A 72,089-nucleotide genomic window follows, 5' to 3' on the forward strand; every position below is an offset into this window, starting at 1 on the left:
TTTTTTTTAAATTGTATTTCAGAATTGTCTTGAAACTTGGAAATGTGAATTACTTTTAGCTGAGGGTGAACTGAATAACGTGAATCATGACAAGCAAAGAAATGAGTTAAATCAAATTCTTTCTCAGATGCACTAAACCAGACATTGAATTCCCTGCACATACATAAGTACTATAAATTGTTCTGTCAAGTAAGACAGTGGAGATATAATAAATTAAATGTGTTTTTTTGCATCCCTAACTAAATAACTGTATATTGGCAATCATTCCATGATAAATGGCCAATATGTTCCTATTCTATGTCTAATGTTTTGTCTTTTTTTTTGTTATACCAGAATTTTTCACTCATAAGTAACATTAGTAGCAAATGAAACATTAAAATACATGTTTTAGTTTGTCTATATATTTAAACTTTCTGGTCATTTATACCTTCAGTGCAAAATAATAATTCACTTAGGTCAGAAATTGAAATAGTTACAGTAAGCCAGCTTGCATAATTAAGAGTGACCATAGCATACATTTGAAAATTTCACAAAATTAAGACATTATGCTATCACAGATATATTGGTTTAAGTGGCAGCTTCATAATATGTGTGGCATGTGTGTGTGTGTGTGTGTGTGTGTGTGTGTGTGTGTGTGTGTGTGTGTGTGTGTGTGTGTGTGTGTGTGTGTGTGTGCTATTTCTGTGGTGTGCATGCTATGGGCCTTGTATCTGTCAGTGATTATAATTTTCTTCACCACTCTATAATGCAGTCAGCAGAGATTGTTATATATTGCAGCCTTTTCCTACAGAAAGCTATAAAAAACAATGTAGTACAAAACAGTGCATTAAATCAGATAACTTAATTGGAACTAATAAAGATCTAAAGCAGCTGCTGCCTATAATTCTGTCACCAGAACTCACAGCTCAAATGCTACTTATTAACTTGACAAACTGTTATACCACTGTATAATTTACACTAATGGCACAAACTAATTTCATGGTCAAACTTTTTTATAATTTAGGCAGATGCCAGTGCTTTAAGTGACAAAGCAATTCCCTCTTCTTTATGCTTGCTGAATAGGGCTTTGGTGTCTGTATGTATGTATTTATTTGTTTGCTTGCTTGTTTGTTTATTTAACATTGTTAATAGGGTAAATAAAGTGATCAAATACTGTTTTCAACCATATTCCTGGCTAAAAGGTAGTTTGCAAGTAGAATGTATTCTGAGTTACATTTCAAATTAACATTAAAATTCAGATTACATTATAACCAACATTTTCAGTGCAATAACTAGTGTAATTGCGCATTTGTATGAATGCGGTTTATACATATCATTATGTTATGTACAGGAATACTATCAGTATTTATATACATAATTACACTTGTACAGATAACTCTATGTATCATTATGGCTCCTCGTGCTTAGTGTAGTATAATTTTTAGTAGGGTAGCCTTAACCCCAACTACCTAGATCAAACTTGGTTCCTCATAACAATTGCACTTAAATTTGCTAGAGATTTGTATTATAAATGCATTTTGTAAAATAGTTACTTTAGTAGCATTATTCAATGATATAAAGGCAGTTTAGTAGAAGGCTCTTTCAAATGTTCATACTGTCTATAGGGGATCTTTATAGCTGTAAGGTATCTTGACTTCTTACATTACTCTAAGAGCTTGTAACTAGCTATGCATTTTTTACTTGCAGGCTGTAGCTTTCAACTAATAGCTTACAGGTTATGGTATTTATTAAAAAAGCATTATTTGTCTCAACTGGTAACAATTTGGTTTTCTATGTGTTATTACAGTGATATCCTCCACCCCCCCCCCCCATATATATTAAATGAAAACATCATGGGATTTTGTTCTTAGAAGCTTGAAGGGTAGCGATATTTTGCTTGGAATTCAGAATAACAGTAGGCCACACTTGAAATGTGGAATGAGGGCATTTTTGGTTATTAATGGTTGACCATCAGTAGTAACCAGGTGCATAAATCTTCAAAATACATAGATTTGCTTTAGGACTTTGTCAAATTGTTGTTATACATGTCTGACAAAGGAAATGTTGCTGTCTAGCAAAATATCCAGACACCTTTCATTTCAATGAGGTAAAGGAATATTTTTTCTGGATTCCACATGGGTATATTCTGAGCATGTGGAAGTCTTTTTGAGTTCCTATTACAAGCACCAAAGACTTCATGGAATTGCCAGTTAGTTTGTTAGAAGTCAGACAATTTCTTATCAGGGCAAAATAATGCTGTAACTGTTAATTTAATGTATTGGATGATTTATGTCCATGTAGAGGTACACTATCACCTTCATTTAGTGTATAGTTGATATTTTGAAAACTCTAATATAGAATACTTATAAACAGAGAGAATAGTATGGAGACCCAGCTCTGAACACTGTTGAACTTTTTTGTTACTCACCATGTCCATGAAACTGGAAAATATCACCTCAGAGAAGTCCATGTTCCATATTACTGTAGATTTCATTAGTTAAATTATATAGTGCTATTAGTGTATTGCATCTGGGCCGGAATCCGTGCTGTTTGTGAGTATGTCAGAATTTTCAAAACATTCTAATATTTATCTCAAGATTAGGTTTCATAATCTATTAATGTTTCTCAAATCATAACCATACTAGATTCAAGTCATGAAGATGTTGTTGTTGTGTCTTTCGGCTTTTCCCAGTTAGGGGTCGCCACAGCGGAACTCCGGTCCGCTAATGATTGGCAGTAGATTTTTACGTGCCGAGTTGCCAGCTCTGACGCACAACCTTCAACGAAGGTACGCCCATTCATGCATGTCTCCATACAGAAGATGCTCTAGCTGAGAATCGAACAGGACAATGTCTTATTGTGAGGTGACAACGCTACCGCAGCACCACCACTGCGTCATGAAGATAATTTCCCTTAATAGTTAGAAATAGTATGGCATGCACAAATTAAGCAGCTTCGAGCTTTACTAACCATACCACCAGTATGCAAGATGATTCCAATCAAAATATGATTATTTTCTGAGATGCCTTCCAAATATTAAAAATCAAAAAAATGTTAGATTATTAGGAATGAATGTAGAAGCAGGGTCTGATGTTTGGGTACACTTAATTTTAGCATCTTATAACAGTTATTTAATAATAATGTGATTATTTGCAAGCCAAACACTTTGTTTTTGACTGGATTTGAATCTTGGCAAGTGTGCAGGTAAACCAAAATAGATAACATCATGGTGTAGTTAACTTATACAGAATCATGCCACAAAATGTTAAAAGGCTTATTAACAGACAGCCTACTCATCTGTGATGCTGATAAGATTACAAATCTGATTCTATTCCCACACTAGTTGTTTGGACATATTTTCTCAGTATTGACAGTGTGATGAACATTAAGGGGATGATACACACCTGAAGTGATATTCATTTGAAGAGATATTAAAACCAAGATTCCTTCTACTGGAATTCATGAGATTTAAATGGATATAAATACCCCATGGTACTTAATGAAGAGAAAAGACTTTTTTAACAACTTCATAAACTAACAATGTACTCATATTAATACAGCCACATTTTAGGCGAGCATTTAATCATCATAACAACATTTCATTTTTGTAACATTTTAAAGAATTATACACACTTTCATCTATGCTTTCTTTTAGTGTTTTGCAACTACACAAATCAATTAATCACTCAAAAAAGAAATAAGAACTTTTATTAAGTACTTTTTAATAAAAGTTCTTATTTATTTTTTTGGACGGAATGTCAGCGTTCTTTTGTTGCTGTTACAGCTACAGAGATTTGTGGAGAGGACGTGGACCTTTTCTGAGTTATTAGTGATATTTTACAATTTCAAGTGCTGCAGTCCTGTACTGCTTCATTACCTTATCCTTATATTTCTGCTTCTCGTACACTGTACGGAAATGTACTGACATATACCTTCTAGTGTATGACATTGTCATACACACTTTTTTCATCTGTTTATATTTACTATTGATCTTATGTGTTAACATTATTTCTCATTCTCAAAAAAAAATCTAATAACTTCATATTTTCGTATTTTATCCTTTTTTCTTGTTTTCCTAGAGCATCGTCTATCCTTTTCCGTCTTTCTTCTGTATGGCTTTGCCACAACACTTTTAAATACAAACCTTTGCCTGCCATTTTGTATCTCTTTTATTTCTTTATTTTCCACTTTTTATATGGTTCAGTCATTTCTGAAAATATGTTTCCCAAATGTACCACTATTCCTTATACTTTTATGCAAATAGTTTCTCTATTTTTCTTTTTTTTCAGAAATATATAGCTTTATTTTTATCTTAATATATTTGCTTAAAAATATCTCCAGTGATGCAAAGGAAGTAAGTCATCAAATGATATCAGCAAGTCTTCTTTCTGAGTAAAAGTAACAGTATTAATTGACTGGATTTAGTTTGGAGTTCACCATGCATTTAAAACAAGTTCTAATAATTAAATTTTTTATACTTCTAGAACTATAAACATCAAGAGCATAAGTAGTTTTTTCCAAACAATACAGACTTAATCTAAATTGTTTTTTTTAAAGGCACATTCTCTGCATTTCATCAATTTTCATAACTTAAACAATATATTGCCTACCATTTAAATTCGTACCCACATATTCTGCTGCTAATACATTCATGTGCCCATTTTCAGTCTGTGTTTTTCCTGCCACATCATTATTTTCACACACTGTTTTCTTCTTTAAAAGTCATTCTAAATGTTGCACATTCCTTTCTAACTACCCCCATCATATTCACCATCACTACTTGATTATAAACCATCTTCATAGGACTTGATACTTGAACACAAACTTAAAACCAGATACACTTGCATTTCTCTAACATCAAAGGTTGGAAAAATAAACTTTAATAAAATCATTGGCAAATACATTTTTTCAAAGTGGGCAACCTTGTGTAAATGTGAGTCTTCTACATATTTTACACTATGTAAGTGTAAAACCACAATCAGTGGTTTAAAATAAGACTTACCATACATTTTTTAGATCAAACTTAAAATAATAAGACTACTGCACAAATCATAGATCAGACTTAAAATAATTTCATCTAACTTTATATTATATAGTTGTTTTAATAATTTCTTGTGTATCACTGAAATGTATGCCTTCTCCAAATAAACACTCATTACTACATCTTCAGATTGGGTTCCTATCAGTTTATTAAATGCAGTATTCCCAGAACACCTCTTCATTGAACCCAATTAAACAAAATCTTATTTTGTGACATGATAATTTCATCAAAGTTTTTCCCAGGGTAAAAAAACAATGGGCCAGCATAAGGGATTTACCCTTTCCCCCACTGTAGTGTGATCTTGGAGTTGGTATATTTAGTTGGGGCATTTGGGGGTGCAGTCTCCCACTAGGGTGGCTTTTAAATAGTGCTGTTTTTGTTGCAGTCACTGTATTGGTCAAGTGGTTGCTTACCCTGGGAAAGTATTCTATTATAAACAATCATTCAATAGATTAAGTTTTATTTAATTGTGTTTGACTAAGAGGTGTTCGGGAAATAGTGCCTTAAATTAAGGGATATAGACCCCTTCGGATCAGCTAATGCTTCAGTTATCTCCCTCACCCACTACAATATTTCTCTAGTACCAGCCCAGTTATATAAATAACTTACATCTTATACAGTCACGCTATACATGTTCATCTATTTCACTAAAATCTTATAAATCATTATTTATTAACTTAATGTGTCTCTAGCTTTTAGCTACACCTAATAAACTTGCCAATGCTAACAATACTTGGATATTTATAATCCTTCTTTCATCAGTTAATAATCACACTGACAACACTTTCTCATTTTCTCTTTCTTAATACCAGACTAATAGTTTACCTTTTTTCCTGTTACTGGTTCAGATTCACACTAACACCATTTTTCAAAGCTTGCTAGACAGCTTTCTAGAATTGTACATCAGCTTCTTGTACTGCTTACTACCTCGGCACATATTTCTTCTTTTAACTTTTCTTTAGAAAGGAAATCTCAGTTTCCTCTCCTTCCTCACTTGGACTCATTATTCCTTTCTCAGTAGGGTAACAGCGCCTTTATTCAGTGCTTACATCATTTGGTCAGTCTAGTAACATTTCCATTTATCTGCAACTTTTTCAATTTGGACTATGTTGCCATATAAAATGTCTTGAATCACTTCACAAGGAATGCTTTTTTTTTTTTTTTTTTTGGCAGGCGTTCTCTACATACCTTATCTGCCTATGAGCAATTGATTAAGATTAAGGCTGATATCTGTATTGTTATACAGTTTTATATTGTTTCATTTCAATAACACTGTTCGCATGAATAAATGCACCATTACTAATATCTAATTCAATCAACATTTCCATTCATCTTGCTCATATATAATAAGGCTGGTATTTATAGTCGGGAGCTTCACAAATGAGTTACGGTTATCTGCGAATAGTGGTGCTACAAGGATATGCAAATAAGGTCTAGCAGAAAGCATTTGCAATGAATACATGTAGTACTGATGGAAAAGTAGTGGTGATCAATGCAGGAAAAGGATAAATTCAGCAATAAGGAAAATCGTGTCCATATGGCAGGATTTAGGACATATGAGAAATGAAATGTCTTTTTGATAAAGAGGGGCACAGACAAGCCAAGAGAAACAATGCCTGGTTGTAAGTACCTGTTCAAATGAATGCAGTGTGTGGTAAAACCTGAGTACTGGCACAGTACAAGAAAAGGGCAAAGGGCAAATTATATGGTAGCACATGTTGAAGCTAGGACAGGCATAATGCAATTTCCCATACTGCAGTGAGTGTGTGCATTTGTGTGGGGGGTTGACTCTGAATCTTATACAATTAACACCAGATAAGGAAGACCTTTTGTTTATCCATGGGGATGACTATGACACAGAAAATGGTGGAACAGGAATAATTAGAAGTGGTGTTGACACTGTTTCATTGAGGTGGGGTGGACACTGTTTCATCGAGGTAGGGTGGACACTGTTTCATTGAGGTGGGGAGGACATTGTTTCATTGAGGTGGGGTGGCTACTGCTCCATCTAACCAAAGTTTGTAGCAGCACAAGTTACATTCATCAGCTCGTGAATGTTGCTTAAAATGAGTAGTACACATTTATATATAGAGAATTGAATGGTGATAAGGAATGATGTAATTATACATGTCACAGTTAATTATTATTAGGTGTATGTTGTACATCAGCAAAGAATGGAAATGAAAGCTATATGCATGGTAAGTGTCCCACTCACCCCTTCTAAGCATACATTACTATACGCTGTTCCATTATTATTGTTTTAAAATATAAAAATGTATATAATAATAATTTGTTTACAATGGTTAGCATCAGAAACAGCAGTTCAATTACAGCAATACATTTGGATGATGTCATCAGCAAAACAGATGTTGCTACTGCTGCTGATAATGATGACACAGTTATATTTATGAGACAGCCTGAGGAAAATGGCAGGAAATCACCAAGTTTAATGACAGGATCTCTCAGCCCACAACATTTTAGTAACTCTGCAGAAAGTGACCTTGTATCACAAAGTCAAGCACAAGCTAACATGCCACTCACACTTGTACAGGAAGAACCATTCTCACAGATATCACTTAACTATAGCATAAAAGTAGTAATGCACAAAAAGTTTCAGGAGAAATATATCATAAACAAATGACACATTAAAATGAGTATTCTGCCATGTAAAGTTACGTTGCCATCACTTCACCCCCCCCCCCCGCACAAATGATATTTTTGTATGATTCTGAAGTCAGAATTTATTGTGTATGGCAGCATAAAATTAATATGATGTGCAGCAGAACACAATAATCTAAGAAAAGGTGGCATAATATAAACAAAGTAGCATAATTCATTTTCCTTACATTTGCAATGCATTAATTCAGGAAGTATTTCACTGCTGACAATATTCATAATTCTGAAAATTAAGTAATCATTAAAACAGAACTTTTTCATGAAAGCAGACAATGTGAGTTATTTTTATATGATGCCTTACAATATCACTGAATAGGAGTCAGCATGCATTCAGGCAAAACAATAATATTAGTAACTTTTCTAAAAGATAATAAAAAAAAGTATTTTAAGATGAGAAAGAATGTCAAATGAACTGTGGCAGCAGACCATGCACCACACATTATAGCCCACAGATATCACTGCATGCATACATTATATTCTATGCATTTTTACAATAAAGGAAGCACTAACCTGAAAGTCATGGTCCATAGCTCTGGACTAAATTCCCCCTCTTTGTGGACAGCTGCATGCTGGGTCTGAACTTACCACTTGTGGTCTCTTACTACTGCTGCCAGCTGGTCATCATTAATCATAATTGGACTAGAACTGGGAGCTGCAGTGACAGCATGGGAGCTGCAGTGACAACATGGGTCTGGGACATGATTGTATTATATGTCTTTTCTGCAGTTCCACTTGGATTTTTCATTGGTATCATAAGCCATGGCGCAGATATCCAACATCACCTAGAAGAAAAAAAAAAGACAGTGGGGGGGGGACAAACAAAACAATTAGAATTCAGCAATACATTTTACCATGAATAACTTTTTAAATCCAATATAAAAAAAAAAAAAACTTTTCCAATTACCAACAAGATGATCAGTGGGCATCTTACTATACAGGAATTGGCACAACAGGGTGGGCTAATGTGCCAGATATGGGAATCATGTGCACTTCCAGGATACCAGGCAGAGACATTGGTGATGCACTCCCATGCATCACACACTACCTGTCGTTGATGGACTAGTAGCCCTTCCTACTGCAGTGCCACTCACCCTGTGGACCAGGAGAAGAACTAATTGCAACTTGGGTGCAATATGTCACACTGAGTACTTCAGGGAAATGTATCAGCCCATATAAGGCATGCATAGTCCTGGCTTGGTCCTCAGGTGACACTGAGAAATAGATATACTGATCCAGCTGTGCCAAGAGTACATTCAAGGACTGCTGCAGTTTCCTCAAGGCAGAAGTCTGTGAGATCCCCAGTGTGTCTCCAGTCTCTCTCTAGAAGACCTTGGAGTCCACAGGGATAAGACGTTTGTGTGTTCTTTGAGTGCCCCTATAGGGGTCAAACATACCCATTTAAACCCGTACAATTCCCCTGTCCACTCTGAACCTATTATGGACTTCTTGATTATCAAAGCTTTAAGGAATACGTCTTTGCTTATATTTTCCACTTCTTGGCTGGCGAGCAACATTGGGTACAAGCAATTTTGGCCTAGTCAAGATAAGCAACTCAGACCTGGAAATAGCAAGGCTAGCAGCAAGTGGCAGCATTTTTGCTGATTGCAACTGTGATAAATTTGGCAAAGCTTTTCTTTATATAGCACATATATGACCATCACAGAAAAGCGAGGAAATCTGACTATGAATTATAAATGGTGCAAAACATACTTCATTAGCATATGAAGATCATTTATATATATATATATATATATGTGTGTGTGTGTGTGTGTGTGTGTGTGTGTGTGTTTTATGAAGTGCTTGAAATCAGTGTTGGGAACTCTGAATTTCCCTGTGGTGTAGGTTAGTGAGGTTGTTAACTGATATCAAAACTTTTCAGCATGTGGGGTAGGACTGTGTGTGAGTGCGCGCGCGCGCGCGCGTGTGTGTGTGTGTGTGTGTGTGTGTGTGTGTGTGTGTGTGTGTGTGTGTGTGTAGGAAAGATATAGATTTAGTGCTGTGCATGTGTGGATTTGTGGTGTGTGTGTGTGTGTGTGTGTGTGCTTATGTAAATGTCTTGTATAGTGGGACTAATTTGGAAAGAATCTTTTTAAGGTACTGTGTGAGGTTGGGGATACAGGCAGTGGCAGGGTTAAAGTTAGGTTTAGCACATGAGTAAGATGGTACAGGAGGTAGAAATGAATTTCCCCACCCTTGCAGTCATCTTTCGTGAACTGATAAATACAGATCATGCCCCGATTGCCTCGTCTAGCTTTCCACTCATACAGTCCCAGTGACTACTGCCTTCTTGCACCGTCAAGTCCATCCATTCCCTTAATACATTTCTTGCCTTGCTATTTACCTTTCCTGATGTTATATCTCTGTCCCAGCTTGGCTTCTATGACTTTGTGTCGCACATCAGATCAGCTCTAACCCATGCCCTGTGAGTGTGAAAATGACCTTCTTCCCTCTAGAAACCATTCTCTTCAGGGTACGAGCAGGTAGCATTTTGGCTTTAACTGCAGCTTTTTCAGTATAAACTTGATTGTCTAGTAATCCCATTAACCTGAAGCCTATATAATTTTCTTGTTTGTTGTTAAACTTCATATTTAATCTTTATTCCTTTAGGTACTTATACCTAAGTAATTTACAAAGTACTGCAACAACATTATCAGATCTCTTGGTTTGTACCTCAAAATGGGATATTACAGTATATTATGTATGAGGTACACTGAATTTCACTACCAATTTTAATTGCCACTTAACTGTGTGATTTATTAAATGGTCCAGATTTCTTTCTTGCTGTTTTCTTTATTTTATACTCTGATCCCTTCCTTGGTATCTCCTGCTCATAGTTTGATTTTGCTTTTAGTGTTTTCTAATTTATCAGAAGCAAACACACTCCATAGCTCTCATACCAGAACTGCCCAGTGGTCAACAAAACATATTGCCTTCCTGTCAAATATGAGGCTTTATTTTAAGTCTAACATTGTGACTACATTCCCAGCCTTCTAGTTTTCTGCTCTTAATCACTGAAGCTTACTCAGCAGCTGAATGAAACATGATCAGAAAACGAGATAAAGTTTGACTGGCAATGCCTGTCTATCATTTCTTGCTAATCCGTGTCTAGCATCTAGCCACATTCTAAAATTCAGGTCTTGAAGACCTGTTTGATTACCTTACCAGTCACTCAGAATTATAGGTTCTATGGCTGGCTGTATTGTCTTCTTTGTGGGCATCCTCACTGTCTCTATCTGTCTCACTGTAGAGTCCAGTTACTTGCACAGTAACTCATTTACAGGCAGCTACTTACACAATAACTCATTTACAGGTAGTTACTTACACAATAACGCATTTACAGGTAACCAGTCTGGCATTTACTTCTCTTGATCCTTTTTGGTTTGCCCAGTTCACATACTATCTCCATTCTATCCATCTGTCTAAGCTTCTCTCAACTCTCTCCTCCCTCCACCTCATTTCAAATTCAGTCTCAAAAATATCATGTCATCATTTTCTCTAACTTCTATCATATCCTTCGCTTGCTAATTTGACTAAATCTGTCCCTCCTTAATTCCTCTATGCTGTTTCTGAACATTATTTTCTTTTTTCCTTAGTCTTTGTCCCATTTGCCTTTCTGTTTGGCCTTTAGCAATTCTGACATATGACTATCCCCCTTATTTTAGCCTCTGTGAATAATAGCTTCACCTGTGGACATCCCGACATCCTGCTTTTCATTTTCAGTTTGATTTTTCTTTCTTTTATTACATCCTTTATCTATTTTTTCAGCTGACAAAGCTTCCTCCATCCTTTCTTCTATCTAGTTCTTCTCATTCCATTCACACTTGTTATACTTACTGAATTTGTAATCGTCTTGCATGCATTTTGGCATCTGTTTGTGCCTGATTTCTCCCATACATATTGGCATCTGTCTATCCCTGATTTCTCCTTACTATACCTACATTGACCATTCATGCTTCTTATATTTTATCCTTAATATTACCCTTGCATGAGCCTAACAATAATTCATACTTTGGCAAAGACAAGTCCTATTTGTTCTAAAGATGACTCTGAGTAGAATATGCCAAGTAAAGGTATTGACCGAGATTCATACACACAGTCTTCAGCTGTACAAGATACGTGCAGTTTGAGCCAAATAATAGCCTACACACTTTATGGATGGACCTGTGCTAAATAAAATAGCAATGCAACATACACTGTAAGGTATCTGGTGGAGTCCATGTACTCAGTAAGTATACAAATGGTGATCTACATCATAGGTTTTCAGTCACACCATGATTCACAAACTTGTGAACTGTTGACTACACTTTGGAGTAGAGACTTTGATTTATAAGGTTACAAAGTGTGGAAGTACCGTGTAAAAGCATATAGTCTGCCTTCTGCAGGCCAAGAAAATGTGATGTGCCATTCAGCATAACAGAGTTGAGTAACACTATCACTACTGGTTGGACTGTCACAGTAAAGAAATGCAATGGCACATCATGCCCTAGAGTAGAGTGACACACCAATTCACTGCCACAGTCAGACTCAGCCTGCCCCAGCACAGCTATAAAATTGGCCTCCCACATAACCTGATCCCTTTATTATCATAATAGATGTACGAGTAATTCCCATGGCAGTGGTAGCAGAAAAAAGTAGTTTTAGGTCAAGGAAGATAGCCACAGTTTCAGGTTCATTTTCTGTATTACTAATGATGATAACCCTGACTAGACTATCATATCCCAATAGGAACCCATATAAATGTTGCTGCAGGAGGTCATACCTGTTAAAATGTTCAGTAAACTATTGTCAGACAATTTTGTTAAGGATCTTTATCAATGGTTTAAGGTTAGCAAAAGGTAAGCTATATAAGTTGTTTTGGAGGTGGCAAGACAAGTGCCTCTCAGCTTCTAGCATTAAAGCTATTAACTTCTCTTAACTCACCCACAACCCCTTCCCTGACTCTCATTACCCCACACAATTTCTACCATTATGTAAACATGAAATATAAACATGCACATTTTAAAATGTGCATCTCTGTCATAACTGTTGCTATTTCTTCTGTACTGTTTTTGTTATATATTGTTACTTTCTGTTGTATAGCTCACTGCCTCTCTGTTTTCTTCTATGTAAATTATCAGGGAGTACATGCAAATGGTCACTTGTGATCTGTGTACCACCCAAGTAATCAAATATAAAATGAAATATTACCAATGTCCATTAGTTCAAGAAAACACTCAAACAACATCTAAACAGAACCTGGTTATGTCTCTGTGACCATCCACCTGAACTCTGTCCCTACTCAATTACTACTTTCTCCCTTCTCATTCTCCCTTCCCCTCCAACTCTCCCCCTTTAGTCAAATTTATCTTCATTTAGCCCAACATGACTTTTACTTTTTTTCTGTACTTTTACCTGTTATCCTCACTCCCTGTATATTTCTTATTTTTAATTTTCTTTTCCTCACTGATTATAGATATGTTACCAATTTTTTTATTACACTATATAATCAAGTTAATTTTCTTATACCATTATAATGTGGAGCTTTTCTAATGTACATTACTTTTGCATGTCTATTTTTTGTATTGTTGCAGTCTGGAGCTTTTCTCCCTAGGCCTCTGCTAAAAAAGGGCATTTGCCAAGTCAGACTATCCTGGTCAACTAATGTCAAATATATAATAAATAAATAAATACAATTAGATTTATCATAACCTGTTTTAGTGTTAAAGGGGCCAAACTCTGTTTTAGTTAGCTGCTTTAACTATATCTAAGTAATATGATGTGCTAGATTGTAATTCTGTAATATAGCTACAGTTTGACTTCTTGCAGATGTAGCTCAAAGTATATTACATAAACACTCATAAAAGTCTCTTAAAAGTCTAGTGCAGTCTACCCAATTAGGTTGAAATCAAATAGCAAGATGCAAAATAACTAAGTATGAAAGACAGTTTTTTCAGCAAATCCTAAAATGAGAAGCTGTTAGCATGGTGTACAGAGACAAAGCCCTGAATATGGTCCAGAGGATCCAGATTCATTTAGCCACTCAGGTGATCGAGGCACTCAGAAGTCACACTTGGGAGCACTTTGCAGTGATGCACAATGGAGACCGGGCATGTGCAGTAGCATGCCTTATTTGTAATGACTATGGGACAATGAGTTAGCTACCACAGGGATAGAACTGCATGATGCATGCTCACTGCACATGGAAGTAGGGCATAAAAAAAACTTCCATAGTAGCATGTTTGATTCTGCTGTGGTGCCTCAAACACATGAGTGGCCCCAAAGAGGGTCAGAGAAAGTTCAGGAAAAGTAGTGGGATTCAGGAAGTGAATGAGGAGGGGCACAGTGTTTGTGCCTGATAGTCATCTGTGAAAAGGGACAAAATATGAAAAGCAAATCCTAAAATGGCTCATGTAAATGACAAAATGGTACCACTGGGAGCTAAGTACTACAGCAGCCTGTGCAGCTAGCTGACTTAATTATTGTCTGAGCCCGCACAGCCTTGGGGAAAGAAAACAAAAAACTTGCAACCAATTACAGACTCGAATGCAAGTATAGGGTAACAGTTATAGTCAAACAGATGCTGCTGATATTTAAGCTTGATTTTAAGTTGATAAAAGCATGCTATATTATATGCATACTGTGAAGCACATACTTATCCATCCTTCATGCATTTATTAAACTGCTAATAGCGTATGTTACCTGGAAATTCATATAGGAAATGATTTTCTGAATTATATATTTTCTGATTCTACCTAAACAGTTTCAAGTGAACCAGTTAAAACCACCTGGTAAAAATGTAAGTGACTATAAATTTGAAAGCTGGGCAGGGTAACCATTATCGTACATTAGCTACAACTGACTTTCCATTGCCCGACTTTTAAATTGCTTAAAAAATGCTATGTAGCATTCATTGTGCACCCTGCAAGGCAAATACTTATACAATCATTATGCACTAATTACATTGTTAATAATGAGCATGTGGCAGCTTCTTAAACAGAAGTATATTAAAAGTCATAATACTAAATGAAAATCCCAAATAACTACTAACAGCATGCATATACTACATTCAAACACTGCCGGCGCATAGCAAGCCAACAAACAATATCACTGCCCTCTTACTGAACTTAGAAATGAGTGCTAACACGTGGTATCCTTCATGGAGTGCAAGTTCAGCTCCCTACACTAGTAGGGGAGTAGGCGTTTTCATTTCAACATTTTGACACTTCAAGATTGTACATTCTGTGTTATGACTTTCAGTATAGTCCTCTTCAGCAAGTGACACAAACCTGTTACTAACATATACAAACTGAAGAGTAGAGAAAGAAAATAAAGCTACAAAAATGTCAGTACAACTATTAATACAGTGCAATACAGAATATACCTTAAATCTACTCTTCAACAGATGACAGTAGAAAGAAATCTAAAGGTCATCCTATTGAAATTTAATACCTTACCCAAGCTGCTTGAAATCTCTTTCAGCTATTACAGCATTCTGAAATTGTATGCTTTCCCTTAAAAGTATCTGTCCTAGTCCCCCTCAATAAACACACCACACCGAATGATGTTTGATGACTTTATTAAACTTCCATAAACATTAATTACAACTGAAATAGTATAGCTGATTTTAACACCAGCACAAACATGCATGTAATGTTAATGAAGACAGCATGACCTCACTCATCATGACTCAGTAAGCAGCGGCCATACCTACACTTGACAACTTTACTATTGAAGCAGTGTCCTACCACTCACTTCATTTACCACTTATTGAATTAACCATCAAAGCCAATAAGCAGGATCCTTACCTCCACTTTTTTATTTTATTTATCAAGCAGCCTCCAGCTGCCCACTTTCCTTTCCCAACTCATTGACAAAAACATCCAACACCAGAGGGGGAACAGAAGAGGGCAAGCCTGTCACTCTTCTCCACCCACAAGTCTGAACAGGCTGTTCCCCCTCCCCCCTACCAAAATTTTCCACAACCTAACCACCCATAAAAAGAGGTTAAGCCAAACAGCATTCAGTGTGCGCCATCCTCTCTAACCAAACTAGATCCCTGTCATCGACCCCAAAAGCCTTGTCATATAAGTACCAAAAGCCGCCAATTGCCTAATGGTTAAAATAATCCCATGATCCCTCTCCAATACTAAAATAATAACCATAACTTTGCATAACTTCTGTATATAAACTAAATTCTCACTTATGCCATCTACCAATATTAACATTGTAATGAGTTCCAGGACATTACCTGCAAAAGGCAACACCAGAACATTAAACCCAATGCCATATGAAACCATGCAAGGGGCAATTGCCTAGCATCATACCTAACTGCAGCCCTATTCTCCCACCCCATGTATATAATAATAGTGCCAAACTAGATTTCCTTTCCAAATAAAGAGGAATACTGCCATCACACCAACTATCCAGTATAAGTAGAAAAACATAATGACCATCTTAGCATTCGATGACCAATAAACCACTTTCTAAATTACTTAAATATATCCATAACAAATGCCACATAAACTGTAACAGCACAAACCTCCATTTCCCAATACCAACTGCCTCAAGAAACCCTATCTTGACAATAGCCAAAGTCTGTCAAACTTCATACTCTCAACCTACCCCAGCCCTTCAAACCAATGAACCACTGACCAAGCAATAGCAAGTTCACTTAGCCTTATCACCCATACAACTGCAATACTCACAGCTAAACTCTACTTGACCAACTGAACTGTCTTACCTTGCTCCCACACCTGACAAATACTAAAGCTTTTCCACCAAACTCCTTCCCACAGCCAGTTGTAACACACATTTATCCAATCTAGCAATGCCCTACCGTATGCAGTACTTATAAAAGGAGGCCCCGCACTTCTGCAGCAAACCTTTAACCTTAACACAACCTGACACACCTTAAACACAGAGAACCAAACCATACCACTGTCATATTAAACAAATGAAATTGAACCCTAATCCCCAACACCCACTAAACCTACTCCAGATTATTTGGAGTTTCATTCAGCGTCTCCAAATGTCTCTCCACCCTGCCATCCAGCAAGCCACAAACCACCCCCCAAATTATGTCCTGAACCCAACACACCCCCTAACATTTGTAAACAAATGTAAATCCCCATAACTTACCCTATCTATATGCCCCAAGTGCCATCCCAGTGAATTACTCTAAATGCAGCACAATGGTGAAATGCACCAACTTGTGAATCCCTACCCAAGCAACCTCATTAAACTGGCCGAAATGCAACTTCAGTAACCCAAAAACTGAAGAACATCCTTAGTCCATTGCTTGTCCCCAGCTTCCCATCAAACCTTTTTTTTACCATTGTTACCTTTGTCTCTGTCAAGGAAGTAATCATGTCCTACCTCTGCAAGGAATCCCAAACAATGCCTTGCATAAGCCTTCCAACTTCTGCTTAGCCAACAAATTATCCAGCTTCGCCCATGTCCCCCAAAACACCCACATACCCACAATGCTCCATCAAACCCTACCGACTTGGAAATGTCATACCTATACCGAACCATCCTACCAGCCAACATAGAATTCAAATGATATGTGTGTTACTCACTCTAAAAGCCTTAACCTATGTGACATTAATGAAGGACAAATTTGTCTATAAAAATATATATATCCAGTTTGGAACAAACTCCCACTTTATATCAAGCAAAACACATCACTAGCCCCCTACAAAACAACCAGATGGTTAACCGTAAATTCACCGCAGAGGTTCCAACCATGTCCCTCTTAAAGAACAGTAGGAGCAGCACGTGGAATATGAATTGAACTTAGCTAGTTTGCAAGGGCCCTAGAACCAGTGACCTCACAGCTCCCTATGATCCTATGATTGTTATGAGCCCACCCCACTTGTGGAAACCCCAAACTCCCCATAAACAATCCCCAGTCCTGCATTACCATGCCCCAAACATGCCCCCCCTCACTTGCACCTAATGAGCACCGACTAAAGATTATCTGCTACCTCACTGTGCACTACATTTGCAATCAGAACATCCACACAAGTAATCAATACTTTCCAGATCCATTTCCATCAGGCCACTGGCTGATGCTCACTCCACAATCCCCCATCTGTGACCTCATTGTGCACCACCCAAGTGATTGGGGCATCTATTAACTGCCTCCATCACCTTCGGAGTTCCCTTCCTTCAGGTCACCAACCGATGCCCACTCAAATTCTGGACCTCCGCAATCTGCAAAAAGAAAACAGATTAAGCACCTTGCTTTTACAAGAACTGAAAAAAGATGAGTCTCAAACTCTATACCTTGTGTCTATGTGGCAAACACCTTATCACTATAACCCCCCTTTAATGTCTACATTAAGTTATCTGACAGATATACAACCTGAAATGGAGAACCCCATAGTTTAAGGAAAGGCCTAAATAATGAGCTAATCTCTATCTCTTCTGCCACCTCAGGACAGCACAGTCCACTTACTAAAAAATATCAGTAAAATACTTGCCAGTCATCCATCTCAATTCCACTGAAGTAAATGTCTAAGCAAAGCTATAAGTTACAGTGGGGCAATGACCCAATATATTGGGAATTTCAAAAATATTGTTCTGTATAAACTTAGAAAGCTGACAGACAACCAGGGTGACTTCAGAACCCCCCCCCCCCATTGCTATTACAAACTCCTGTCATCCCTACATTAACTCCGAGCTGTAAAGATTTGCTAGTATTTTGCCACACAACTACAATTTTATGAAAATGGATAAAATTATAAGGCGATCGACATATGAGAAAAACTGAAGGTTCAGCGCATCCCTTGTAACGTCTTGGGGAAACAACCTAGATAAAGACACAATGCAACAAACTGCCGACCCAAAGCACCCTCTTCAAAATGGCCCCACAACTTAAAAGCTGACAGAAGGAGACCGACGTTATCAAACTTGTTTGACTTATTTAAAGTCATATCCACTAATGAAGGGGGATCCTTACCTTGCAAGCAAGCTAGAAAAATCAAGTTATAAAACAATTAAAGCTATACAATACCTCCCAGAGTTTCTTTTTTTTTTTTTATTAGCTGGATCTGAGTCAGCTTCCAGACATTCTGGGAAAATCTTGACCATAAAAGATATGTCCCTACCGGCTGGCAATAGAATGCACATGCGAGAAAGCAGCCGCAAACTCATGGGTGTCTTGCAGCCCACGAAAATATCTTGAACAATGAGACCACCTTTCCATCCCTCAATGATCATGTCTGACTGCTGGCTATCACTCGTCTGCCCCAAGAAGCCTGGGAAAAACTTCACAAACTCGGACTGGGCACCCGCGACAAAGTGCAGTCATATGGGTCACTTCTCGCAGCTACTGAGCACCCTAATAGGAAGATGCCCACAACTATACTCCTCTACCTGTTTTAGCAGAAAGCCTGACAGTGCCAAAATGCCCAAAACTGGAGCCACTTCAAATATTCATCCCACAGACTTAGAACGTTGTTAGAATTAAAAGTTTGGCTCTAATGCAAATTCTTTGTAGAGCATGCATTCTTGAAATACAAATTAATTTACTGAAAGGTTATACAGTTTTGTTACCAACATTTTAGAATGTCCAGAATACTCCATCTGCATTTTGTCACATTAGTTATATGCCTGAATTAAGACTGCATCCAGAATCACCAGGAAAAGACCATAAAAAGGAACTAAACTTTTATCACCATCATTAGAATGACGCTGTAAAATACATTCTTTTAACACACTAATAAAATCAGTTTAATAAATATGTATTTTAAATGATGTTCCCAAATATAATTATGAAAATCTTTTCTACAAATATAAACTGTGCAAAACATTTAAATAGAAATTGTCATGTCTCACCCTTGTTAGAACAAGCAAATTATTACTACCTGACTTTGCCTGTATTCCTGGAAAACTAATGTTTTCATTCATTATCTACTGTCTTAGCTGGCATCACTGACAACACTCTGAAAAAATTATTTAACACCACATTTATAGTATTAAAAGAGCAACCCTACAAATGCTGTATGTAGGCATGTCAATGCCCGTGAAGTTAAATTAAAATTTTTATCTTAAAGGTCAGCCACCTAGCAATCGTGCGTGAAAGGAGGGAGGGGATCCTGTCAGCAACTTAGCAAAGGTCAGAGTTAGTGTAGGTTGTTCTATTGGTGGTTGCATATCCATGTTCAGTATTGCAATGCATTGCAAACTGCTGGAGAAGTTGCAGTCTGGTGTGTGGCATTCATCACAGGAAAACAATGCTGTTGCTTCTTCTGTTAAAAGTGCTAGCAATCTTTCACTGTTATTTTCTTCAATGCTATGTAACTGTGGAGTCAGTATATATGTATATGTGTGTATGCAGTCCAGTTTAGGTGTTTGAGATACACATTGTTGAAAGTGCAATGTGCTGCTTACATTCATGTTCACTATGTCAATTACTGCAGTAAATCAAGGCATGACAACCCCTCAATGAATGTTACCGCCTTACTGCACTTGTGGGAAGAAACAGTGATTACTCCTGGATGGTTCCCACCTTCACCACCACGTAAGAGTGCTCCGAACAGGAACTACACATCAAGCTCTGAAATCTGCACATTTGATAAGGGTGCCACTCCAGTGACTCTCCTGCTCCCACAACAATGTTCTCCTAGAAAAAAACTTCACCACAATGAACCCACATCATCAACCATGGCACCCACTGCCTTATACAACAAACCATGGCTGCAAGTGATCACAGTGACCCAAGTCTGGGGAACAACCCCTATCTATCCTAGCAGTTATATTTTCTTATTAATTAATTACCGATTTAGCCACATAGCCTTTGGAGCCACATAGCTAACTTAGCTTACGCTTATCAACAGTAAGGGCCTGTAATTGGTGAGCTGTTGAATGTGCTTACTGCCATTGTAACAGAACCAGAATAAAGCAGTATACAATCAACCATGTATTGCATCAAGTGTGGATTATCTAACAGCCTCGCCACGCTATGCTCCACTGTGGATTCAGACCATGCTGTTTTTACCCTAATCATCCAGTTTTTATTTCACAAATTTCAATTGCCTTGTCTGGTAAAGTAACCAAAGATTACTTTGATCATATAAGCCTTCAGACTGACTGCTGAATTTGCTTGTCCTGTACTTACACACACCAGTCTCACAAATGCTCATGTGCAGATATACAGAATATACAGAATATTTGATCCTGTCTCATTTTTGAGTGAAAAAGTGTAAGGAATGAGCGAACACCACCTCAGACTGAAAGCACACACTGACAATAGGACAAGTACTAGTGAAAATCCAACCTGATGGCATGCCTCCCACCACCTTACCCATCCCATCTGCTCTGTTCCCACACCCAAACCCCCAAAGTACCCAACACCATGGCATATCAGCAACCAGGAGAGGAAAAAAAATACTATATTATTAAATATACAAACCAGCAGCCACCGGCCAACCCACCATCTGCCATCAACCCGAGGCCTACCTGCTCTCTTGCAATACCTAAGGTCATGTAGGGCATGACCTTGCCTTCTTAGCAAGTTCATGCCAAAATGTGATTCCTTACCCAGTTACACTTGCATAAACCCCTTTAAGCCCCTCCCTATCAACTTCATTTCCTCCCAATCATCCCTCATTCCCATTTAACCCTTTCATCCCTCCCTGCCCTCTTAACTTCCACTAATATATTTATCTAACCTCCCCTCCGAAGATATCCTTGGACAAACTAGTTTGTTACCAAATCTCATTTATTGAATAATATTTTAATTTATGAATCACAGCATGAATATCCACATAACCATTTACTAGGACAGTGTAACCTTGCGCACCCTAGTCAAATAAGCAGCATCCTTACATCTTCTCGCTTACTTTTACTTATCAAAAAGTGTCCCATTGTTCACTTTCATTCCCCAACTCATTGAATTAAACATCTAACATGGGGGGGGGCAGACGAGGGAGAAGCCTGCCCCTCTTCTCCTCCTAAACACCAAAACTATAAAATATACCACAATCCTCAATGTTCATAAAAGATGGAGGGAGGGAGGGCAGGTAGCAAGTTCATGTCAAAATCTGATCCCTACCCAGTTGCACTCACACAAAACCAGTTAAGCCCCCCCCTTACACTTACCTCATTTCCTCTCAACCCTCCTACTTTCCCAGTTTAACCCTTGCATCCCCACTACACTAACTCTCTTCCACTACCATCTTAACTCTCATTACTATTTCTACCTGACCCTCTCCCGAAGATGTCCATGGACAAATTGCTTTGTTCCCAAACCTCATTTGCAATATTGTCAGATCAAATGAAAATGTCTGAAATGAGAAAGTGAATTTGGCATTATACTGTCAAACTAAATGAAAAAATTATGTTAATTTGTGATGGAGAGAAAACACTGTTTATCTCTCACCACTGATGTCATCTTATATAATACTGTCATTATTAACTGTAATAATTCACTTCATGCTGGGGTGACACTAAAATGTGAGGGCATTTCAGTGGAACTTCACTTGAGTACTGTGTTTTATTTTTTCTTCATATTTTATCTGATGTATGCAGGTTTATCAAAATGCCTTTGATAGTGTTGTTGATAAGTAGATGCATAGATTATTGTGTGCTTATCATCATGGATCCCCTTAATCAACCACTAAGTATTAAAGCCATGGAATTTGATGCATGCAGTCCTGCCTCCCTTAAGAATTATTATACAATGCAAGTTAAACTGCACTTCTTTAAATGCAACTATGGCAATAAATTAAGGCAAGGAGAACAAAAATGAAAGTCTACATATAGAAGTTCTTACGCTATGCATTTTTATCACTGTTTAGCATTTACCAGGGTGAGAGCAGCTTTGAACATCTGCTGTTGTTTGATGAGGAACAATGTTACTTTTCTCATTATAGCTTGCCTAGCAACAATATCATGTTGACACTTTTAAGTTAGTATTGTCTTACTGCACATATTTTCACTGTTGGTTATTTAATTAACTCTAACAGGAAACTAGACTTGTTTGGTCCAGTTAACCTAGCAGTGAAATTATGCATGTGTGTGTGTGTGTGTGTGTGTGTGTGTGTGTGTGTGTGTGTGTGTGTGTGTGTGTGTGTGCGTGTGTGTGTGTGTGTGTGTGTGTGTGTGTGTGTGTGTGTGTGTAAACTAACACGTAAAAACATGTTTGGCAAGTAACTGAATAAGCCACGTAAATGGTGGGCATTGTAACAGAATTGCATAAAGCATTCAAGGCAGTAGAATCCTTTTAGGGACATATGAAACAGTAATGGACAAAGTATATAAATTCTTGGATAAGACATGATATTTTATATACAGAGCACCTGGGAAATGCAGTCGCATTGATTGTTCAAAATTACTGGTCCTTTTTGACATTGATAAGTGAGATACCATCTGTATCTTCATTTCATACCTTCTTTTTTCCTTATCAGACTATATTTCTGTGCTGTTATCTTACTCTTAAGTATGAAATTTCATAACTATGTGCTGCAGTTTATTTGCTTCTTGCTGATTCTATCTGTGGCAGGGATGGAGAGTGTTATGACTACAAGTGAAATATTGCTCGGTAGTAGTGATAAGTAAAGATTAAGGGAAAAAGGTGAAAATCCAAATATTCATGCTCATATAATATTATCCTTTTAGACATCTAGAATGTTGTTTTCTTACCATGTTACCTTCTGGCACTCATTTGGATCATGCTGCATTAAAATAAATGAATCTGCTAAATATTGTATTTCTCAAAATATTCATATGTGCATTTATTTGTTAATTTTTTAAAATATTGTAAGGTCGATGCTCACGTTTATTATTTTCTATTTTCTTTAATTCATGTAGGCTTGCTTGGTTTGATGCATTACACACAAACTATTTCAGTGGGTTTTCTGCTTTTCTGAAAGTATCCGTTCTTTTAATAGGAATGCTATTTGCTGTATTTTGCTTCTTCTGGGCTGTGACATACATGACCATGTTGAAATATTTTGTTTGCAGACAATCATCCTGTGATGTCTGTGACACTATTGTCAAACAACCACCGAGTAATGCCCAGTTGTTAGATTAGAACCCAGGCCCTTGATATGTTGAATAAGACATGTTCCCAGCAGAAGTCCTCTGATATGTAAGTTTGTTTATAATCCATTTGTGACATTATACTAGCTGTGAAAATTGTCTACTTAAAACATAAAGTTAAAAAGCAAAGCAATGAACACTGCATGTATTCATAAAGTCTGTTACATTATTGGCACTTAAGCCATGGTACTTAAAAAAAAAACTGATATGGACCATGAAATAAGAAGTAACAGAATTAATTAGCACTTATCTGTAGCCCTTTAACCATGCAAACAGTTGTATTTTACTAGTTAGGGATTTTTTTATGTTTTGGAATATTATCCAGGGTTATGATGCAATACAAGATGCATTGATGATTTAAATTTTTGCAGTAAGATTAGAGTGGAAATCAATGTCTTGCCTAATAGTCCCCAATAGTCATCAGTATAATATCAGAATGTATGATGCAGAATCTGTATGGTTTTACATTCAGAATGACAGAAGGAATTCTGCAGGTTTGAGCTATGCCATTCTTTCAAATACTGGCCAAAATGATGGAAGAGTAGAGTAAACCACTTGTTATTCAGGAAACTTAATTCATTGTTTTCACAATAGCATTTAGATTAACCACCATTTCCTCACTGTAATGTGTATTAAGAAAAGCACAGGTTATCAGAAGTCCTTTAAAGGATTGTCTGGAATTATAGTATTCCTCTGAAATATAATTTATTGTGAAACATTGCAGGGGAGGAGGAAATCAAAACTTAAACTGCATCTCCTCTGTTTTTTTTCTGTGAACTTGATTCGTCAATATGACATCTGTACATAACGTTGCAACTGAATCGCAACGTACCTGGTATCAGCTACAGCTAAATAGTCTTTCCTCCTTGCATCCAAACATCGAAAGTCTTTGCAGGAATTCTCCTAAAAAGCCAAGCATTAGCTTTAATAGCATCTAGACTGGAAAGAAGAAGAAAAACCAATTTCACAAAAATGCTGTAATGTTGCTGGACAGCAATGAGGGGCAAATCAGATATAATATGTTGGTTTCCTATGTCTGCTGCTCTGTGACTCTGTAGCTATTGAGCTTTATACTGATTATTTCTGCTGTTAACAGTACATTAAATGTACAGATGTTTTCTTAAAAATTTCACTCAGGAGAAGTGTCAATATGATCTTATTCTATAAATATATGCCAGATAACTTAACTCAAACTATTAGAATGTAGTCTGCCATCTAGAATAATTTCTATACCTCAGCCTCTGAGCTGGTCATTAAAATAACCACAGAAGATGGTCCAAAAGTGTAGCACTTTCTTATTTTTTGGAACAGGAGATCTTTATATATTTGACACAATATAGTTAGGACTAATGACTCTTTATACAAGCTTATTTCAGTTATTTATTAATATCTATCTCTCTCTGTATGTGTGTGTGTGTGTATATATATATATATATATATATATATATATATATATATATATATATATATATATAAATAAGACCAATATATATATATATATATATATATATATATATATATATATATATATATATACACACACACACACACACACACACACACACACACACACACACACACACACACACCCTTGAACAGGTCTTTCTTCATGTGCAAATCAGAACAAAATCAACAATACTAGTGTAGAAAGGCAAAACTGGAAGTAAAAATAGCATAGCAATATGCTTAAATCTTAGCAGTTGAGAGGTGCAGTTTTTAATACGCGATAACTATTTTATAACTTTATTTTTGTTTCAAGTACAGCTAGGAAATTTTTATTTATGCTACAGTTTCTGTAAAACAGTGTGTACGGTATACAGGCAGCATCATATATCCAATGAGCCAAAGTAACCTAATTGGCAGAGTTAATGATTACAAATCAAGGCAGTCTTTGTCACATCTTTATACTGATTACCAAGCACAAGAATTTGGTAGAATGTCCTATACCAAAAAAGCAACCAAGGACAAAATGTGTCCTTTTGTTTAAAATATTCATTATAACTAACGTAAAATAACATTTTAACCTGAAGAAATTCATAGACAGGACCCTACTCCATAAATGCATGTAACATAATTGTTCTTGTTATGTTGCCACCACACAAAATGGCATGCTTTACCAAAGTGGAATAAATAATACACCTGTAAATAGAGAAATACACACACTCTTATATCCATCTGTCTAAATATATGGTTCCCTATCAGAACGAGGAAGGCCCACAGGAACAAATGTAAACCAGCCCAGTAACATTGAAAACCTGGAAGGTCGAACAGCAAAGGCTTTGATTGTGTGTGATTGTGGTACAGTGAGGATTGGGGTTTTGCTCCTTTCCCTCCTGAATTTTTTTTTTAAGGGGTGCATGGAGGCTTGCCTCCCTGCAAAAATTTAGATGTTGTATGTTTTTTTTTCTGACCTTCCAGGTTTGGTCTTTTGACATTTTCCTTCTGAGGGACGATATATATATATATATATATATATATATATATGTATATATATATATATATATATATACATATATATATATATATATATATATATATATATATATATATATGTATATATATATATATATATATATCTAGAACTACTTTGAAAGGTTGAACCTCGTATAATCAAAATCCATTTTTGCGAGATGAAAATCTTGAAAGCTTAAATACCAGAAAGGCAACTTTTCCCCAGGGTAAGTAAACGCTTGCCTACCATGCCGTTTTATCCACTATAGTTAGATGGGCTGCGCCTCACCTAGGTGTATTTTACTTACTTTGGTGTGTGTTTCTTTTAAGTTTGGGCAAGTGTTTACTTACCCTGGAAGCAAGTTGCTGTTCGGGTATTTCGGCTTTCGCTATTTTTGTTTTGCGAAAATAGATTTTATTATTGATTATATGAGGTTCGACCTTTCAAAGTGGATCCATGTGTGGGTGTGCATGTGTATGTCTGTGTGCACACACACACACACACACACACACACACACACACTATATATATATATATATATATATATATATATATATATATATATATATATATATAGGTACAGATATAGATATATAGATATGTATAGACACACACATACACACACACACACACACACACACACACACACACACACACACACACACACACACACACACACACACACCCCTACAAATAAAACACATCAAAAATACTTAAAGGGAGGATGTGCCAGGCACTAATGGACAAAAATAAAAATGACCTTTACTCTTCATCAGCGTGAGAGGAATAACCCTTTTTTGTAGCTGCTGCTAATGCTGGGTTTCTTCCAAGAAAAAAATAAGTTACAACACAAATGAATTACATCAGAAGGTTCTCAATACCACTGTGACACTGCCAGAACTCATATATAGTTGGTTTATTGCAGTACTCAAAATAACATGGAAAGCAATAACACAGAGACAGCATACAATTCAGAGACACAAATAGCATAATCTTGTTAGGGTAAAAAAATGCATTGAGTGGTGCATATGCAAATGACTACACAGTAACATTTAAATGAGATTCCAGATGCAACTTTCAGCCAGATAATCTGCAAAACTTGTCAGTGTGATTTAGAAATGTATAAAGCAGAAGCACTGCGCCATGGTGATCACACATTCTGAATACCAAAAGTTACCATTGTACAGGATGATAGAATGTTTACAATAGCAACAATATCAGAGCTGCATGAATTAGTGGCCATTCTCAGAATTAGTCTTTATGATATGGAGCACTGAAGTCCTGCATTGCAATACAGATAGTACAGTCAGTGCTTAACTTACCTGTTGGCTGACTAGTAGATTGTGGATCACTTCCATGTATATATGGATAAGATATGGGAGATTGCTGAATTTTGTCACCTGCATGTGAAATCAAGGAGGAAGCAGGGGGCAGTCCATCCTAGTGGACACTAAGGTATGTGTAGATTTAATCATACTAGCTACAGGGAAGTTTCAAAAACCTACAATAGACACTCTCATAATTTAGAAGATTTCAGTCTCCTGTATCCTATAACATTTCCTAGACATTAGATTGCAGCATTTTGAGGTGTGTATGAGGTTCTGCTACAGAGTAGAGAACTTCCACTGTGTTGGATTTTTAAAACATTTCCCCGACTTCCTATGAGCAATAGATTTAATGCATATTGTCATCAATGCCCAACCTGATCCACAGGATGCTATAAAAATTAGCAAGGAGGACTTCCACTCCCTCATCTGACAGGTGTTTTGAAATGCCTAGGGTATCATCTGTGATGTTTTTATACAGTTCAGACAACTCTTATAATTCTCAACTCAGGCACACAACCAAGCTGAACAAACATTTTATGCAGGATAACTTTCCACTTGGTCATGAACTTACTGTACTTGCTTCAAAATGTAGCCAGATGCAGATCAAGTATATACAGTTGCCATGCAATCAGGCAGCTGATTATATATAGTGGTGTCAGCATTTTGCTTTGTCGGGGATGCTGAATATGCAATGGAACTGTGAATGATGACCACCATTCACAACCCCCAGACTATGGCAGAGATGGCATATAAACTGTACATGTAGATATGCAGAACATAGTGAAATGAGTTTTTCATCAGCTTTAGAGATACATTTTCTATTGTGATTCATCCAGTGAGGTACTGCAGTAGCTCCCTGATTCCTAAAGCCAGATATTTGTAGAGTGCCCCATGTTGCACATTGTGGTTGCACCGAAACTCTATCAGCAGCAAAGAAATTTCCCAACACTGCCCACCATACCTCATGGGGCAGGACAGTCAACCATGGGAAGAGCAGACAAGTAGCTGGACACCATATTAGGCTGAGTCAAAACAGATATTTCATAGTACTGGTAAGGAGGTGGTACCTGGTCTGCAGTTATGGACAATGATGAAAGCAACACAGAATAAAATGACACATGCATTATCAATCCCAGGCTACACAATGCAGTACATCGACTGGCAGTTATGTGCATCTGATATTACCTTACCCACAAAGATAGGTGGGTGGGCAGGGCAGAGTCATCATCATTTTCACAGGTGGGAAACACAATGACAGCTAACAGACATGCCATCATACAGTCCAAGGTCAATAGAGGGGGGTGTGGTAGTTGCAAACTTTGTTAGTAGATTGTGACGATTCAGGGTTCACATCCACTAGTTTTAGAGCGGATTTGACACATTGTGAAAATTGTCAACAGGCATAGTGGGGGCCAGTGTTTTGAGATCTGTTGAGCTCCATGTTAGAGACAAAACAGAGCTACAGAAGCATGTATTTATACACTTATGGTGTGTCTGATGTCAGACAATGTTAGATGCATGGAATCCATGGCTCTGACAATGGCTGTGGTTAAGTATTGTAAGCCATCATTAAAGAGGGGACACAGATGGTGCTGAAATGCAGATGAAGGAGCATGTAGCATGATGAGGGGCCAAAGGGTATATTCTGAAGAACATCAGTGGCCATATATGTGAGACTGACCACAACAAGGTTCTTTACCTATGGGAGCAGAGAAAAAGTGATGCTGTCCCAATAACAGTCTGCCATTTCAGTATGCCTAGCTTGTGAACAGTCACATTCTATTTAGACACTTTTTTGCCATAAATATCAGGACCAGCAGAAGAAGACCACTGTATGCAGCTATACTTTGCAAGAATGCCATCACTAAATAACTTCAAAAAGCTCAAGATAAACTTTGCCACTTTACAAAATTTTCAAATCTTTGTTCGTACCTGTGTCAATAGAGGACACCATCACCCTCTATCTTCCCTCCCCTTGCAATCAACTAAGAATAACAGTGATGCATTCCTCTGAAAATAGTCAAATACTGGTCAGCCCCAGCTTCAACACACAGCAGTTCACCATAAACACTATAGAATATGCCTTCTCAGAACCGTCACCAACAATATGTACTATCGTCCCAGTCAATATTTGCCCCTAGCCTTATCAAGCACCTTTAAAACTCCTCAATTAGTGACTTACAATTTTCCAGTAAGTGTGATTCCTTCAAACTATGGGCCAATGTAGAAATCACTCTAATACACTATTTTTCTTAAACCTAGCTAACTGCTGACTAACAGCAAACTGTTACTGTCTCATATCTTTCTACTAAGCACTTTTCCCTCACTAGTTAATATTCCCCTAATAGAGTATTCTGAACATCTTCAACATCTTTAATTTAAATATTATTTTCCACAATAGGTTCATAGGTTCATAGGTAGGTACTAGGCTATCGGCCCAAGGGCCTACGTAAGCCTAGCAAACAAGGTTACCTGGCTTACGCCACCCAAGAAAGTTATTTTCCTGTGCCACTGTCGAGCAGAGACAGAGAAGTGATCCCCAGGGTTTATTTCCTATTTCCCATCCACTCATCAAGATTTTTCTTGAAGAGTGCTAATGACGAACTTTGTTTGACACAGATGAGTAGCCTGTTCCAGAGTATGGAAGCATGTAGCATTTCCTACAGCTCTGGGTTTGATATAGCTTTATATGTTAGGCAGAGATCACCTCAGAGTAGGTGATATGCTATGGAGTAAAACTGGAGTTTTTGAGATGGTCAGTGTAGGGCATTTGTTTGAGGCCAGTAATCCTCTTTGTGAGGTACTTCTGTGGCCTTTCCAGTTGCTGTAGATGTCTTGTGAGGTACATTCCAAAAGGGGTGTTGTACTCTATAATGGGTCTAATGAGTGTCAAGTAGAGGGGAACAATGACCTCTTTTTTCTTGGATGAGAACCCTTTTATGATGAGGTGTGCCACATAGAAGGACTTCCTGACTACTGTGGCGATGTGACTATCAAATTAGAGACTACTGTCTACCTGGGTCCCAAGGTCTCTTATCACACATTCGATTTTAAGTAGATTGCTGCCTATGTGGTAGTTCATGGGTACAGAGTTCTTACCAAAGGGGATGACACTGCACTTTTTGGCATTGCGCTACAATGCTACTATTCCCCTAATACCATATTATGAACACCTTTAACATCTTTAATTTAAAAATTCTACACATTAAATCCAATTCTCTGTACAATCCCTAAACTGCATCTCATTCAAACTATGTTCTACTGCTCCAACATCTGAGTATCTCTGTGAATGTGCAAATATACACTTTTATTTTATGTATCTTCATTTATAATACCTTTTTGGGAATTTGTTATCCAAATCATTTTGTAACTACAACTGAAGATTTTCTGAAAATATGAAAAAATGCATCTCTCTGTTTGTTAAAATAGACTGACATTTAATTCATTCCCTCCTGTGGAGCTCTGAAAGTTTGCACTACAGCTTCCGATCAGTGAGTTTAAGCTTTTTGATAGCTGGGGGGATTTGACAAAGCTTACATGGTGGTTTTTCACTGTGTTTGCTTCACAGCACAATGCCCACATGGACATGGGAAGATTTGCATTCAATAAGCACTGTGTAGAGGCACACACCCTGAGGAAAACAGTTAAACATTGTAGCTTGCTAACTGCTGCATAAGCAGCCAAATAGGATGATAATGTACCCAAGAAACATGGTGGAGGATTCAACAAGGTAGGAGACAGCTGTGTAGATGCCATGCTGGTATTCAATCTGTATTTGAAAAATGTTCAAATACAGCCATGGAAAGGAGTCTACATGGCATACCTCTCGACCTCTTAGAGCAAGAAATCTGGACAAAGCAATTAATAATGGTGGGACAAAGGACCAGAAATAGGGACACTTTTTAAATATTGCTCTTGCAAACTTAGAAACTTGATAGAATAGGTTTGCAGCAGCAGCAGTTAACAGTTTGGCATACCTCTTTACCTCTTACACATACCTCTCAGCCTGTTAGCAGGACAAAGCTTGACATACTAGGGAAGAAATGCACAGAAATAAGGATGCATTTTAAATAGCTCTTATTAACTTATAAAGTTGCTAGAAAAAACAGGATTTGTGTTAGAATGCATTTTCTGAAACTCAAATGCCATGTCTTTATTTATCATCTTTAATGTTTAGATCTGCAAAAATATGTACAGTTGAGAGGTATGCTAGATCAAGGTATCTGGATAAGTTTAAAACAAACGGGACAAAGGCTCAAAATAGGAACTTTTAAAATGTAATACTCTCCCTTTCCCTTCTGTGTTCAACATTCGGCTCCCCTTCAGTTTTCCTAGCCACCAGGTTGCTAACGGTGTAGATTCAGGGCTGTCAGCATAGTGAGGATGCAAATGTGGTCTGAACTCATTAGAACTGCTGAATGCCAAAGAGCTAGATCCCTGTAGGGATGTTCAAACCATGTAAGCTCTCCCTCAGTGTTTCTGTATATAGACTGGCAACTGTGATTGTTTATATCGTCAGGTAGATGTGTGAGGCTATACTTACAAAGTGTTACATGCATGTCTTGTCAAGATTGGATATCCAAGTAAGCAGTGCACAATTCACAGGTTTCATTAACATCCAACCTCTTACTCATTTGTTTGCAAACTCTGTTTTCTCTGCCAGGTTTTTAGTATTATTTAGGATAGAAGAAGAGAAAAGAAAAGAAAAGAAAAAATAAAAAGGGAGAAATAGTTGAAAGAATGAAAAGCAATCTATGGCATACATAGTAGAAAATGTCAGTACACATGAGATATTTCTACATAGGTCTGAGTTTCAACTCTCACTCCAATGCACCTACAGAAAACAGGATCGGTGGCATATCCATCTTTTCCACACAAACAGCTTTACAGTAAAGAACTGAAGTCATTCATCCCATAACCAACTGCAACAGAATGTACACTAATATAAAACCATAAACCACCATAGGGAGGTTGGCATAATGGTTAAGTTATTTGTCTTACAGCCACAAGATATAGGGCTTGAATTTCACATGGGTTAAATGGCTAGACTTAAAATGGCCCACAAGGGCAGTTAGCCTAGTACTAATCTATGAACCTATTTATTATTATATTTGGACATAGAGCACTTAGTGATCGCGCAACCTGTTATGATTATTGCATGCAACTATACACCTCTGTCTTACCTTTCTGTGTTTCCTGGTCATTCATCAGTTATTTGACCAGTACTGTGAGACATGCAGTCTGTAAGCCATGCTATATCATTGGCCTTAAATGTGTGGGGATATTAACTGGCAATAATATATGCATTTTCCAACAACTGGAAGGGCAGGATGGATGGCACAAACAAGCATAAACTGTGCTTTTATGAGGGAGCAAAGGTGAGTTACTGTTGTGGCACATACATGGGTACAACTGTTCTGTTGTGGGGGACAAAGCTGAGTTACTGTTATGGCACATACAAGCAAAGACTGTTCTTTTGATGTGAACAAAGGTGAATTTCCATTATTGCACAAGCAAGAACAGACTGCTCTTTTTGTGGGGAGCAAAGATGAGTTGCTGTTATGGCAAATACAAGGATGTAACTGTTATGTTGGGGGGACAAAGCTGAGTTACATTTATGGCACATACAAGTATACACTGTTCTATTGGGGTGAGCAAAGGTGAGTTACTTTTATGGTAGAAACAAGAATGGACTGTTCTTTTGGGTGGTGAAAGCAAAGGTGAGTTACTGTTATGGCACAAACAAGGATATGCTGCTCTTGTTACTCTCCTTGTTTTGCATCCTGCCTGTTGTTTGATCTTATGAGGGTTGTGTGCGTATCATTACTTTCTAACTTTTTTCTTTAATTATTTTCCAGTTGAAATGCATGGTGCTAAACTGAGGACATGCAGTGATCATCAGTACTTTTGAGAGGTGTGACTATCTGATTATTTGATGCCTGAGGCCTAGTAATCACTAATGGACACATATAAGTCAAATAACTCTCTGCTATCACATGTTACGGTAATATTTGTACAAATCTCCCACATTTTACTTGCTTACTGTAGCAAGTGATGAAATAGAAGGATATACCATGATATTATTAAAAAATATGCTCTAGATTCAGGACTTACCCTATACATGCAGCAGTTGCCACAGTGTTAGTCCAGGGTTGACACTGTCTGATGCAAGCAGTACACAGCCAATACAAGGGGAGGTAAGGGTTGTGTGTTATTTGGCATCAATGTTACTATATGTATGTGAGTAGGAGGAAGGTTTCAGGCCACTAGGTGGTGAGTGAGTGTGCTATGCATTGTCTCTTAGCCAGTGCAAGAGGATACTCTGCACACCTGTGTCTGCCTACACCCACAGCAGTTGGTGCTTACCCGTCTGATGCCTCATCTGCCTGTGAATGTGGTGACCCTGGCACTGGTGATATGATGTGTACCTCTTCCATTTGCTGATCCTGCAGCAGCTGTTTACTCAGGATTGTGTTGTATAGCATGGCACATGCTGTGAAGATTTCTGTACATGTCCATGTACTGCAAAGGCTCCACCAGATGTATCTAGGCACCAGAATCATGACTTCAGCAGGCCAAACACATGCTCTATGACATTTCTGGTCTGAGCGTGTGCCTCATTATGGCAGTCTTCTGTGTGTGTGTGTGTGTGTGTGTGTGTGTGTGTGTGTGTGTGTGTGTGTGTGTGTGTGCATTTCTGATGGGTGTCATCAGGCATGGTTCCAATCCATAGCCTGCATCCCCCAGTAGATGACCCTGTGGGATATCCCCCCTAGCAATAATCTGGTACAGTTGGGAAGTGTGCCAGATATGTAAGTAGTGGTAAATGCCAGGGTTGCCAGCACACATGTTCAAGATTATTCCATCAGCATTACACATGACTTGGCAGTTGATAGAGTAGTAGCCCTTTCTGTTAATGTGGATCCTGCCATTTTTCCCAGGTGGTGCCTTCATTTCTACATGAGTGCAATCTGTGGCACCCAGTACTGCATGGGAGTGCACTACCTGGTAGAACTGTTACATGTTTCTGGCCCTCTTCTCAGAACTACAGGGAAGATATATGTGCTCACTGGCATGTTGGAGCATAGTATCCAGGAACTGATGGAGGATACAGGATGCTGATGCATGTTGCACCCCCACCAGGTCCCTTGTTGGTCTCTGAAACTTATCTGTAGCTAATATACTGTGAGCTATACATACCTTTGTTTCCATAGGGATTGCTTCCCTTCAGTTGGCTCTGGCTCTGAGTTGAGGGTGGCAGAGGTGACAGAGTTCTTGTAGTATGTCCCTGTCTAGCCTGTAGAGCTGTACAATTTCCATGTCATGTAAGTTGTGCTAAGCTAAACGTGGCCTGCAAACCTTTCGCCTTCTTGGCCTAGGCCTATTGGCAGCAGCAATAGCATTAGCTTCAGCCTCTAGCACATATAAATGGATTAAAGCAGCAGCAGCCCCTAACATTCTGTCAGTGTAGACTTACTATGCCTGTATTAAAAAAGTTTTGATTTCTGCAGGAAAAACCAGCATGGAGTCAACATGGATGCTTTTTATCTTGTTGAATAGCTCCACAGTGTGAGCATACAATTCAGCTGCTTATGCTGTAATTTATATCTATGAAACACAAGCAAAGACAGATGCATCCATTAATAATCTATACCATTATAAAAAGGCAAACCTGTAGCTAGTCAAAGTGTTAGGGAGGAGAGTTGTATATTTTTGGAAGACTGCAAAAATGCTTTTTCTTTAGGATGTATCTGTACAGAGGAGTACTGAACTTCAGCAGTTATGGTCCCGTTTTGTCATCTGCATACTGCAAATGCTAGAATGCATTTAAGAATAGTGTGAAGCAAAGGCTTTTACACTATTATCTATATGCATTAGCTAGAAGTGTACTGATGGTATGGGCCTGTTTGTCAAACCATTTCAGAGGTACACATAATTGGCAATACATGAAAATGGAATGCTGTGTAATAAATATGTGCAGATGTGTCAGGGACAGGTTTTTGATAGCACTTTTATCATTTCAAAGAGGTTTTGTCAGCAAAATCTATCATTTGTCTGTTTGTTTTTGTGTGGGGAGGCAAGGATGAGTTACTGTTATGGCACAAACAAGGATATTTTGCTTTGTTACTCTCCTTGTTTTGCATCCTGCAAGTTATTATTTCACATCTCTAGACTGTTTTATGTTTCTCCGGTGTGTAATACTGACTGGCTACCTTTTCTCTTTTATTTGGAAAGAGTTATTTTGTAGTTATGTGATACTTATGTGTATTATACTTCTGTTGTCTTTTAGGAAACCTACGAGTATATCACTTACATATGTCAATCCACACTGACCCCTCTTCACTGATGTTGAAAATCAAGTTATAGTGGATGGGTTCTGGCAACATGGTGCTTTTCTCCTGGAAAAGGAACAGAGAGATATGGCCCATAGGATGTGAATTTGGCAAAAGATTGTTCATGGTGTCAATGCCATGGGTGGCCATGTCAGAACAATTGAACAGGTGCACCACAGGGCCACTGACATGATAACATCTGCAAGGAGGGGAGCAACTGAATTGGTCCATGACCAAATGGTTACCAGGGGAGTGCCTGCTAGGGAACCACGACTAACCTCCAGTGAAGAGTTCCTGGCCAATCTGAGAGACCAAACAGTTCTCAGGAGAGTGCAGTACAGCATGTCCTGGATGTGGGTGCAACACCTTCCAAGACAGCAAGCACGTCCCAGGATGAGCTTCCAGGTAAGCTTTGTTATTTCCGCAACTGAAAATTGCTGTATAGTAAAACAATTGAAATAATTAATTCTGTATCAACATGTCTTGTTTTAGGGAGATTGAGGATTGCTACACTTATAAGCTTAATGTGGAGAAGCCAGCCATGTTGTTGTTCAAAGTACCATTACTGCACATATACAGTGATAAATTTATTACCCCCTGTGTTACTGTTAATTGTGATGATGTTGCCCTTACCTCTTGCTTACCTTCTTCCTGGATTATCTGGAGTACAGCACAGTACATCTTCTGCAGATGGTAAGCCAAATATTTTTGTCAGTCGTGCTGAGCAGTTGAAAGAAATATTGTAGTTTATGATTTTCATTTCAGGCATGTTGTGTGTATTACTGTACTGTCTGAAACTGTGGCAACACTGTTAGTTTGTTAGTATATATTGCACTATAGTAGTGCAGTTATTAATGTATCCCAGTGTTTCATGCTTTTCAACACAGGTGATCATGAGACTTGGAGTGTGAGCCCTGTGCCACCTGATGTCAGTGGATCCACAGACTCTGATGACGATGGTGGCCAAACTAAGTGCAATGGTTGAATCTGACACAGAGGTTGACATACAGCCATCCCCTGCATTTCCATTGTACACAGCCAGTAGGCCTATACCTACCCAGTCCAAGGCCTATGCTTACCCAGTCCACTGAGCCCACAGATATTGGATAGGTGGAGGGAGAGGACACTGATAAGAGAAGTGTGGCTACTGCAGCTTCAATGCATATTGAGTCTGTCTGTAGCCAAAGTATGGGTGAGGTGCCAAACAGGATGATTGATAGGGGTGCTTCGAGGGAGCCTGCTGTCCCTCCTCCACCTGGTGCAGGTGTCAACTCCCATGCCACTCAACATATGTTTAGGGCCATCATGGAGGCATAGGCATATTCCCATAGGTGCTTCAGACAAATGTCAGGATTGTTGATGTGGCACAGTCTGACATGCTTGACTGACTCCACTGTGTTGCTGATTCACTGGATCGGATGAATGACACATTGGAACATGGGGTATCTGTGATGGACTGAGGGGTGTCTGTCATGGAAGAAGCAGTGTCTGTGATGGAACATCTGCTGGGAGGGGAATGACATCCTCTTGGGTGCAAGTCTGACACATCATCTGCAGTCAGCCAATGTGGCAGTGACCAATCATGCTCCTATAGTGGCAGTAGTTCTACTGCTCAATCAGTGAATCTGCTGTCTACACCGAGATGTGGCAAGCCATGGGGTTGTGGTCCTGGGCATCCCAAGCAGGGAACTTATACAGCAAACATCAGTCACATTCAGGTAGCAGCACTGCATCTGACTGTGGGCATGGATGTGCAAGTGCAACTCCTGGCAGAGCCAGTTTTCATGGTTGAGGACAATGGCAATGAACTGCCACCTCTACCATGCACAGCGCACACTTTCTGACATACTAAGACATAGAGCTAGCACAGAGCTTGGCTATGTTCATGCAGACACTCACACACACTAATTTCACCTGAAGGACCCCTACAGATGCACAGACAATGGTTGCTCAGTTTGTCTCAGTGCATATTTATAATTGCAAGCATTTGAATAAGCAGAGTTAGCTATCCACTGCGTGCATCACACATATATGTAATCCTAAGTCACAAAGACATGTGCAAAGAGCAGTGCACAATCATCATCAACAGGGTGGGTTAGGAGTATGAAGGTAAGGCTGACACCCTGACACCAAAGTGAGTGTGCGCAAGTGAGAAACACACATATCTATCAGAGTATGCAGTGCTCAGGGCCAGTAACAACAGATGTACAGCACTCAACAGTACTGTTTAGATAGATTGCATGTCTGTGAAGTTGTATAGGGAAGTAAGTTTTTTATAAGTGTGTGTGTGTGTGTGTGTGTGTGTGTGTGTGTGTGTGTGTGTGTGTGAGTGTGTACATGTCTGCATGAACACAATCAAGCACATTGCTACCATTACATCTTGATATCTTGGACAGGTGTGAGCCATGTAGGTTAGAGTAGTCGGTTCAGCTTAGTCATTCTGACCATGAGAACCACCTATCCCAGAAGTTGCACTGCTACTTCCACGGCCCTGGCTAGAAGTGGGGTGTTACCTGAATGTGAGCAATATCTTCTGGATGAGCTCTCCTCATGACTACTTCCAGGACCATGAATCAGTGACACACCAGGTCTGGATGTGGACACTGTAATCTCTGACAGACCATTGCATGTAGTGCCACTATGGGAATGGGATCTTGCACAGCCACACTACCAAAAGATGTAGCGGATCTCCAACTAAATGGATGCCCACCTTCCCCCAACAGAAGTTCCATCATAGAAACTGCCTGATCCAATGTATCATTCATCATGTCTAATGAGTTGCCCACATGGTTCAGGGAGTCACTCATGTCAGAATGATCAATGTTACGTAGCTGGACTATCTCTTCTAGGGCCTTGATGGAACATACTTGTGCCTCCACTATGGCCCTACACATATGTCTGATGGCACCTAATGACACACTAACATCAAGAGGAGGGTTGACTGCAGGCATACTCTGAGCATCACTACCAACTCTTCTGTGTGGCACCATGCCCTCATGATAGCTGTGGGTAGAAGCAACCATCTCTGCAACCACAGTAACCACACTACTCTAATCAACGGTGTCACTCTCAACCTGTTCTGTATTAGAGCTCTCAGTGTCATGGATATGTGTAAGCTTACTGACTATGTCCAAAATATGGGGAGGGGATATGGAAGCAATAACCTCAAAATCAGACTGACCCTCTGCAAATCAAGACTGTGCTTCTTCATTACCATCATTATCATCTTACTCTGATACTCTGACATCAGATAATAGGAATTCCACTGTGATACTCTCAGGACCACCTATATTAACAAACAATAACAAACAGAAAAACAGAGAATAAAACTGAATACATATTTTCCTTATACAAAAAATACCTCAAATCTAACAGATGCTAAAGTAACACAAATGTTATTCTCACATAGACACAAATCTACCTTATAGGCAGTAATACTGATAACCAAATATGTGCTTACCATGTGCAGTTGGGTTGGCAGTCTGCAGCCCAGATGTACTTGTATGTTAGGAAAGGAAGGGAAATAAGGCTAGTAAGTATCATAATGCAAATGAAACAAGAAAAAGAGAGCAATTCATTTGTGAACAATTGTATCCCCCCCAAAAAACACCCTTTTCTAGTTCTCTATAACTGCGTTGTCTGATTCACAGTTATTGCTATCATATATCTATATATATATGTATATATATATATATATATATATATATATATATATATATATATATACCAAAAAGCACTTTCGCGTAAGTATGCCTGTTCCAGAGATCGTACTACGGTGCGGATAATGGAAAATTCTCTTTTCCCCACTGTAGTGTGATCTCGGAGTGAGAATATTAAAGTAGGGAGGTGTGGGGGCATAGCCCCTCACATGGGGGTGCAGGGGGGCTTGCCCCCCTGCATAAACATAGATTTTCTTTTTCTTTTTTTAACGCACTTTAATGAAAGTGCTTTTCAGTGAAAAGCGCTTTTGTTAAAGTGTGTTCGGTGATAATGGATTTGGACTTTTGCACTTCCGTGCAAAAGTCCTAGATCCATATATCTATATATATATATATATATATATATATATATATATATATATATATATATATATACATATATATATATATATATATATATATATATATATATATATATATATGTGTATATATATATATATATATATATATATATATATATATATATATATATGTAGTGGTCAGAGGTTATCGTATCACTTGCCCATTGTCCTCTCTGGGTATAAATTCTCCCATGTCCTCCTACAGCATTAATATCATTGACCATCTGCTGCCATATCCTGTCTTGGGCAGATTGGTCACTTCTAACTCTTCCTAACAGCAAAGCTCCATGGTGATCAAAGGCCTGGATAATTACTTTACTTTGTACCTCTCTATGTAGTGGCTTGTGTGGTAGAGATTTCTTCCTGGGTACCATATCCTGCATGACATGAAACAGAAAACAGACATGCATAATCAAATATATAATACACAGAAAGGATGGCTATGAACTCAACTATGTGTAAATGGATGTATCCATCATGCACGCAACAATTTAAAAGTGAATTCCCCCTTCACACAAGTTAAGACACCCCCTCCAAAAAAAAAAGATATTTATAAATTAAATAACAACAACAATCTATAACATTTCTGTAATACAGATAACACAGGGCAGCATTAACAATAACAATTCAAAATGTAGCATTAGAAATGCAAGACAAATCTATTATTACTGCCATCTCCACTGCTGTGGAGGGCAGTCAGGTATAAAACCAGAAATCTAACGCATGTTTCTTTCTGTTAACCCCTACAATGTTATGGTACAGTCATCTGCAATAACTGTGCAAACATCAATTAAATGCAAACTAAAAATTACAGCTCATGTAGCTTCCTGTAGCATACTTTTTGGAATGTGGATATGACTTTACCAAAATAAATGGATAAAGAAATAAATAATTAAGGTAAAATGTTAAAATAAGGATTAACTGTGTAATATACCACATAATTAACAACAACAATTAAAAAATGTAGCACTAGAAATGTAAATCAAATCTATTATTAGTGCCATCTCCCCCCACTGCTGTGGAGGGTGGCCAGGTAGTAAACCACAAACTTAACACATTTCTTTATATCAATAATGGAACAATACAAGAACTACAAAGTTATAATGCCCTTATCTGTAATAACTTTCAAACATCAATTAAATACAAACTAAAAAATATAGCTTATGTAGCTTCCTGTAGCATCATTTTGGAATGCAAACATGATTCTGCCAAAAAAAAAAAAAAAAAAAAAAAAAAAAAAAAAACAGATAAACTAAAAAGAATTAAGTTAAAATGCTAAAATAAAAGCATTATGTAAGATGTTGCAACACACCTTGACAATACAGCAGTATAGAAAATATATAATTCTCCAAATGTTATGTTTTTAGCAGTATCAAACTATTTAGATCCAAACATTCTACTCAGTTTGAAACAAGGGCATTAGTAACATGATTGCATTTATATAGGTGAGAATCAGCCCTGTGAGAACTATGAGTATGCAAATTAGGTGTTAAATCATTAACATTCCTTAATACCACAACCTGCACTAAGTGTAGGGAATGTAAACATGATGTAAGGACCTACACAATTACCTGCACATGCCCTAGCAATGCAAGAATGAGCACTGAGAAGTATTCTCTGCTAACATCTTGATGGCTTGATGGTGTCTATTATTACTCTGACTACGGAACAATCAGGGTTTCACAGTCTCCCCTCTTTGATATACATCTAATGATGGTATATCAGGGAAAAGAGACTTAACAAAGGGTCTGAAAGTATATTGAATGATTTTATAAGAGATACATTAATAAAATTCAAATATTGGCTTTAATGAGCACAGTTGCTGCTCCTTATTAAGAAAATTGTGTTCATATACAAGGGAATACTTTAAGCACTGATACAGAGGATATATGTAATAAAAGAGAGATAGAATTGATTTTAAGAATGTACAGTGCCATCATACATCTTACCTTCTTAGCACAATAAATCAGGACAAAACCTCAAATAATGGGGGGGGGGGCAAAAGGCCAACAAATAGGGGCATATTTTAAATATTGCTTTTATAAACTTAGAAAGTTGCTAGAATGATGTGATTTGTTTTATTATGCATTTTCTGAAGTATATAGAGTCAGAATCACAAATGTATGTCATTATGTAGTCACTTCAGTCCTCAATGATTTGCCAGAAATGCATAAATTTCATGAGGAGCAGAACAAAAATATGAGGCAAATACCTGGACATTCTATGAAAATCAAAATATTGACAGGTATGTTCACCATAAAGAAAGAGATGAATACATCTGCAGTGTCTGCAGTCATTGTTTAATATTATGAGAGTGCATGGGCATCTTAACTATTGCCAGTACCACAACCATCCAGACAGGTACCACTGAATGAGTAAGGACAACTTTCATAACTTGTTTCTGTTGTACTTCCAATGTGACCTAATACAATGTCACATTAACAATATATCTAAACACATTTTCTCCTTAATAATATATGCCCTTGGCTGTGGCAGCTATGGGAAATACTCTTAAATGATTGTTCTTACTACCTATATTTGAGTGTTCAAATCCATACAGGGTCCTATTGCAAGATAATTACATTGCTTAAACATCTGAAATGTATATTTAAAGTAGATGATCACTAATTCATTTTTTTCATTTCATCATTTGCATGCCATTTGGCTTTGTGCACCATTGACTGGCAATGGTCAACAGCAGTGAACAGCATGTGTGCCATAATCTGTAAAGGTATTGAGCTTAGAGAAACATTACAGGTGAAGCAGGGTTAAAAAACTGTTCACAGATCATTTTATTGAGGAAGATCATAATAAATCTTGATACTCATTTTGGTGTATACATTTGTTGATGTGGGAAACTCAAGTAAGGTCTCTACTGACTAAAAGTGACAGACAGATAAGTCATTTCAAATTATGTCAATATTAATTGTGTGTGCTGTAAGAACAATGAATGCATTTCTGCTGTTCCCTCTGCCTTTCTTCATTCCCATGGAAGTAGCTAAAGTCCTGATATTGTGGCACATACATGATTCTACTGATGTGACAAGGGGATGTGAAAAGGCTGAATGTATCAGTGTAATGTAGTACTAACTGTTCTCATTGCTAGATATACACTATGATTCATGTCATGTGTCTTCAAGTTCTTATTGACAAAAAGTTGGTTGAAGGCTTCTGATAAACATTGCGTTCTGCATCTGCTTGCCACTTGCAGTTCAAAATTAATGTACAAGGCTTAAGGAATAAGAAAGTAAAAAATTTAATTTAGGCTGACGTATGCAGTGCAAACCAGCCTAGCAGCATTACGCAGACATCAGTACTCTGGATAGTACTCAGTGAAGAAGATATACCTGTTAGATAACTTTCTCTGTGGCACAAGGTGTAAGTGCAGTGACCTTACAGAAAAAGAAAACAGCAGATGCATGGTTTGAATACACTTACTTGATATTTTTACAGATGGTGGTCTGAATACTTATTTAATCATATTTTGTCATACCTTTGTTTTATTCCTTCAAAAACAACTCTTGTGACTATTGCTGAGCTTTTGTCTGTCCACTTTAGTACTGTTGTTATTAACTACAAGTCTGATATGTTACACAAAGTACCTTTTTGATGTTACAATGACAAGTGAGAAGAATGAATGTGCCTCTTGAATGCAGTTCTTGATCTGATCTTTGCTACATATATCCATCAGTTGCATTTAAATTACTGCCAGTGCTTTTGTCTATCATATATTTTTCTTATGCCTTTTACATTATCTGTCTGCTCAGCAGCATACTAAAACAGTTCATTGCCTAAGGAAATAAAACTGAAACATTTAGTTTAGGCTGCTTTATGTAGCACAAACATGCCCTGCAATTGTGTGCTGTCCTCATAACTCTGAACAATATTGAGTGGAGAAAATCCACCTTTAGGTTCATCAGTTCATAGGTAAGTACTAGGCTGTCTGCCCGAGGGCATCTATAAGCCTAGCCAGAATGTGTTGGCTTTCGCCACCCCCTTAGATTAGTTCCCTGTGCCTCGGTACAGCACAGCCATAAGTTCTCTGTGCCTCTGTCCAGCAGAGCCACTGCAGTGATCACCGGGGTAAATTTTCTGTTTCCCATCCACTCGTCAAGGTTTCTCTTGAAGAGTGTTAGTGAGGGGTTCCGCCTAATGTAGATTGGAATCCTGTTCCAAAGCATGGAGGGCCTCTGGGACAGGAATCTATCCCTCCAGCACATCCTATTTATTGTTGTGGTGAGGTTTAGATCCCTAGAGAGTGTGGCTCTTGGGGATTTGTTGTTTTTAGGTGGAGCATGTCCAGCAATTCTGGGTTGGACATGACCTTATATGTCAGGCAGTGATCACCTCTGAGTAAGCAGTATGCAACTGAGTACAGATGGAGTTTCTTCAGTCGGGCTGCATAGGGCACATGTTTGAGGCCAGTTAGCCTCTTGGTGTGGTACTTATGTGGTCTTTCCAGCTGTTGCAGGTGCCTTGTAAGGTACTTCCAAATGGGGTGTTGTACTCTATGATAGGTCTGATGAGTGATGAGTAGAGGGGCACAATAACCTCTTTTGTTCTAAATGCGAACCCTTTTGTGATTAGGTGGGCCACATAGAAGGATTTTCTAACCACCTTGGCAATATAATTATCAAAGGACAGCTTACTATTTACTTGGGTCCCCAGATCCCTTATTACATTTTCTGTATTTAGGGGACTACCACATATGTGGTAGTTCACGGGTACTTTGTTTTTTCCAAATGGGATGACTATGCACTTTTTGGCATTTAGCTTGAGGCCATGATTTTGACACCAGGTATCCGGCTAAGTGAGACCCTTCTGCAGGATGTCTGTATCAGCTGGAGAGTCAATTATGGCCCCCAGTTTGCAGTCATCTGCGAACTTGGTCATCCATAGTCCTCCTGTGCTTGCCTGTACCTCTGAGAAGTATATACCAAACAGGAGGGGTCCCAGGATTGAGCCCTGGGGGACACCACTTGTAACTGGTTTAGAGTCGGACCTAGATCCTGCAACTCTCACCGTCTGGGTTCTATCCATGAGCAATTGGCAACCCATCTCATGACATAGGGGTTTATGTTCAGGCTGGTGATCTTGTCTATAATACCAGAATGGGGAATGGAGTTGAAAGCCTTTGCAAGGTCTAGGTAGGCTGTATGGACCTCCATTCCCTCATCAGCTAAAGCCTTGGTAATTGTCTCAAAGAAGTCCACCAGGTTTAAGAGGCATGATCTGCTCTTAACAAAGCCAAACTGGGTAGGGTCCAATGTTTGAAGGTTCCCAATGTCTCTATTAATGAATTCCATGATGATGCACTCCACAGCCTTGCAGACCAGGCTAGTCAGGCTTATAGGGCAATAGTTCCTGGGGTCTGTTGTGGCTCCACCTTTGTGGATCTGGATAACTGTTGCTGTGCGCCACTCTATGGGTATGTAGCCTGTAGAGAGGCTGAGTTTGAACAGTGGGTTTAGCTGAGGGGTTAGTTCATTTTGGAGCTTGTGTAAGACACAGCCTGGGATACCGTCTGGTTCCATTGAAGCTGTATTTTTGGCTTTGAATAGGGCTGTTTTAACCTGTGTGCTAGTGATTGCTGGGGAGCTACATTCTTCTGGTATGGTTATGGGCCCATTAGGGGGTGAGAGGGGGGTGGAGTTTGCACTAAACATGTCTTCCAGAATGTTGGCAATATCAGTCGGTTCAGTGTATTTTGTGCCATTTTGCACTAACTCAGAGCAGACCTGAGAGTTTCCACTTAGGTTTTGACATAGCTAAAGAATGCTCTGTTGTTATCTTTGGAGTCCTTGGCAATTTTTCCTTTCAAAGATAGCCTTGGATGATTTTATGAAGGATCATAGTTTCTTGCTGACACTGATCAGGGATGTCTCTCCTTCTTGGGATTTTACTCTTTTCTGCACTAGTTTCCTCCTTCTATTGTATAGCTTGTTTAGGGCAGGGGTCCACCAGACTGGTTTCCTTTTCTTGGAGGCGTGAGTCTTGGTTTTGCTTGGGATAGCATGATCCATGCATTCTTGCAGGTGCTCTTTGACTGCCTTTGTAAGGGATTCAGCTGCTTGGACGGCATTGCCCTTTAGCATGGGGACTATGAACCTTTCCACCTCAGTCTTAAGTAAAGTGAAGTTTGCTTTTGAAAAGTTTTTCATGGCGCTTTCACTGATAGGGGGTGGGGAAAAATGTGGATATCCAGAGTGATTAGTCTATGGTCTGATCTAACCAGTGAGGGTTTGACCTCCAGTGTAGAACACCAGTTGCCCATGTTGGTGATGACCAGGTCTAATATGTTGTCATGTCTGGTGGGGGTGTTGACCAGTTGATCCAGGGCATTCGAGTTTATAATTCTAGGAAGCATTGGGCAAGGGAGTTAGTACTTGAGTAGTTCTCCCAGTTAATGTTTGGATAATTGAAATCACCCAATATTAGGGCATTTGGTAGGACCTTCATATTTTCCAGTGTCCAGAAATGCGGAATGGGGGTCCTGGGTTGAGGTGGGTGATCTGTAGCAAGCTACAATTTGAATTGAAGTTTTTCCCATTGCTAGTTGCACATGGATGATCTCTAAGCCATTGTGTTTCACCACTAGCCTGGAGGTATGGGTATCCTTGATGAAAATGGATACACCCCCACCTTTTGTGTTTCGGTACGGGTTCAGTGGCCAAAAAGTATGGTATGAGTTATAGCCTGGTAGTGCTGGGGTGCTGTCTGGAGCCTTAAACCAGGTTTCTGTTATTGCACAGATATCAATGTTCTCCATACTGAGGAGTGCCTCGAGTGCATGCATTTTGAGATTTAGACTTCTGGCGTTGAGTAGCATTACCCTCAGTTTTTGGTTACTTGTGCTATTTACAGTGGTGGGTTTGTCTTTTGAGCCTTGCCTAAAAAAGGCACTATGGGGGAGTCAAATGCCTTGGCCAGTATTAGAAAGCCTAAGGGTGACAGGTGCAAGCCATCTCTTGTGAAGCAACGTGGCTTATCAAGCATGTCATCTCAGGTGGACAGATACTGGATCCCCTTTGAATGACACCAGAAACTTAGCCAATTGTTGAAACTGATCATTTTTTCTTTATACTGTGGCATCATTCTTGATGAGGGCAGGATACTACTCAGGGTCAGGGTCATACCGGCCTGGGCTATGTGATCAGAGAGCTCTTCCATGTCTCTTTTCATGTAGCCCAGGGAGGTATGTCTCAGGTCATTCACACCAACATGGACAATGACAGGGTCATATTTGTATTTGTTCTGGAGTGACCTGAGTGCTTGTGTTATGTGGTGGATCCTGGCACCTGACAGGCAGCTAACTGTAACCTTCTCCTTGTCCAGCCTAGTTAGTGGGACATCAGTGTGCCTGACTATAGAGTCGCCTATTACTAGTATGTTAGGTATGTTATTTTGCCTTAAGGGCTGTGATTGTGTGGCACACTGATTATGTGAAGTATGTGTTTCATGGTTTGTGATGGGGCGTGGAGGTTGCTTGGGTGCCTGCTTTGGAGGTCTCTGTTTTTTTACAGATTTTTATTTAGAGCCTCAGAGTATGTTTTTGTGTATTTATGTGTGTTATTGCCGGTGTTGGTTTAGTAGGTCTATGTGAGGCTGGTGGCGTGTTGCAAGTATTTTCCTTATCCTCTTGACTGTCAGTTCCAGTCTTGAGTTGAGAGAGCTTTGCCACCAGTTTTGCTTTATAATTGCATCTCTCGCATATATTAGTGTTTGGTGGTAGGAGGAGAGGGCTGTCTGTGTACATGAGGCAGTTGTAACATTGCCTCAGTATGCCCAGATTCACCAGTTGGACTGGAGAGTACACCTGAAACTGCCCTTTGGACATGCCTGAATAGGTAAAATGAGCTGTTTTACTGATTAGCTGGTAGGGGCGAATTGAGAGCCTTGTCCTTCTGGACAGTATAGGGGGTCTAGTGCAAGGGTTAATTAGTGCTTACTATGAGTTTTGAGCACTTGCTGGGCTGTGAAATGAATGGTTTGAGTGCTTAAGTTGAACGTTTGTCTAGTTCCAGGGGAAAAATTGAGGAGCAGACTTTGTGGAGCCGGGAATAGTTTAATCCTAGCTAACCGGCACTGCCTGGTGCGCAAAACCGTGCAAATGCAGTTTGTATAGCAGGGAAATGAAAGAGAGAGAAATTATCCCAAAATGGCCAATAAACTACTAACTCCTGGGCTACAGCAAACAGACCTTGCTTTCATATATCAATGTCTGTGGCACAAGGTGTAAGTGCATTGAGTTGACATAAAAGAGACAGCTGATTAAAGGTTTGAATCCAGCTAAAAGATGCTTTTGTAAAGGGCATAAAAATCAATTTGTCCCAACATTTTGATAAGGACTGTAACACTAGACAAAAATGATACCATTAAACATGTTTCTTGCAAGTAGCGCATCCGTAATACTTGCATAAAAATACTTTCCTTTTATGAAATTTCATTAATATTTCACATATAACCTCGTGCTAATTTGTGTCCAATTTCCTAAGCTTGACAATGATTATGTTTAATGTAATACTAACCTGCACATGTATGATGGACTCAATGCTTACTATGATCACTGTGACTCATCACATATCCATATTATGTTTTGTCACATATGGCAATCTGTATAACTAAGCTCATACAACTGCATCCATCTGAAATATATTTGCAAACAGAAATAATGACGTTTACATTTAAATGCATTCCCAGGACTAATTAAAATCACACACACACAGGCCTCTCTGAAGTACACCTTATTACAAAATTAGTATAATTCTAATTATCATTCTTCAAAGGTAATTTTTATGTGGTAATGTCACTTAAGAAGCTAAGTTTTAACATCTGCATGTTTTATCCCATGGGTTCAATTTCCAGCTGGTACAACAATGCTACAACATTGTGTAAGCCTCAACATCACAATATGTCACAAGTCATCATCTTTCTCCTTCCGAGTTGCAAGGATTAAAAGTCCAGCATATTTATGGCACTTCTTGTGAAGTTCTACAACTGCAGTCTGCTGCGGGGGGGGTTTATACCATGTCTCAGTATAAGACTGAGGCTTGGAATAGCTTAGACAAGGCTGTCATCAATGCAACCAACTGGCATTGTGGCACTGGCAACCAATGCCTTCACCACTATAGTGACCTTAAAAAGTGTAAGCAGCTCCTCCTAAGCCAAAAGGAGGCTGAATTTAGGACTTCAAATACCCTGCAGTTGTGTAAGCATACTGACCCATAACCTGTGTTTCCATCTCAAACTCAGCCAACAATGGAGTTGTGGGAAACAGCAGAGACTCTAAATGGTGCCCTATAGGAGGAAGAGTTGTATTGATCAACTGCTTTAATCATCTACTGTGATGCGCAGTACCCTCAAGATAAGAGAGCATGGATAACAGATGGTCTGCCGTGGCAGAGCTAGTCACTTGACAGTGTAAAATATGTCTCTAGGTGATTTTATTCTGTTAATTAATGTTGACAAATGGCCATTTGTATTTGCCGGTGATACGTGCATTGAAAACCTGGCCTTCTCTGACCTTTGCCAGGGACACATGATAATGGTGTGATGGGTATATGTGCCATTATTAGCAAGTGTGTGCCTGCAATAAAGCCCAGCAGTGCCCAATTGCCCAGTTTCAATTACTTGGGATAGCTCTGTTGAGTGAAATCTGGATGTAAAACCAATCATCCTGCCAAACATGAACTAAGGATTGTTTCAATCAATGTAGGTTCACTGACAGGGCAAAGCTTGGAAGTGGATGACATGATGGTAAGGAGAAGGATGGGCACCCTGAGTATCCAGGTGACAAGGTGGAAGGGCACTGCAGCAAAGCCACCTGGCATGGAATCCAGAGTCTATACTCAGGAGGATGACATACTAGAAATGGTGTGGGAATTATGGTGAGTCTTCAGAAGACAGTGATGGATGTCATCAGAATTAGTAACAGCATTAGTGACAGACTCATGACAATTGGGCTTCAGTGAAAGGATAGGGCATTATTCATAATATAACCCACAACAGGGTTGTCATAGTGATGAAAACAGTGCATTCAGACAGCAGTTGCAGGACCTACTATATAAAGCAGTACAACGGGAATATTTGTTGATAATGGGAGAACTGAATACACATATTGGAACTGACAAAACATGATATAAGACCTGCCTGGGTCCACATGGGTTGAGCAAGAAGAATACCATAGGAGATGCCATTCTAGATGTCTTTCTGGTAAATGGCTAGAAGTTAGCCAGGACATGGTTCAGCAAGAGAGACAGTCACAGGATCACATAAAAAAGAGCCAACATACAACTCAGGTAAATGTCCTCCTAGTAAGGAATGGGTACTGAGGTAGAATCAGCGATTGCAAAATCACCCCCAGTGAAAGAGTCAGCCGACATCATAAACCCCAGGTTACCACAATCAGCTGCAAGCAATGGTCAGAGAAGGCTTTAAAGCCAACAGAGGCTAGTTTGAAAACCTGGAAGTTGACTGGAGATAAAGCACATTTCAAGGCATTATTAAGGGCTCTATAACCTCAAGAAAAAGAAGAAACAATAGGTGCAGCTGAAGAAAAATGGCAGCACTTCAAAACAACATGTGTTAGGACAACAGAAAAGATATACAGCCCAGCCAGGTATGCAAATAGGGCACATAAGGAAAGCTGGTGGTTTAATGTAGATGTCCAGGAAGTCATCAAAAGAAAGGAGTGTAGAAAAAAGTGGGAGATAGAACATATAGACCAGGATAGGAATGAATACTGGTTGGCTAATAAAGAGACTAAGAGAGGAGTTGCAATAGCAAAAACAAAGGCATCAGAGGCATTTTAACAGCTACTGGAAAGTGATTCAGTAGATGGCATAAAAAGAACTCTATCAGATTGCAAGTCAGGGATAGAAAGATAAAGGAGATAGTCATTGGACACCCTTCATAACAAATTCTAGAAACGACCTACTCACCAGTGCTCCAGACATCAAAAGCAGATAGAAGGAATATTTCCAGCAGCTTCTGAATAAAGAAAACTCCACAGAAGATGTACTGCCCTAGAAACAGCCTACAATGAGAGAATTAGAAGAAGAGAAGGTGCCCACCATAGTAAAAGTAAGTACATCACTAAGGAAAATTAAATCAGGGGAAAGGATCAGGCTCAGAAGAGGTCACAGAAGATATGATAAAGATGTTGGGTGAGCTAGAGGAGAAACAGATCCTGAGGGTACTCATAGCAGTATGAAGAGCCTGAGTTATGATATTATATACATATAAGAGAATAAGCATAATAGTAACAGTGTTCAAGAACAAAGGAGATATTCACAGCTGTGGACAGTATACAGTTCTCAAACTCCTATCACACTGCATGAAACATCTGGAGAGGGTGACTGACAAATGAACACACAGAGTAGTAGAAATTAAGATGGGGATGAGCAGTTTGGATTCAGATCAGAAGCACAACTGACCTGACATTTGCAGTGAGACACATACTTGTGAAGAAGCTAGAGATGAGGAAAGAGTCCAATTGGGCATGCCTAGACTTGGAGAAAACTGATGGCAGGGTCCCAAGAAAGCAGAATTTGTCAGTTTTGTGGTGGTTCAAAGTCTAAGGATCATTGGTAGAATTAATACAGACTTTGTACAAGATCCCAATGACTTAAGTATGAATGGTGTTCGGTCTCACAAAGGGGTTTCCAATGGGAGTGGGAATGCATCAGGGTTTATCTCTGACCTCACTGCTGTTCATACTGGCAAAGGGCTACATTACCAAACATGCCATAAGGGAAAAAATCATCACATTTACTGTATGTAGACAATGTGGCTTTACAGGCAGACTCTGAGCAAGAACTTCAGCAAAGGATTGGTGGATTGAATTGATAAAATTGAAAAGAAAAAAGTGGAACAGGTTAACAGCTTCAAGTGTCTGTGAGGAGTGATTGTAGAGAAGGAAAGTCTGAATGAGGAGGTTATAGCTAGAATTAGAGGGGCTGATGGTAGGATGCACACTGCAGGACAGGCAAAGAAATGAAGAGATAAGAGGAGAAGCCAAACCAGCTCCAGTTGCAGCAATGGTCAAAGACACCAGATTACAGTGGTCCAGACACATGCACAAAAGCAGAAGACAATCTAGTGAAGATGATCTGGGACAGACAGAAAGAATGCGAGAACAAATGAGGGCATTCAGCAAAGAGATGAATGGACTGTGTGAGAGAAGACCTACAACAGTCAGACATTTACAAGAAGAGAAGCTTTGAGAACAAGTGCTATGCTTATAATATACTGTGCCTGTATGTTGTACATGGGTACAACATACAGGCACAGCTCTTTTACCATGCTGGAACTATCAATAGTGTCTACAAAATGAGGCATTGCTTAGCACATTCAGCTGCTCCCTTGAAAAGTTATTTATCAAAATACGAAAAAAAAATCATAATTTTCATAACCTAAGTCCAAAATAAACTTTGATATCTGTACATGTGTACAATATACAGGCACCATTCTTTTACCATGTTAGAGCTATCAATACTGTCTTTAAAATGAGGTATTACTTAGCACATTCAGATGCTCCCTTGCAAAGTTAATTACTAAAATATGAAATCAATCATAATTTCCATAGCATAAGTCCAAACCAAACTTTGATATCTGTACATGTGTACAACATACAGGCACAGTTATTTTACCATGTTGGAATTATGTATATTGTCTTTAAAATGAGGTATTAGCACATTCAGATGCTCCCTTGTAAAGTTATTTACCAAATGAAAAAAAAAAAATCATAATTTATATAACCTGAGTCCTAAACAAACTAATATCTGTACATGTGTACAGGATTCAGACCCAGTTGTTTTATCATGTAGACATATATTGTAAATATACACATTCTTGGTGTAGCCAACATACTGCTGAATGGGTACATGTAAAGAGAAAAAGCAAGGTAAGGACTACCACTCCACTAATGAACCCAGGATAGGCATGGGACTTCAGTGGCATGCAAGGCCATCTGATCTGTCCGATACCTGTGCTGGGTACCCACTCAGACAGCTGTTACCACTACAGTCTAACAACCTCCTACAGTGTCAGCAGTCTGCCTTACCTATGCCTTTTCTCTTTACATGTGTCCATTCAGCAATGGACCTAGAGGATCAAGTTCTGTATTACTAAGCCTTTCCTGTCATCTAAACTATACACATGCCTGATAAAAGCAGAATAAAAAAAGAAGTATTGCAGGATGGTTACTGACATATTCAAATGTACGTGGTAGCACTCTCCTGAAACAGTTGTTCTTTCTCTGCATCTTCACGAGCTCCTTACCACAGTTATTTGCCAAACTCAGAAAAATATCATATTTTACACACAATTCATAGGCAAATGTTTATTTGTGCCTGTACACAGCATACAGATAGTTCTTTTACAATCTGAAAATGAAGTGTTACTCAGCATGTGTACAAGTTCCCTAGCATGTCCTTTCCTGTGTTGTAAGTCATGACAATGGTGTTTATAAATATAACAATAGAGCTTTACTTACCATACTGGTCCTACTTGGTCATGGATGTTTTCCATTCTTCTCACAAGCTGCATGTTACCAATTTATCATGCATAGCTGTCATCACACCATTGTGGAGGTCAGTCAAGAACAATACAATGCCCTCCTCAGTTAGGTGAATGCCATCCCTTCTGAACAGATGAACATCTTCTGTGGTGATGCTGTCATGACAGATTGTAGATCCACCGACCCTGTGCATCAAGCCATGCATGAACCCATTCTGTAAATGTCTGGCCTTGTGCACTGCCCATTGACTGTTTGCTGTTATCCATATCTGGCGAGGAATTATGGCAGACCACACAAAATGAGAATGTGGCCACCACAACTGCAGGTGTTCAAAAAGTGCTCTGATTTGAAACCGTAGCCTTCCGAGTGGTTGACTGATAACATCATTCCCTCCAATGTGCAGCATAAGAATGTCGGGCTCAGGACAGATGGAACACTTCTCTTCCAATAACTGCAGTACTCCGCTCCAAATGCATACCTCTTCTTGCAATCCAGTATACCTTCACACTAGATGTGGGGAAGCTCAAGTTGTAGTGGTTTTCAGTTATGGAGGCATGGTTGGTAGCCCAGTGAATGTAGGAATGGCCACATACCCACAATCTCACTTGTTGTTCTCCTGCCATGAAGCCATGTCAGTGTCAGAAGGTGGATGAACCTGCACAGGAAAGAAAATGCAAACAGATTACTACTAATGTTTGAAAGGTGTATTGGAAGACTACATATATATGTATATATATATATATATATGTATATATATATATATATATATATATATATATATATATATATATATATATATATCATATGCATTACCTGATTAGCCCATCCAAATCTTCACTCCTATCCACAGGGGCATTTTTCTTTTCATAAGGTATGTAAGTGGTGATGACGCTGCAGAGGTACATACCTACCACCCGTGAAAACCCCAAATTACAAACAATGACTGACAAAGGGGCACAGAGAGGGCATATGTAAATGGAAAAATCAGGGTAAGGACCGCCACTCCACTGACATGCCAAAGACAGGCATGGGGCTTCATCTCTTGGGTGTCTGAAGTGTCCCATACCGGTGCTGGCTACACACTCAAACTGCTGGTAGCAGCAATGACTCCTGATTTCATGCAGTGCCAGCACTCTGCCTTACCTCTACCTTTTCCATTTACATGTGTCCTTTCGGCAATGGCTATATGGAGTGAAAGGGGGGAGCTAATGTAAACCCTCTTGCCCTGACCTACATACATTTACTACACCTGAAGGGAGGGAGACTGAGTGGAGAGCTACACCAAGACAACATGTGAAAAGACCAAGACTGACCCTGACTTTGTCTTTTTGCATGTGCCCTTTCCCGGAGGGAAACATTGCATCACAGTGGCACCCCCAAGGCCATGCTTGCCTAGGACAGCAGCACCATGGGACTGAGCTTAAGAGTCTCCAAGTTCCCAATGTGGATCATAAGATCCATAGTGGATGGATATGCCCCCCCCCCCCCCCCAGTGATGCATCCACCAACACCGGAGCAGTTGGCACAAATCTCTGAAGAGGAACCTTCCTGGCCTTGGTGTATAAGGGCTTGGTCAGTAACTGACAAGGGTGCACAGAGAGGGCACATGTAAATGGAAAAAGCAGGATAAGGACCACCACTCCACTAATATGCTGCAAACATGCATGCGGCTTCAGCTCGTAGTCATCTGAAATGTCCCATGCTGGTGCAGGCTACCCACTCAGACTGCTGATAGCAGCTATGACTCCCGATTGCATGCAATATCAGACACTCTGCCTTACCTGTGCCTTTTCCATTTACATGTGTACAAATGACAGAAAGAAATTGGTGGAGGATGTATTGCAATGACTCCAAGTGGAGAAAAACCCAAATCTGACATGTGCATTCATCAATGTGATAACGACTTCTACTTATGTGAATAACAGTGACAGCTGCTAAGAGTTTTGCCTGAAAAGTGATATCGACTTAGTGCTATATTATAACTGCACTGTGATAATGATGTGCAAAGTTATGCATGCTCAGACACAGGTGATAATTGCTGCACATAATATAGGCATTCATTATATTACCTGCAGCTGTTATGTAACGCAGACTCATTATCATCAGTAAAGAGAAGACCTGAGTAATTCAGTAAAATAGTATGACATTTAGATATTGAGCTCTTCCTCCCCGCTAAATTCCACAAATGATTGTCAAAGCCAAGAAAAAAGCTCAAAACATATGATAGCTCCATGCTTGAAATAGTCAACAAGTAAGTCAGGAGACATCTATAAGAAATTGATTCTAGGGTATTTTGCTAGAATTAGTGGCTTAATTAGGTAATGGAAAATATGCTATGTCAAATACCATAAAGTAGTAACACAATATTTCACAGGTTGAAATAAAACAGAAATGACTAGGAGAACCATGTACTGGCAGGAAATAATGGCAGTAATAGTCAGAGCATGTTTCCTTTGTATAGTCTACCTTTCAGTTAAAAGTCTGACCAGCCACTATGCAGACAGGGACTAAAGGTGGTTGTGTATCTCATGGCTGGTCAAAATGGACAATGAACTTGAGCTTCTCCATCTTCAAATTACCATAAGCCAAATCCCATAGCACTTACTTGCAAGCTATAGGTCCCCCTCTACAACCCAGGAAACCCATGTATTATTGGAAACACTCACCATCCAACCCAACAGCATCAAGTACAGAACTAACTCAAAAAACAAGCCACCCTGGTGGAATCACACATCAATAACATTAGGAAGAAAATCATGGCAAAAAGTAGGAGGTACAGCACCCAGCAAGATAAAAGCCATCTCAAACTACACAAACAGATCTGAAGACAAATAAAATCTACCAAAGCCAAATCTGAGGCACATTTGTCCTACCAGGCCAAGGACAAACACAAGACATTCTTGAGCTATGTCCCCATCCTCAAATGTACCACTCCCACAAATGCTCTCCATAAAGGGCTTACACAGACAAATAACTGGCATCTGAACCATGGACTAACACTAAATGGCAATAAATATATACATAACAGTACCCACCAGGAAGTCATCCAGCCCTTATAACTGTCATATTGACACCACATACCTAAGAGCTGACTCAGTAGTCAGGGACTTGGGGTCACACACAGACATTAATCTAGCCTTTGACCATCACATGTCTATACTAGTGAGAAAATCATTTTATGTTTTGTGCTGTACAAACAAAGGTAAGGCATGTAGGTCCAAGGAAGAACTAAATTATATCCCTTATATAATATGGCATCACTTGTTAGAGCATCTTTTAAATTTATAGTTTTGAACATTTTTTCAGTATGCAATAAAACAAACCATATGGACCAATCAAGACAAAACTGCTCAAGTAAGGAAATTTCAACTGTAAAAGGGTGTATGAACTTTTGTCATTGCAATCCACCAATATGAGGACACTCAAACGTCTGTCATTGCAGTCTACCAATATTAGCCCATATGGTCAATCTCTGTAAAAAAGAAAGTAATCTGAATAGTTCCACGTGTAACTAATGTAAAGGTTGCTGCTAGCAAACAACTGCATATTTCAATGTTTAATCTACAAATGCAATGTCTGCTGGCAATATTGCAACAGGGAATGGATGGAAAACTGAAAACAGGTTCAGAGTTATAGGTATGTCATGTACAGAAGGACAAACTCAGGACTGCAGCACCTCTGTTGCGAAGAAAAACAATAATGACAATCCTACAATATGCAATATATGTCAGTACCAATAAAAGCAACATTCACAACACCCATCCAATTAGCACAGATGTGCCTAAATTAAAAGTACGACATCAGTATTTAAGTTACGGCACTAAGCGTTAAGCTTTATTAAGTTTTCATTGTAAACTGCATGCTTGTGTATGTATATCACAGAGAATAAAGGAATGCAAGTGTTTTTGTGGTCATTGTTTTTGTAATTACAAACATGTGCCACTGCAGCATTATTGAGAAACATCGCACAAAATCCACAAATGTAAACAAAGTAACTGATTATAGCAATAACCCAAGCCTGGGTGTGAGTAATGCGGGATTTACCCACGGGTGGCGTGGTTTGGTCCCGAGGGCGAAGCCCGAGGGACCAAACAAAGACAACCGTGGGTAAATCCTGCATTACCCACAACCAGAAGTGGGTTATTGCTATTATACTATGACATTATTTAAGAAAAGAAATAATTACTTTTCTTAAATAATGGCATTGTATAATGCCTCTTTGCTGCCCTTCTGCAGCTGTCTGGTATCCACCGCAGTTCTGATGTACTGCGCATGACTACGCAGTACATCAAAGCTGTAGCCAAAAGCAATGAAGAAAGCACGATCTCCATTGCTTTTTACTGTTTTGCTATGTTAAATGGGTTTAACATAGCGAGACAGCTTTAAAATAAGCAACGGAGATGTCCGTTGCTTATTTTAAAGCTGTCTCGCCATGTTAAACCCATTTAACATAGCGAACAGTAAACAATGGAGATCTTGCTTGCTCCATTGCTTTTTTTTTTTAAACCTGTCTCGCTATGTTAAATGGGTTTAACATAGCGAGACAGCTTTAAAATAAGCAACGGAGATCTCCGTTGCTTATTTTAAAGCTGTCTCGCTATGTTAAACCCATTTAACATAGCGAGACAGGTTTAAAAAAAAGCAACGGAGAAAGCAAGATCTCCGTTGCTTTTACACACTGTGTCACTATGTTAAAGGAGTTTAACATAGCGAGACAGCTTTAAAAAAGCAACAGAGATCTCCGTTGCTTTTTTTAAACCTGTGTCGCTATGTTAAACTCTTTTAACATAGCGAGACAGTGTTTTAAAAGAGACTTATACTAATGGAAAAAGTCCGGGCGACCGGACCTTTTTCCATTAGTATAAGTCGATTTACAACATGCACGCTGGCCAATCAGCGTGCACATTTTGGAATATTAATGGGGGGTCATGGTATAATTGAGAATAATATATTCTGGGAGTTGAAAAATAATTTCAACTAACAGCTGAATGTGTTTAATGTTTTTAAAAGATGTAAACTATTCACTTTCTGCTTATTTGGCTTGTTAGTGGTACTAACATGAATACCCTTGCTTATCAGAATAAGTACATCAGCAAATAGTTTTGATATTGTTCAAAAGACATGTTACAGCTTGCTGTGTGCCTGGCTGAGTTATGCCTGCCTTTTGCATCCTGGGTTTTGCATGTAAGAGGAAGTGCTATACTCCCTAATAATGTTTATGTCATACTTCGTTATACTTCATTTTATCATGCCCAATAAATTACACACAAAATTAAATCAAGCAGACCCAGTGCAAAAATAAAAACTTCTGTTAAACTAATTACTTTCATTCCCTACAAAACTTAGACTTCATAGCAAATCCGCAGCAGACTACAAGAAATTTAAAACTTCATCGCAACCGACCTGTTTTAAATTTTTTGCAAACTGTTTTGTTTCATTTTACGTACAATTGGTGGTGGGTTGGTTTAGTTATTCAGTTTGCGAGTTTTGGTTACTGACAAAATTGTTATTCAGCTATCCCGATGTCTAGTTAACATTCTTCAGTTATGGCTTCTCAGATTGATCTGCTGCCTGGGGATTTGACTATTGCAGATGAAGAAAGTAGACATGAGTATAAGGAGATGAGGTGCATGGCAAAGAGAGAGGTGGCGAAGGCTAAGGATAAGGCATATAGAGAGTTGTATGAGAGATTGGACACTAAAGAGAGAGAAAAGGATCTGTACCGATTGGCTAGACAGAGGGACAGAGCTGGGAAAGAAGTGCAGCAGGTAAGGGTGATAAAGGACAGTGAGGGAAACATACTCACAAGTGAGGAGAGTGTGTTGAGTAGATTGAAAGAGTACTTTGAAGGGCTGATGAATGAAGAGAATGAGAGAGAGAAGGTTGGATGATGTGGGGATAGTGAATCAGGCAGTGAAGCAGATTAGCAAGGAGGAAGTAAGGAAATCTATGAAGAGGATGAAGAATGGAAAGGCTGTTGGCCCAGATGACATACCAGTGGAAGCATGGAGGTGCTTAGGAGAAATGGCAGTGGAATTTTTAACCAGATTGTTTAATGAAATTTTGGAAAATCAGAGGATGCCTGAGGAGTGGTGAAAAAGTGTTTTGGTACCTATCTTTAAGAATAAGGGTGATGTGCAGAGCTGCAGTAACTACAGAGGGATAAAACTGATAAGTCAAAGCTTGAAGTTATGGGAAAGAGTAGTGGAAGCTAGGTTAAGAAGGGAGGTGATGATTAGTGATCTGCAGTATGGATTCATGCCAGGAAAGAGCACTACAGATGCAATATTTGCTCTGAGAGTGTTGTTGGAGAAATACAGAGAAGGTCAGAAGGAGTTGCATTGTGTCTTTGTGGTCTTAGCGAAAGCATATGACAGGGTGCCTAGAGAGGAGTTGTGGTATTGTATGAGGAAGTCGGGAGTGGCAGAGAAGTATGTAAGAGTGGTACAGGATATGTACAAGGGTAGTGTGACATTGGTGAGGACTGCGGTGGGAGTGACAGATACGTTTAAGGTGGAGGTGGGTTTACATCAAGGATCAGCTCTGAGCCCTTTCTTACTTGCAGTGGTGATGGACAGGTTGACAGATGAGATTAGACAGGAGGCCCCATGGACTATGCTGTTTGCAGATGACATTGTGATATGTAGTGAGAGTAGGGATCAGGTTGAGGAGACCCTGGAGAGGTGGAGATATGCTTTAGAGAGGAGAGGAATGAAGGTTAGCAGGGCTAAAACAGAATATATCTGTGTAAATGAGAGGGAGGGTAGAGGAATGGTGAGGATGCAGAGAGTAGAGTTGGTAAAGGTGGATGAGTTTAAGTACTTGGGATGAACAGTTCAGAGTAGTGGTGAGTGTGGAAGAGAGGTGAAGAGAGTACAGGCAGGGTGGAATGGGTGGAGAAGAGTGTCAGGAGTGATTTGTGTCAGACGGGTACCAATAAGAGTGAAAGGAAAGGTCTACAAGAGGGTAGTGAGACCAGCTATGTTATATGGGTTGGAGACTGTAGCATTGTCGAAAAGGCAGGAGTCAGAGCTGGATGTGGCAGAGTTAAAGATGTTAAGATTTTCACTGGGTGTGACTAGAATGGACAGGATTAGGAATCAGTATATTATAGGGTCAGCTCAGGTTGGACTGTTTGGAGACAAAGCAAGAGAGGCGAGATTGCTTTGGTTTGGACACATGCTGAGGAGGGATGCTGGGTATATTGGGAAAAGGATGCTAAGGATGGAGCTGCCAGGTAAGAGGAAAAGAAGAAGGCCTAAGATGAGGTTTATGGATGTGGTGAGAGAGGACATGCAGGCGGTTAGTGTGAAAGAGCATGATGCAGAGGACAAGAAGAAATGGAAACAGATGATCCGCTGTGGCGACCCGTAATGGGAACAGCTGAAAGAAGATGATGATGATGATGATTATTAAAACAGCCTTCCAAATTTGTACCTGCTTCTATGGCCGCAGGAGGTGTTTGGATGTCAGTAAATGTTCTTCTCTTAATTTAGAATAGAGCTGTTCAACTCAGAATAACATCCCTGTACAAGAAGAGATTCGACAATGTCGTGAGCAGCATAACAGGGTAGATCTGAGTAGATGGATGGCTTCTTATGATTTTAAATTTCATGACACAGAAGTTACATACAATGGCACATAAAGTTCACAGTTAAAAATGTTTGAACAAACCTTATTAAAATACAGGAATTCATAAACTGCCAACTGTTTTCTGGAGGAATTTAACCAAAGGAAACAGGCCCCAAAGGGGTTATGATAGTTCCCAACAGGTGCTATAGCGAAGGAGTGGAGTTACCAATACCTCTAGTGAATTTTAATGCCTTTAGGATTGAGTAGAATTAGCATAATTGATAATCACTTACTGAGCAAGGAAATAATTTGTGCTCCATTTAGCCACAGTGCTGATTCAGTTAAAGCGTTATACTCGGCAACTAAATTTGGCTTTTGTTTTTTGGGAACACCTTCATTGACTGTTCGAGGGATGTGCTGAAAAGGAAAAGTGTGCTTATCCATTCTCAAACCACATGCACACACTCTTCATTCATTTCTTTACCGTTCACTCTCTCATACTCCCAAGCAGGCCCTTCTACATTCATACACACACTCTTCATTCATTGTTTAACATTCACTCTCTCATACACCCAAGCTGGCACTTCTACATTCATACACACTCTTCATTCATTCCTTTACCGTTTGCTCTCTCATACACACACACACACACACAGGCACTTCTACATTCATACACACACTCTCCATTCATTCCTTTACAGTTCACTCTCTCATACACACACGCAGGCACTTTTACAGTCATACACACACTCTTCATTCATTCCTTTACTGTTCGCTCTTTCATACACCCAAGCAGGCACATCTACATTCATACACACACTCTTCATTTATTATTTTACCATTTGCTCTCTCATACACCCAAGCAGGTACTTCTACATTCATACATACACTCTTCATTCATTCCTTTACCGTTCGCTCTCTCATACACCCAAGCAGGAGCTTCTACATTTATACACACACTCTTCATTCATTCCTTTACAGTTCACTCTCTCATACACACACGCAGGCACTTCTACATTCATGCACACACTCTTCATTCACTCCTTTACTGTTCACTCTCTTATACACCCATGCAGGCACTTCTACATATATACACACGCACTTCATTCTTTCTGCATGCACTTGCAATCAGTGCACAAAAAACACAAGAATCAAACCCACTACCCTAGCCTACATAATGTCAGCTTATCATACCTCAAGCAAAATCAGGTGAGCAGTAAGAAGCAGTTATTGGCACTGGCAGAAGAAAAACAATGAGAACTTCCAAGCAAAAACACCAAATGGGTGTCTCCAATTGCGATCAATAAATAGAGGGATCCAGCAACAGGTAGAATCTGAAATATCAGAAAAAAGAAAGGAAATACCTTCTGCTGGACCCCCTATTTATTTGGTGAGAACAGAGGAAATTTAGATTTGGGGTGGAGGTGTTATGCAAGTGGTTGCTTGGATTGCAATAATCTGATTGGCTGCCACCACTTGCATAATCAACTGCTTTACAAGCTGATTTTCTTCAAAAACTTCAATGTGAGCAGCATGTAAAAACACTCTGAATCCTAGGTATATAAGGTAAATAACAAGTTAGACTAAGATTTAAGCATGTTTTACATGCTGCTCACATTACAAATTTACATTGCAGTTTGTTACATCAGTGGAAGGTACTCAGGGGAAACAGCCTGCAATTCCTATCATCTCACAGCATGCTTGGGTGTAAGCACAGAGGTGCTGTAAGATGGTACTCAGGGTTAATGAGTTAACCGATATGACCTCCCCTTGTCGAAGCCAAACTGTGTGGGATCAAGTGTTTGGAGGTTGCCAATGTCTTTGTTAATGAGGTCCATGATAATCTGTTCCATGGCCTTGCAGATCAAGCTAGTTAGGCTGATGGGTCTACAATTTCTCAGATCGAGGGATGCTCCACCTTTGTGTAAAGGAATGACAGTCTGTCTTCCACTCAGCTGTGACAAAGCCCATACTCAGGCTTTGGATAAATAGGGCTCCTAATGGTGCTGCAAGTTCCTGCCTGAGTTCATGTAGGATGCAGCCTGGGATGTTATCGGGTCCCGTGTAGGCTGTATTTTTTGCCTTTGAGAGAGCAGTGATGACCTGTTCCCTAGATATAAAGGGAAGAGGTCAGGTACTGGGAATGTCCTGATTTACTGATGGAGAGGACAGAGGTGTGAAATTTTAGCTGAATCTGTTAGCTAGCAAATTTGATATATCTATGACATTTGCATATTTGGTGTCCTTGACCACCAGTTCTGAACATGTTTGGGTGCTACCTTTGAGATTATGGACATATATGAAGAAGACCTTATGATTGTCTCTAGTAGATGTGGCCAATCTGGACTCAAGTTTGCTTTGGAGGATTTCACTAGTGCTCTTATTTGCTTGTTCAAGCTAAGAAGACATTGCTTCCAACTGGGCACCTGCTCCTTCTTGGTCATGGACAGCAATTTTTTTCTTCTGTTATATAGTTTATTTATTGCAGATGTCTGCCAGGCAGGTTTACTCTTGCTTGCAGAGGATGATTTAGTCCTGTCAGGTATTCCTGATTCCATGTACCTATATAATTGTTTGTATAGTAAATTGGTACATTTTTGGATACTGGTGCCAGTTCATAGAGAGGGCCAGGAGGCTGTGAACCTGTTTATAACATCCCACAGGAGGCTGTAATCAGCTCTGGAAAGGTTTTTTGTTTGACCTTAGCTAGAGGGGGGTCAGGGGAGATGGTAACTTCGAAGGTGACCTCTTTATGGTCTGATCTTACAAGGGAGGATGGTACTGCAGGGATGCTGCAGTGGTTACTCGTGTTGGTTAATACCAAGTCCAAGATATTTTCACCTCTTATGGGGGCATTGTTCCAAAGCATTTGCATTGACAAAATCGAAGAATCTCTGGGCATTTGTGTTCTGGCATGAATAGTTCTTCCATTCTATGTTTGGGTAGTTAAAGTCACCCAGGATTAGGGTAAAGATTTGAATCTTGATAGATTCAAAGAGATCCAGATAGGCAGTTTGGTCATATTAGGTCAGATTTGAGGGCCAGTAGCTAGCTATGATTTGTATAGGGGTCTTGTCAATGGTTAACTGCACCTTGAGTGTCTCCTGTGTGTCATACTGTTTGACCAACCTGGAGGTGTGTATGTCATTAATATATACCATACGAATTCCAGCCTATATAGTAAACTTTAAAGAGTTTAAATGATACTATACTACAGAGATGCAAACATTTCTACATTTAAACCTCACAGACAAGGTAATAGACATATATATATATATATATATATATATATATATATGTATATGTATATATATATATATATATAGATATATATATATATATATATATATATATATATATATATATGTATGTATATATATGGGTTCACTTTATAACATTGAAATACTGAAATGTCGAATTTCAGTATCTCGAAGCTATAAAGTTGAATGTTAGAAATAGCAAACATTCATAACCACGAATTTCACATATCTCGAATATATGTCTAATCCGCGGTTATGAAGTTGCGCTACATAATGTCCGGGTTTGTGTTTTGGTGGTGTGCGGTGTCATGTGTGGATGTAGGTGTTATGTCAGGTAAGTGAGTGTTTTGTAAGGGTTTTGAGTGGGAGTTAGAGTGTGTGTGAGGGATTGGAGAATGTGCGTGTGTGAGTGAGCTTTTGTGTTGTGTTTCTGCGATCTCGGAGTTAGTATATATAAGTAGGGGGGTGTGGGGGGTACAGGGATGCTTGCCTCCCTGCTTATGTGTGTGTGAGTTGTGTATGTGTGCTTTTTTTTGTTTATGTTGTGATGTGGGTGTTGTGTTGTATGTTTAGTGTAGTGTGTGCGGTGTTTTCGGTTATGTGGTTTCGCGGTTTTTGTTTGTCGGTGTTTTGTGTATTCGGTTTTATAGTCTTGAGATACTGAAATTCGATATTTCAGCATTTCGAGGTTATAAAGTGAATATATATATATATATATATATATATATATATATATATATATATATATATATACAAGATACAATGAAAGCATATTTACATGGGAAGGTGGTAGCCAGGTAGAAAAACAAACAAAAGCATTGGAATAAAGAACTGGCAGAACTACAAGCTTAAATACATAAAATTTAATTATATATTCATAACGGCAACTTAGCTTCAGAAATAGAATTAGAAGACCTCAACAAAAAATACTTAGAAATATTGAACCATAAAACAATGATTCATCTAGAAAAGGTCAAACTATGAGCTTACTCTATGAATCCAAACAATCAAAGGAGAATAGCTAACAGAATAAAAAGAATGGTAAAGGCAAATCAGATTAAAGAAGTATATAATGTAGACAAAAAAAGAATAGTATTAGACTTAGAAGGAATTCTAGAAGCCTTTAGAGTGTATTTTAATAAACTCAAAAGTCAAGAAAATAAAGTAGAATCAACTGAAGCACTTAGAAAATTCCTTAAGGAAAATATAAGATTAAGAATATCAGATGAACAGAGAAAAATAATAGATAAAGATATAACTATGACAAAAATTAAAGCGCAAATCAAGAAACTAAAATGAAACAAAGCCCCAGGTAATGATAATATGACACCAGAGATGTTTAAACTACTATCTAATAATGCATTAAATCTATTACTAAGTGTGTTCACACCAGTTAAAGAAGGTAATAAATGCCCTCCTTCTTGAAAATATACTCAAGTATCACTAATTTTGAAAAAAAGATAAAAAAACCTGATGAGTGTACCTCATGTAGATCGATGTTTATTAAATATAGATTATTCATGCAAACACAATAAAACAAATATTGCCGTTATTGATAGACAATGATCAAACAGGATTCTTTACAAACTGAAATAGATATGACGAAATTGAAAATTGTGTCCCTTATTGATTTCATACAAAAAAAAACAAAACTAATAACATGAATGTTATTTGCTTAGATAATAACAGTGCATTTGATTCTGTGAATTGGGATTACCTTTGACTTGCACTGGGCGGAGTATGCATTTTCGAAAACTTTTGCCTCACTAATAAGGTCTCTTTATGATAAATCTTCGTGGTACATAAAAATAGGATCCTGTTTGTCGGAGCCTATTACCATTACAAAAAGTACAAAACAGGGTTGTCCACTTTCTCCTTTGTTATTCCCGTTAGTGATACAAGCATTAGCAAATTTCATATGTGCAAACACAAACCTTTAAGGAATTCAACCAGATACTGACCTTGAGTTAAAGATTCAACTCTTTGCAGATAACATTTTATTGACTTTAAAAGTAGATAATAATACACTAAAAGAGGTATGGAAAGCAACAAAGCAGTTTAAGAAAAATTCTGGACTATCATTTAATGAAAATAAATCCAATATGTTACTAATATAAATGAACAAAGAAGCATTAAATAAAAAAGTATCATAAATATATATCTAGAAATGATATAATCACATCATTAGGAGTTCAAATTACAAATGACATAGATACAACAGTGCAACTAAACTATAAAGAGATTTTGGATAATATTAAAGAACTCATACAAAAATGGAATAAGCATTTTTTACTATGGAGGATAGACTTATAATTAAAATGCTTATATTCCTGAAAATTCTGTATTTTATACAAACTTGCTCACTACCTCCACAAAAATCATATTTAAAGTAATTTGAAGGGTTAATAACGGAATTCTTATGGTACTCTAAAAAACCTAGAGTTGCCCTAAAATATAATTTTGACAAACGGGAAGAAGGTGGAATAGGCTTACCAGATTTGGAAGATATATACAATTGTCATCTTTAAAAACAGTTTCTCTAGGGTTAAACAAAGAATATACTTCCAAATGGAAACTAGTACATGAAAACATATGGCTAAAAACATTCATGATTCAATAGATAAACATATGGCAATAGTAATGAATACTTTACTTTGGTTATTGAAGGAATATATGGCAACAGGGAAACACAAAAATATAAATTCTAAATATATTATCAATACCCTAAAGTCTTTTATGCACTTTGTAAACAAACATCCAGATATAAAAGCATGGTCCTTTTTCATATTCCCAATAGCATATACACAAATAATATTATAATTCTGGACTAAGTAGCAGTTAAAACACTTAGTAAGAATGGTCTAATTTACTGGCATCACTTGATAAACACTGATAATGTACTAATGACAGAGCAAATTATTAGTGAGTTAAATCTTGAAAATAACATGTGGTTAGTAATGCAGGGATTAAGACAAACAGTTTTATACCAACAAGCAATAATGCAGAAGTTTGTTAGAGAAAAGGTTTCTAAGTTCATAGAGCAGTTAACATCACTGATGGCATTTACCACAAATGGGAAAGGAATTTTATCAGCATTGTATAAATTAGTTAAAGAAATAAGAGTTCATAATAAACAAAATATATGGAAATACTATGAAACAGTTAATGGTAAAATGCCAGATGATAAAGATAAAAAAATAATTCTTACATCTGCAAAACTAACATCTTTATCACTATACTGGCAACTTTTCACATGGCAATTTATGCATAAAACATACTTAACAGCCACACAAATTAGAATTAATATATAATTAAGAAAATAGATGTTGGAGGTGCAAATCACAAAATAGATGTTGGAGGTGCAAATCTCAGTCAGCCAATTGGCAGCACGTGTTCTATGAATGCCATTTACTTAAACAATATTGGGAAAGTATTAACTATTTTTTAAAGGCACTGTTCACTGATAATTTTCAACATACAAAATCTCTAGTTTTGTTGAACATACCTGTGCCATCTTGTGTTTCAAGGCAAAAATATGTAATTTTGTGGACTCTCCCTGCTATTACAAGAACAAATATTACACAGAACTGGAAAGTTGTAACTCCTCCCAAATTTAAACATTTCAAGAACATGGTTTTAACAGTCTCACAGTATAAATTGAAAACAATCAAATTAAAAACAGAATGACTTACTTCCTTAAGCATTGCCTGGCAGAAAGTAAATCAAGTGCTGGAAACAGAATATTGTAATAAATTATAATCTTATTCAAAAATACATTCAAGAAAACAAAGTTTTTCAAGTATAGGAATCCTATGTAAATTGTTGGTTTTGTAATGTTTGCTTTTGGAATTGTTACTCCACTTTAAACATTGACTAGGTAAATATTTATTTGATATATATATATATATATATATATATATATATATATATATATATATATATATATACTGTATATATGTTTATGTGTCTGAAAATCAATAAAAAATCTATTCAGTAAAAAAATAGCAAGATTTCTCTGTGGTGCTCATGACTAATACAGTGCTCTCTAAATTGAATAACTAAATAGGTAAGAGGTTAGATACCCAACATGGAAAACTTTTGTGAGTGTGTGTGTGTGTGTGTGTGTGTTTCTAACACTTGTTGCTGTATCCACTTCCTCTAAGAAGCTTCCTCTGAGAAGAATACATTTAACTCTTCATACAGCTCCCTTATTCCTCTTTACTTAAAAATTCTCTATGATGCACACTGATGTGTTGGTCATCCTGACAAGAGAACATTCTCTCTCCTTAATAGTCGGACTTATCCTGTTGCACTTAATACAGTGCTCTCTATATTGTGTAACTGAAAAGGTAAGAGGATCAATGCTCAACATGGGAAATTTGTATGTTTGTGTGTAACAGATGGTGCTATGTCATCTTCACCTATGAAGAAAACATTTAACTCTTCATGTAGCTCTGTTATCCCACTATTTTCTAAAACATCCTTTATGAAACACACTGATGAAAGTTGCACTCTCTCACCTTATGAGTAAGACTTTTCCAGGAGTGCTTTCAACTAATACAAAGTTACTCTAAAATGTATAATTAGCTAGGGTGAAAGTTCAGGACCCAGTGTAGGAAGTTTGTGTGTGTAAAGCTTAGTGCTGTATTCACTTCCCCTGAAGATAATGCATTTAAATGTGTACACAGATCCCTTATCCCAGTTTCTAATGACACATCATCTCTGAAACACATTGATGAGGTCATCCTGATAAAAGTGCAGTCTCTTCCATTAAAAGACAGACATCTGCTGTGGCACTTGCAATTAATACAGTGGTCTCTAGATTGTGTAATTAGAAAGAAAGGAGGTTTAATATTCAACAAAGGAAATTTGTGTATGGGTGTGTGTAAAACACTTGTTGTATTCACTTCCTCTGAGAAGAATACATTTAACTCTTCACATAACTCCTTTATTCCACATTTTTCTAAAACATTTTATTTATTTATCACTTGTTTACTGGGAAAGTCCAACTGGGACAGAGCCCATTTTCAGTGGATGCCTGTGAAGATACACTCCAGATGCATGTCTTTGGAATGCAGGAGGAAACTGGAGCATCAAGAGGAAAGCCATCACAAATGCAGGAAAGACATGCAGGCTTCACACAGAAGGCACCCTAGCTGAAAATAAAACAATAGAACATCTTGGTATGAGGCAACAATGCTAACCTCTGCACCTGTGTGTCACCCACATCGTCTATAAGACACACTGATGAGGCCATTATGAAAAAGGTGACCCTCTCACATTATGGGTAAGATTTTAACTGTGGTGTTTGCAACTAATGCAATGCTCTCTAAATTGTACAACTAGCTAGGGTGAAGGTTCGATATTCAACATGAGAAGCTTGTATTTGTAAAGCTTGGTGGTGTATTTACTTTTCCTGAAGATAATGCATTTAAATTTGCACACAGCTCCCTTATCCCACTTTTTAATGAAACATCATATCTGAAACACAATGATGAGGTCATCCCGACAAAAGTGCAGTCTCTTCCATTAAGATGCAGACATCTGCTGTGGCACTTGTGACTAATACAGTGCTTTTATGTACAGGTGTGTGTAAAACATTTGTTGCTGTATTCACTTCCTTTGAGAAGAATACATTTAACTCTTCACATAGCTCCCTTAACCCCTTTTACTGAAAAATCCTCTATGAAGCACACTGATGTGGTCATCCTGAGAAAGATGCATGCTCTTCCCTTAAGAATGTGACTTTTGCTGTGGCACTTGCAACTAATACAGTACTCCCTAAATGGTATATGTAGCTAGCTAGGAGGGCTAGATACCCAACATGGGGAATCTTTGTGTGTGTGGTGTGTAAAACTTGGTGCTGTATTCACTTCCCACAAAGGAAATGCATTTAAATGTGCACACAGCTCCTTACCCCCCTTTTTAAAGAAACACCCTCTACAAAGCACACTGAGGAGGTCATTCTGACAAAAGTGCACTCTTTTCCCTAAACAGTCAGACTTCTCCTCTGTTGCTTCAATTAATACAGTGCTTTTTGCATTGTGTAACAAAATAGGTGGGATGTTCAGTCCTCAGTATGGGGAAGTTGTGTGTGTGTATTGTATGTAGGAGGTTTGAATACAGCAACTCCTACAAGTGTGACTTTGTGTGAATACAAATTAATTCAGGATTGATTTGCACACATTTGCAGTGGCAACTTTTATAACCCCAGATGGTTATAACAGTTATTTTATCAGACACGACTCCTTGGAAATACATTGCTGATATCATCCCTTCATAGATGCTGTATACCTCATTTGTACTCAGCATTACATTATGGTGCTGCCTGCTGATAATGTGCTGTATAGATTATGTAACTAGATAAGTAGATGGCTTGAGTCCATCTGTGCTTAGAGTGCTACTGTGATTACTATTGTATAATGTTGTCGACCTCAGAACAACCTTTATGTACACTTCTACATATGTGACTGACTTACTTTGGCACACTGTGATACTAGCAAATCATAGCATCCCCAGGGAATTCAGTTTTTGGCCACACAATGATTATGTAATGTTACAATAACTGCAGTATCTCACAGCTGGAGTATAAATTTTCCTGTGTTGCAGCACTGTGATACTGTGCTTTGTACATTGTGTAATACATCTGTAGGATGTATTAGTTCAGCTGTGGGTTTGTCTTTCACCCTCATACTGTTTATGCTACATTAAAAAAAAAAAAATATATATATATATATATATATATATATATATATATATATATATATATATATATATATATATATATATATATATATATATATATATATATATATATATATATATATATATATATATATATATATATATAAATATATATATATATATACATATATACATATATATATATATATATATATATATATATATATATATATATATATATATATATATATATATATATATATATATATATATATATACATACATATATGGATCTACCTGACTAGATCGTCAAGTCAGAACACCGACAAAGCGCCAGAAGATCGACAAGGCAGAAGACCGACGGAGGAAGACACCGACGCTGAGAACACTGAGATGGGGAAAGGATGTGTAAGTATGCGGTAGTGACGGACGTTAGGGTGCGAGTAAGGTAAGTGTGCGATGTTGACGGTCTGTAGTAATAGGGGTGGGATAAGTGAGTTAGGGTTAGGGTGCGGGTTAGGTAAGGGTGCGAGTAAGGTAAGTGTGTGATGTTGGCGGTCTGTAGGGATAGGGGTGGGATAAGTGAGTTAGGGTTAGGGCGCGGGTTAGGTAAGGGTGCAGTAGTGATAGTTTATGGGTTAGGGGTGGGTTAAGTGAGTTAGGGTTAGGGCGAGGGTTAGGTGAGTGTGCGATAGTGACAGACCTTAGGGTTAGGGTTTCGGTTAGGGTTGTAGATATTTATGTATGTATGGGTTAGTGTTGGTTTGTAAGGATTTTGGTGTGCTTGTGTTGTGTGTGTGGGTTTTGGACAGGGGATTTGTTTTGTTTGTTGTTATGATGTGTCGAGTGTATGAGGTGTCGTGTTTGTGAACTGTCGATGATTTGGTGTCGGTGAAGTTGTCGGTGTTTTGCACTGTCGATCTAGTCAGGTAGATCCACACATATATATATATATATATATATATATATATATATATATACATATATATATATATATATATATATATATATATATATATATATATATATATAGATGTATAATATATATATATATATATATATATATATATATATATATATATATACATATGTGTGTGTATATATATATATATATATATATATATATATATATATATATATATATATATATATATATATA

This window comes from Protopterus annectens, chromosome 2.part0 (assembly GCF_019279795.1).
Source record: "Protopterus annectens isolate FY-2018-M chromosome 2.part0, PAN1.0, whole genome shotgun sequence".
Lineage (NCBI taxonomy): Eukaryota > Metazoa > Chordata > Ceratodontiformes > Protopteridae > Protopterus > Protopterus annectens.